The sequence below is a fragment of the Pan paniscus genome, chromosome 6, assembly GCF_029289425.2.
Source record: "Pan paniscus chromosome 6, NHGRI_mPanPan1-v2.0_pri, whole genome shotgun sequence".
Taxonomy (NCBI): Eukaryota; Metazoa; Chordata; class Mammalia; order Primates; family Hominidae; genus Pan; species Pan paniscus.
Window position 1 is genome coordinate 121289379 of NC_073255.2, and position 72089 is coordinate 121361467.

Genomic DNA, 72089 nt, shown 5'->3' on the forward strand with positions numbered 1-72089 from the left:
CTGTGTAAACATGGAAATATCTACACAGCTATCTGTGTAAACTTGGAAATATCTACACAGCAATCTGTGTAAAGTTGGAAAGATATACACCGCAATGTGTTCTAAGATGGAAATATCTACACCGCTATCTGTATAAACATGGAAATATCTACACTGCTATCTGAATAAATATGGAAATATCTACACCGCTATCTCTATAAACATGGAAATATCTACAACAGTATCTGTGTAAACATGGAAATAACTACACAGCTATCTGTGTAAACTTGGAAATATCTACACCGTTATCTGTGTAAAGATGGAAATATCAACACCGCAATCTGTGCAAAGATGGAAATATCTACACCGCTATCTCTGTAAACATGGAAATATCTACACCGCTATCTGTATAAACATGGAAATATCTACGCCGCTATCTGTATAAACATGGAAATATTTACACTGCCATCTGTATAAACATACAAATATCTACAAAGTCATGTTTATATACATGGAAATATCTACACCACCATCTCTATAAACATTGAAATATCTACATTGACATATGTATACACATGGAAATATCTACACAGCCATCTGTAAACATGGAAATATCTACACCGCTACCTCTATAAACATGGAAATACCTACAAAGCAATCTGTATAAACATGGAAATATCTACATCGCTCTCTGTATAAACATGGAAATATCACCACCGCTTTCTGTTTATATATGGAAATATCTACACCGCTATCTGTATAAAAGTGGAAATATCTACACAGTTAACTGTATATACATGGAAATATCTACACCACCATCTCTATAAAAATGGAAATATCTACACTGCCATCTGTAAACATGGATATATCTACACAGTCATCTGTATATACATGGAAATATGTACACCACCATCTCTATAAACATGGAAATATCTGCACCGCTATCTCTATACACATGGAAATACCTTCACTGCAATCTCTATAAACATGGAAATATCTACACCACAATCTCTATAAACATGGAAATATCTACACCGCCATCTCTCTAAACATGAAAATATCTACACCGCCATCTTCATAAACATGGAACTATCTACACCGCCATCTGTGTAAACATGGAAATAACTACACTGCCGTCTGTATAAAGATGGAAATATCTGCACCTTGAGCTGTATAAACATGGAAATATCTACACTGCTATCTGCATAAACAGGGAAATACCAACACCACTATCTGTATAAGCGTGAAAATATCAACACCACGATCTCTATAAACATGGAAATATCTACAAGTCTCTCTGTATAAACATGGAAATAAATACACCGCTGTCTGTATAAACATGGAAATATCTATACCGCCCTCTGAATAAACATGGAAATATCTACACTGCTATCTCTATAAATATGGAAATAAATACACCGCAATCTCAATAAACATGTAAATATCTTTGCCGTCATCTGTATAAACATGGAAATATCTACACAGCCATCTCTATAAACCTGGAAGTATCTACACTTACATATTTATAAAAATGAAAATATCTACACCGCCATCTCCATAAACATGGAACTATCTACACCACCATCTGTGTAAAATGGAAATATCTAAACCGCAATCTGTATAAACATGGACATATCTTCACTGCTATCTGTATAAAGATGGAAATATCTTCACCGCGAGCAGTGTAAACGTGGAAATATCTACACCGCTATCTGTATAACATGGAAATACCAACACTGCTATCTGTATCAACATGGAAATATGTATACCGCTATCTGTATAAACATGGAAATATCTACACCAATATCTGTATAAACATGGAAATACCTGCACTGCCATCTCTATAAACTTGGAATTATCTACACCACTATCTCTATTAACATAGAAATACGTACACCGCCATCTCTATAAACATTGAAATATCTACACCACTATCTCTACAAACATATAAATATCTACACCGCCATTTCCATAAACATGGAAATATCTACACCGCCATCTGCATAAACATGGAAATATCTACACCGCCATCTGTATAAACATGGGAATATCTATGCCGCCGTCTGTATAAACATAGAAATATCTACAATGCCATCTGTGGAATGATGGAAATGTCTACACCGCGATCTGTATAAACTTGGAAATATCTACACCGCTACTTGTATAAACATGGAAATATCTACACTGCAATCTGTATAAACATGGAAACACCTACACCACGATCTGTATAAAAATGGAAATATCTACACTGCTATCTGTATAAACATGGAAATATCTACACCGCTAACTGCATAAACATGCAAATATCTACACCGAGATCTGTATAAATATGGAAATATCTACACCGCTATCTCTATAAACATGGAAATGTCTACACCACTATCTGTATAAACATGGAAATATCTACAAGGCTAACTCTATAAATATGGAAATACCTAAACCGCCTTCTGTATAAACATGGAAATAACAACACAGTTATCTGTATAAACATGGAAATATCTACAGCGCCATCTGTGAAAACATGGAAATACCTACACCGCCATCAGTTTAAACTTGGTAATATCTCCACTGCTATCTGTATAAACATGGAATTATCTCCACTGCTATCTGTATAAACATGGAAATATCTACACCACGATCTGTATAAACATGGAAATATCTCCACCGCTTTCTGTATAAACATGGAAATATCTACTCCGCTATCTGTGTAAACATTGAAATATCTACACTGCTATCTGTGTAAAGATGGAAATATCTACACTGCAATCTGTTCAAAGATAGAAATATCTACACCGCTATCTTTGTAAAGTAGGAAATTTCTACACCACAATCTGTGAAAAGATTTAAATATCTACACCGCTATCTGTGTAAACATGGTAATATCTACACCACTTTCTGTATAAACATGGAAATATCTACACTGCTATCTGTATAAACTTTAAAATATCTTCACGGTCATGTGTAAAAACGTGGAAATATCTACACCACCATCTGAATAAACATGGAAATATCTACACCGATAACACTATAAGCATGGAAATATCTACACCGGTATCTATAAGCATGGAAATATCTACACCGCTATCTGTATAAACAAGGAAATAACTCCACCGTATCTGTATAAACATTGAAACATCTACACAGCTATATCTATAAACATGGAATTATCTACCCCGCTATCTGTTTAAACATGGAAATGTCTACAACGCTATCTGTGCAAACATGGAAATACCTACACCTCTATCTGTGAAAAGATGGAAATATCTGCTCCACAATCTGTGCAAAGATGGAAATATATACAATGCTGTCTCTATAAACATGGAAATATCTTCACCGCTATCTGTATAAACATGGAAATATCTACACTGCTATCTCTATAATCATGGAAATATCTACACCGCTATCTGTAGAAACATGGAAATATCTAAACAGTCATCTGTATATACATGGAAATATTTACAACACCATCTATATAGACATGGAAATATCTACATGACCATGTGTATACACGTGGAAATATCTACACAGCCATCAGTATAAACTTGGAAACATCTGCACCGCTATCTGTATACACATGGAAATACCTACACCCCTATCTCTATAAACATGGAAATATCGACACCGATGGAAATATCTACACTGCCTTCTGTATATACATGGAAATACCTACACAGTCATCCGTATAAACATGGAAATATCTACACCACTATCTGTATAAACGTGGAAATATCTACACTGCCATCTGTATAAACATGGAAATATCCTCACAGCCATGTCTATAAACATGGAAATATCTACACCTACCTCTGTATAAACATGGAAATATCTACACTGCCATCTGAATACACATGGAAAATACTACACACTCATCTGTATAAACATGGAAATATCTACACCGCTATCTCTACAAACAAGGAAAACCTATACCGCAATCTGCATAAACATGGAAATATCTACAACGACATCTCTATAAAGATGGAAATACCTACACCGCGAGCTGTATAAACATGGAAATATCTACAACGCTATCTGTATAATCATGGATATACCAACACCTCTATCTCTATAAACGTGGAAATATCTACAACGCTATCTGTATAAATATGGAAATATCTATACCGCTATCTCTATAAACATGGAAATAACTACACCACCATCTTTATGAACATGGAAATATCTACACCGCTATCTCTGTAAACATGAAAATGTCTTCACCGCTATCTGTATAAACATGGAATTATCTACATGGCCATCTCTATAAACATGGAAATATCTACGCCGCCATCTGTATAAACATGAAAATATCTGCACCGCCATCTCTATAAACATAGAAATATCTACACTGCCATCTGTATAAACATGGAAATAACTACACAGTTATCTGTATAAACATGGAAACATCTACACCAATATCTGGGTAAAAATGGAAATATCTACACTGCAATCTGTATAAACATGGAAACACCTACACCACGATCTGTATAAAAATGGAAATATCTACACTGCTATCTGTATAAACATGGAAATATCTACACCGCTAACTGCATAAACATGCAAATATCTACACCGAGATCTGTATAAATATGGAAATATCTACACCGCTATCTCTATAAACATGGAAATGTCTACACCACTATCTGTATAAACATGGAAATATCTACAAGGCTAACTCTATAAATATGGAAATACCTAAACCGCCTTCTGTATAAACATGGAAATAACAACACAGTTATCTGTATAAACATGGAAATATCTACAGCGCCATCTGTGAAAACATGGAAATACCTACACCGCCATCAGTTTAAACTTGGTAATATCTCCACTGCTATCTGTATAAACATGGAATTATCTCCACTGCTATCTGTATAAACATGGAAATATCTACACCACGATCTGTATAAACATGGAAATATCTCCACCGCTTTCTGTATAAACATGGAAATATCTACTCCGCTATCTGTGTAAACATTGAAATATCTACACTGCTATCTGTGTAAAGATGGAAATATCTACACTGCAATCTGTTCAAAGATAGAAATATCTACACCGCTATCTTTGTAAAGTAGGAAATTTCTACACCACAATCTGTGAAAAGATTTAAATATCTACACCGCTATCTGTGTAAACATGGTAATATCTACACCACTTTCTGTATAAACATGGAAATATCTACACTGCTATCTGTATAAACTTTAAAATATCTTCACGGTCATGTGTAAAAACGTGGAAATATCTACACCACCATCTGAATAAACATGGAAATATCTACACCGATAACACTATAAGCATGGAAATATCTACACCGGTATCTATAAGCATGGAAATATCTACACCGCTATCTGTATAAACAAGGAAATAACTCCACCGTATCTGTATAAACATTGAAACATCTACACAGCTATATCTATAAACATGGAATTATCTACCCCGCTATCTGTTTAAACATGGAAATGTCTACAACGCTATCTGTGCAAACATGGAAATACCTACACCTCTATCTGTGAAAAGATGGAAATATCTGCTCCACAATCTGTGCAAAGATGGAAATATATACAATGCTGTCTCTATAAACATGGAAATATCTTCACCGCTATCTGTATAAACATGGAAATATCTACACTGCTATCTCTATAATCATGGAAATATCTACACCGCTATCTGTAGAAACATGGAAATATCTAAACAGTCATCTGTATATACATGGAAATATTTACAACACCATCTATATAGACATGGAAATATCTACATGACCATGTGTATACACGTGGAAATATCTACACAGCCATCAGTATAAACTTGGAAACATCTGCACCGCTATCTGTATACACATGGAAATACCTACACCCCTATCTCTATAAACATGGAAATATCGACACCGATGGAAATATCTACACTGCCTTCTGTATATACATGGAAATACCTACACAGTCATCCGTATAAACATGGAAATATCTACACCACTATCTGTATAAACGTGGAAATATCTACACTGCCATCTGTATAAACATGGAAATATCCTCACAGCCATGTCTATAAACATGGAAATATCTACACCTACCTCTGTATAAACATGGAAATATCTACACTGCCATCTGAATACACATGGAAAATACTACACACTCATCTGTATAAACATGGAAATATCTACACCGCTATCTCTACAAACAAGGAAAACCTATACCGCAATCTGCATAAACATGGAAATATCTACAACGACATCTCTATAAAGATGGAAATACCTACACCGCGAGCTGTATAAACATGGAAATATCTACAACGCTATCTGTATAATCATGGATATACCAACACCTCTATCTCTATAAACGTGGAAATATCTACAACGCTATCTGTATAAATATGGAAATATCTATACCGCTATCTCTATAAACATGGAAATAACTACACCACCATCTTTATGAACATGGAAATATCTACACCGCTATCTCTGTAAACATGAAAATGTCTTCACCGCTATCTGTATAAACATGGAATTATCTACATGGCCATCTCTATAAACATGGAAATATCTACGCCGCCATCTGTATAAACATGAAAATATCTGCACCGCCATCTCTATAAACATAGAAATATCTACACTGCCATCTGTATAAACATGGAAATAACTACACAGTTATCTGTATAAACATGGAAACATCTACACCAATATCTGGGTAAAAATGGAAATATCTACACCGCAATCTATGTAAAAAAGGAAACATCTAAACCGCTATCTTTGTAAAGATGGAAATATCTACATTGCAATCTGTGCATAGATGGAAATAACTAAACCACTTTCTGTGTAAACATGGTAATATCTACACCGCTGTCTCTATAAACATGGAAATATCCACACCGCTATCTGTATATACATGGAAATGTCTACACCGCCATCTGTAAAACATGGAAATATCTACACCGCAATTTGTATAAACATGGAAGTACCTACACAATCAACTCTATAAACATGGTGACATCTACACAGCTATCTGTATAGTCATGGAAATATCTACACCGCTATCAGTATAAACATGAAAATATCTACAACGCTATCTGTGTAAACATGGAAATGTCTACACAGCTATCTGTGTAAACATGGAAATATCTACACCGCTATTTGTGTAAAGATGGAAATATCTGCACCGCAATCTGTGCAAACATGGAAATATTTACACCGCTATCTCTATAAACATGGAAATATCTAAACCGCTATCTGCATAAACATGGAAATAACTACACTGCTATCTGTATAAACATGGAAATATCTACACCACTATCTGCATAAACATGGAAATATCTACACTGCCATCTGTGTAAACATGGAAATACCTGCACTGCGAGGAGAATAAACATGGAAATGTCTATACCGCTATGTGTATAAACATGGAAATATCAACATCACTATCTTTATAAGCATGGAAATATCTACACCGCTATCTGAATAAACATGCAAATATCTACTCCACTATCTTTATAAACATGGAAATACCAACACCACCATCTCTATTAACATGGAATTATCTACACCGCTATCTCTATAAACATAGAAATATCTACACCGCCATCTCTATAAACATGGAAATATCTACACCGCCGTCTGCATAAACATGGAAATATCTACACCGCGAGCTGTATAAACATGGAAATATCTACACCACTATCTGTATAAACATGGAAATATCTACACCGCTATCTTTATAAACTAGGAAATATCTACACCGCCATCTGTATAAACAGGGAAATATCTCCATGGCCATCTGTATAAACATGGAAAAATCTCCACCGCTATCTGTATAAACATGGAAATATCTACAACGCTATCTGTATAAACATGGAAATAGCTACAACACTATCTGTGTAAACATGGAAATATCTACACAGCTATCTGTGTAAACATGGAAATATGTACACCGCTATCTGTGTAAAGATGGAAATATCTACACCGCAATCTGTGCAAATATGGAATTATCTTCACCGCCATCTCTGTAAACATGGAGATATCTACACCGCTATCTGTGTAAACATGGAAATATCTACACCACTATCTGTATAAACATAGAAATATCTACACAACTGTCAGTATAAACATGAAAATATCTGCACCAGTATCTGTATGAACATGGAAATATCTACACCGCTAGCTGTATAAATGTGGAAATATCTACTTGGCTATCTCTAGAAACATGGAAATATCTACACTGCTATCTGTACAAACATGGAAATACCTACACAGTCGATTGCATAAACATGGAAATATCTACACCACTATCTGTATAAACATGGAAATATCTACACCGTTATCTTTGTAAACATGGAAATATCTACACCGCTACCTGTATAAACACGGAAATACCTACATCACTATCTGTGTAAACATGGGAATATCTTCACAGCTATCTGTGTAACCATGGAAATATGTACACCGCTATCTGTGTAAAGATGGAAATAACTACACCGCAATATGCGCAAATATGGAAATATCTACACCGCTATATCTGTAAACATGGAAATATCTACACCGCTATCTCTGTAAACATGGAAATATCTACACCGCTATCTATATAAACTTGGAAATACCTACACATTCATCTGTATAAACATGGAAAAATCTACACCACTATCTGCATAAACATGGAAATATCTCCACTGCCATCTGTATAAACATGGAAATATCTCCAACGCTATCTGTATAATCTCAGAAATATCTGCACTGCTATCTCTATAAACATGGAAATATCTACATGGCTATATCCATAAACATGGAAATATCTACACCGCCATCTGTATAAACATGGAAATACCTACACAGTCATCTTTATAAACATGGAAAAATCTACACCTACAAGTGTATAAACATGGAAATATCTACACTGCCATCTGTATACACATGGAAATATCTACACAGCCATCTGTATAAACATGGAATTACCTACACCGCAATCTGTATAAACATGGAAATGTCTACACCGCTATCTGTACAAATATGGAAATATCTACACCGCTATCTGTTAAAATATGGAAATATCTACACCGCTATCTCTATAAACCTGGAAATATTTACACTGCTAGCTGTAGAAACATGGAAATATCTACTTGGCTATCTCTAGAAACATGGAAATATCTACACCGCCATCTGTATAAACATGGAAATACCTACACAGTCAATTGCATAAACATGGAAATATCTACACCACTGTCTGTATAAACATGGAAATATCTACACCGCTATCTGTATAAACATGGAAATACCTACACCGCTATCTATATAAACATGGAATTATCTACACCGCTATCTCTATAAACATAGAAATATCTAAAACGCCATCTCTATAAAAATGGAAATATCTACACCGCCATCAGCATAAACATGGAAATAACTACACCGCCGTCTGTATAAACATGGAAATATCTACACCGACATCTCTATAAACATAGAAACATCTACACTGTCATCTGTTGAAAGATGGAAATACCTACAACGAGATCTGCATAAACATGGAAATATCTACACCTCTACCTGTATAAACATGGAAATAGCTACACAGCTATCAGTATAAATATGGAAATATTTACACCGCTATCTCTATGAACATGGAAATTACACCGCCATCTGTAAAAACATGGAAATATTTACACAGTCATCTGTATAAACATGGAAATATCTACACCTCCATTTGTAAAACATGCAAATACCTACACCGCCGTCTGTATACATGGAAATATCTACACCGCTATCTGTATAAACATGGAAATATCTTCACCGCTATCTGTATAAACTTGGAAATATCTACACCGCCATGTGTATAAACATGGAAATTTCTCCACCGCTATCAGTATAAAAATGGAAATATCTCCACAGCTATCTGTAAACATGGAAATATCTACACTGCTATGTGTATAAACATGGAAATAACTACACGTCGATCTGTATAAACATGGATGTAGCTACACCGTTATCTGTTTAAACATGGAAATATCTACACCGCTATCTCTATAAACATGGAAATATCTACACAGTCATCTGTATAAACATGGAAATATCTGCAATGCTATCTGTGTAAACATGGAAATATCTGCATTGCTATATGTGGAAACATGGAAATATCTACATCACTCTCTGTATAAACACGGAAATATCTACACCGTTATCTCTATAAACATGGAATTATCTACACCGCTATCTCTATAAACATGGAAATATCTACACCGCTATCTGTATAAACATGGAAATATGTACACCGCTATCTCTATAAAGATGGAAATATCTACACCGCCATCTGTATAAACATGCAAATATCTACACAGTCATCTGTATAAACATGGAAATATCTACACTACCATCTCTATAAACATGGAAATATCAAGACTGCCATCTCTATACACATGGAAATATCTACACAGCCATCTGTATAAACATGGAAATATCTACACCGCTATCTCTATAAACATGGAAATATCTACATGGCTATCTGTATAAACATGGAAATATCTATATCACTATCTGTATAAACATGGAAATATCTCACCGCTATCTCTATAAATATGGAAATATCTACACCGCTATCTATATAAACATGGAAATATCTGCAACGCTATCTGTATAATCATGGAAATACCTACACCGCTATCTGTATAGACATGGAAATATCTACAACGCTATCTGTGTAAACATGGAAATATCTACAATGCTATCTGTGTAAACATGGAAATATCTACACAGCTATCTGTGTAAACTGGGTAATATCTACACCACTATCTGTGTAAAGATGGAAATACCTACACCGCAATCTGTGATAAGATGGAAATGTCTACACCGCTATCTCTGTAAACACAGAAATATCAACACCACCATCTGCATAAACATGGAAATATCTACACTGCCATCTGTATAAACATGGAAATATCTACACAGCCATCTCTATAAACATGGAAATATCTACACAGCCATCTGTATTAACATGGAAATATCTACACCGGTATGTGTATAAACATGGAAATACCTACACCGCTATCTGTATAAACATGAAAATATCTACACTGCTATATGTATAAATATGGAAATATCTACACCGCTATCTCTATAAACATGGAAATATCTTCACCACTATCTGTATAAACATGGAAATGTCTACACCGCTATCTCAATAAACATGGAAATATCAACACCGCCATCTGTATAAACATGGAAATATCTACACCGCTACCTGTATAAAAATGGAAACATCTGCACCGCTATCTTTAAAAACATGGAAATATCTACACCGCGATCTGTATAAACATGGAAATACCTACACTGCTATCTGTATAAACATGGAAATATCTACACCTCTGTCTCTATAAACATGGAAATATCTACACCGCTATCTCTATAAACATGGAAATATCTACACCGCCATCTTTAAAAACATGGAAATATCTACACACTCATCTGTATAAACATGGAAATATCTACACCATCATCTGTATAAACATGGAAATATCTACACTGCCAGGAGCTCAAGAGCAGCCTGCGCAATACAGCAAGGCCTCATCTCTACAAAAAAATAAGAAAAATTAGCTGGCCATGGTGGTGTGCACCTGTAGTCCCAGCTTCTTGGGAGGCTGAGGTGGGAGGATCCACGGAGCCCAGGAATTTAAGGCTGCAGTGAGCTTGGATAACGACTGCACTCCAGCCTGGATGACAGAACAAGAACCTGTTTCAAAAAAGAAAAAAGAAAAAAAAACCTAAAAACTAAAAACGGGATGTAGTTTGCTAGTAACTAAACAGCAAATTAATTGTAACTTGTTTACATATCAACGATGTCTTTCTTCTTTGATCATAAACCTGCTCACTAAGAACCTGCTGAAGTCCATGGTAGTGACAGGTACATGTCTGCATCCTTGTCCTGACCTGCATCTTCTTTGATTGTCCCCATCTGTGTCTCCGACTGGCACTGCCGAACCGTCTTGCTACCTGATCAATGTTGTACTGAACCGGACTGCTAACTGATCAATGTTGTCGAGCTCACTGCACAAAGCTGTTCTTACAAGGTAGATTTCTGCCTGGAATAGCCATACTTACACTGTTTATATTCCTTACTCCTGACCCATCCAACGCAGCACAAGTTCTATTTATTGCCATAGAAACATAGGTCATTTGGAAACACCTCCTTCATTTCTATGGAATGTTCAAACATTTCTGACATTTTGGACTCTGTTCTAGCCTCTTGTTAAATATATCCAGAAAGGAGACAAAGCTTTATGGGGGGGCTATATGCACACATATGCTATAGAATTAGCTATCTAAATGCTTAAAAATACTTTCCATCTGTCACCGCACCTTAATAGATACACAGAAATTAAGTATGTGTATATCTGTCTGTATAGATACGTATAAATATATATCCCCAAAACAAAAACTCATTCTCTTACTTATACATAGGTAGAATATAGGTGAATATACATATACATTTATAGGTAGAACAAAAAAACCCTCAGCCTCTTTAGGGCCATGTGTTTTCTCTGAGTAATTGTCACAATTAATTACAATACATGTGTATGCCTTTTTAGATAAATTTCATCAGACCAGTTTCTGTCTGGTTGGAAAATAATAACTGCCTATTTGCTAAGTGCCCCTGCCCCCATACTATGTTCCAGTGAACTAAAGACCTCTGGCAATCATATATTTACAACTCAGCAAGATTAAACAATTTATTGTTATTTATGACATCCAAGCTGTATCTTCTGTATTATATTCCACATTAGCATCTATCACTTTACATTTGGGAGATCCTGTCCAAAAAATGATTATGCCTCCTAACCAAACATTCAGCAGGGCTGCAGGAACAGGACCCCTGAACAAACATCCTGCCAAAGTACTTTAAAGCACCGTGAGCTCCCACAGCTGTGCATTTTCAGATGACTCAGCAGATTAGCGTGGAGTCTCTTAGCCTCTGCTTGGTGTGTCCCTTTCAGTGATCTCTCACATGGCCCAGTCCATTCGGTTTGAAAATCCTCATGAAATGAGCAGATTATGATCTGGCTTCAGTAGAGGGCCATGGAGTGGGCATGGAGGGGAGAGGGTTTGCTCTTAACACAGCCTGAGCCTCAGAAAGGTTTCAGATGGAAAAGCATGGCACTGACTCAGCTCATGCTTAACAGGAAATAATGCACAGACCACACCAAAAAAGCCCTTTATGTTGTGTGAAAGTCTATGCCGGAGCAGCTGCTGCCACCTCATGTACTGTGATACAGTGTGCATGTGTGTGTTTGTGTGTGCGTGAGTGTGAGTATGCACACAAATGTGTGCTGGGAGGGGGAGGAGATCACACCTTCCACAGTCGCCACCTCAGCCTTAGCTAGCAGCGTGGAGAATTGCCAAAAGTCAAGAGGAAGATGCACCAAAGCAACTGTGATCACCACATCAGCAGGCGCTTTCTGGTTAGTAAAGCTACTGGGACTGAAAAACACACACGATCTCGTCCTTCTTTTATTTTAATCAGAGCAAACTATTTTTATAATAATTGTGTTATATGAATAAATAATTCATAATGCTGTAACCCATTATCACATTCAATCCTCCCAACAACCCTAGAAGATATGTAGACAAGTATTATTACTTTCCCTATTTTTATAAATGAGGAAATAAACCCCAGGAGGCTAGGCGACTTCCCCACGGTCATAGAAGTTGCAAACAGTAGTATCATGATTCAAATCCAAAGCTTCTCCTTTTGTCTTTATCATTTTAATTTTGAAGGTAATGCATATGCATGTATGATCTTTTAAATCCAGAGATGGATATGGAATAGATAGGAAAAGGGACTCTCCTTCCCCATTATACACCCCCTCCACCCAAGCTATATACACTGTTGACTAGACTATGTCCTTTCAATCCTATTTTCTATGCCTACATTATATACAGAAAAGCAGGATTACGTTACACACAATATTCCAGTCATTGCTGTTTTTCACCAACAAGCTATCATTCACATCTTTTTCATACTACATATACATTTATATCCTTTATTTTAGTGGTGTATATTGTGCAGTTGTGTCATAAATTATGTACCTGTTCTCTGTTGAACATATAGATTTTTTCTGAGTTTTTCCTTAGCAAAATGCTGCAGTGAGTACCCTTGTACACAGATGTTTGTACATTTGTTCTAGAAAAATCTACAGCAAAGATTCTTAGATTAAGAGATTCCCAGGTTATTAGAAAACTACTCTATTAATTTAGATATATACTTCCAAATTGCCTGACCAAAAAGTTATGTCAATTTAACTTCTATGAACAGTATACAAACATGACAATTTTCCATCACCTACACCAACTCTGGGTAATTTCATCTTTTTTACAAGTTGGTGGATTGTTTTAATTTATATTTCTCTGGTTATTAATAAGGTTGGCCAACTGTTCATGTGTTATTATTGATGATATTTGTATTGAATTGTTTGAATTTTCTTGATTTCAAAAAACGTTTTACATGTCATAGATATTAAATATTTGTTGTAAAACTCTCCTTCCAGTATTGTGTATGTGTTTGGTCAAGTAGAATAAACTCTCGTCCTCTGATTTCAGATTCCTTTCTCTTTCCATTAGAAATCCCTAAATGTAAAACTACATATTGATAGCTAAAAACCAGGATGTTTACTGGAGAAAAAGAATACAAAGGCAATAATTAAATATTATATTTATACAAAATACCTACTAGTACCAACTTAAAAAGAGAAAGTAAAAGTCAAATGCTTCTACGACTTCAGACTAAGAAAAAGAACTTTTGAGGTTGAATGTTCCTGAAATTTTTCTTTTCATACAACTACGGACATGACTTCAAAAGTTGATGTGACTAAAAAATGTAAGATATGAAAGATATTTGAAGACTCAGAGAAGGTGGATTTTCATTTTAACAAGTCACATATATATTCTAGATATCCTCTTATTCGTAACTAAGAGAGTCAAATCAGATGAAAGAATCTAAAAATTTCCCTTTGACTGTGTTAAGTAGAAGTAGTAGAGGCATATTGGCCAAATCTTGAGTGTTTGCAAATTGACTGTTAAGGCTATAGGCTGGCACAGGTCATTGAAGCCCTAGCTTTTTATCTTTAATTTTAAAATCCCCAAACAATGTATACTAATTTTTCTTGTCCATTATTTCCAAATAATCTTGTTTAAAGGTTATTACAGTGCTTGCTCATGTTACTGTTGTCTAACAGAAGGGTATCCGGGGCCTTAAAACTGAGAGGGTTAGGATTAATGATTCCAATACCTATGCTTGGACATCTCCAAAAGTGGGTTCCAACTTCTTGTCCTCAAGTCTGTATAGAAACTAGCAAACTTCCAGAGTTCACAAAAGGCTCAAAGAGAACAGATGTTTTATAGAAAATTCTTAGAGCAAGTTTCACGCATAATGTTGCTGATGCGTGTCTGCCTTTTCAATAAACATCACTATGCTTTATCACAAGATTTAATAAAGCAGCTTAGTTAAAAATGCCATCTGGGTCTCTGGACACATTAAACAAAGCTTAAAATAACCACCCCAGCAACTGGGAGGACCCAGCTGTTCTCATAATCTGTCCCACTCCTTTTACTTCCCCAGAAAAAGAGTGAATGAAGACCACAGACTAAAAGCATCCAGAAGGAACTGACACAAACAGGGAGATAGATGGAGCCAAGGGCTCCTGTAAGTTTGCTATTGCTCACATAATAGATTTGCTAATTCCACAACCTGCGGATGGTGATTAAGAACGGGAAGCAGAAAGAGGGAAGAGAGAATCATAGAAGGGCTCATTCAAGTTTTCTAATGTATCACAAACCTGTCCTCCCTAATGTCTGGATCATAGCAGCCCATTCCATTCACCTATTCTCTAGTGAACTCCAATAGAAAATACAAAGCCATCACCACCCAGTTCTTTCTCCCTTCTAGAGATGAGATATTAGCCACCCAATCCCAGATTCTCAGATCCATTCCAGGAAAGAAGCCCTAGGTATTGAAGCACAGCTTTCCCTCCCTCCCTTCTTTCTTCCACCCCAAGATTTGTTCCCCAGATAGTTCTAGTAAATGCAAAACCAAGTATATTCTCATTCTTTAGAGCAACCAGCTTTTCATGGCCAACTGGAATAAACACAACCTGCACAAACATCTATCTGGAGGACACTCCCAAGGCTCCTACTGAGCCAGCCTTCTGCATACCACTGCATTTCAGCTTCCTAGTTCACAAGACACTGAGACATTCTTGAATTCTGCAAGGTGCACTGTGTGTTAATATCTTGACTGCTCATCATGTGGCCAATAAAGGGCATGACTAGTCAACAAATAAATTTTCTCTTGGCTAAAACTTGCAACAAAACTGTAAGCTGTTTACCAAGGGGCCCACTACAGGTTATATTCAATATATACAGTCAAATCATAACTATCTGAGATATATTCAGTTGACCATACACCTTTATATTTCAGTAAAAGGTCTTTACATTTCCCAGTGCTATCGATGTTACAAAGTGCTTTCATATGCAGTGCTTCATCTGATTTCCAGGATAATTAAATGATCCTGTCATACCTGATTTTTAGATGAGGAAACAAGTGGTTTCTGGGTATTTCAAGAGGCTAACGCATCTGCCCTCCAACTTGTCTGTGAAAACCAAAAACAAAATTCCAAGGCCCTTCAACCATCTGAATGGATTTTGACTCTTTTGGTCAATATATGGCAGAGCTAGGAAAAGAAGGTGAGTCTTCCAGCTGCTGATACAGGGTTTTTTCTGCCATACTCCATTACCTCCAAGGCTAAAGTCAAAAGAGGGTGTGGTTATCACATGAAAAAATCTGGTTTGGATTTCCCAAATGTGTATGTAGTATTTGGGGATTTACCTTAATTTAACCTACAGTTCTTTTGGGTTGTAACAGTCTGACTCCATTTTTGAAAACAAAACAAAATCGATTTTAAATGCTGAATTATAGATCTTTGCTGTCCAGTATGGTAGCTACTAACCACTTATGGTTATTTGCATTTCTATTTTAATTAATTAAAATTCAGTAAAATGCAAAATTCAGTTCTTCAGTTGCTCTAGCCACATTTCAAGTGTTACAGTAGTCACATATGGCTAGTGGCTGGGACAATGCAGATTATAGAACAGTTCCATCATCAAAGAAACTTCTATTGAACAGTGCTATTATATAATGTCATCTCCAGAGAAAGAAGACTTTAGAAAAAGTCAGAAACGGCCGGGTGCAGTGGCTCACCCGTGTAATCCCAGCACTTTGGGAGGCCAAGGCAGGCAGATCCCTTGAGGTCAGGAGTTCAAGACCAGCCTGGCCAACATGGTGAAACCCCGTCTCTAGTAAAAATACAAAAAATTAGCTAGGCGTGGTGGTGCATGCCTGTAACCACAGCTACTCAGGAGGCTGAGTTGGGAGAATCACTGGAACCCAGGAGACAGAAGTTGTAGTGAGCCAAGATTGTGCCACTGCACTCTAGCCTGGGTGACAGAGCAACACTCCATCTCAAAAAAAAAAAAAAAAGAAAAAGAAAAAGTCAGAAACATCTTGAGGCAGGCATAGTGCTGTCATCTGTCCAATATTGAAGATGATTTAAGAATAAGAAAGAAGAAGAGAACAAAGAAGAGAAAAAGAAGTTGCCTTAGGTGTACCTACCCAGAAAAGGACAAGGGCATTCCTGTAGTCATTGTGTTGTATTTTAGCTCTTAAACTTTTTAAGAGATTAGAATAATTTGACACATAGAAGATCTAAACCACTGAAGAGGCTCTGAAGCAGATAAAAGTAGAAAGAAAATAAAAAACTAATTAGTTACAAACTAAGCTTAACCACAATTTGTTTAAACGATACTATTTACTCTTCAAATGATTGGTTTTTCTTTTGCTTTATAGTATGACATAGTTTATATCTTTAAAGGGTAATTAAAATATTTCTGGGAATTTTTAAAAGTAAGTTCACACAGCCACATAAAAACTACAGAAACAGATAAAACCTATCTTCTCATTTATTCCCTAATCCATTCAAATTAAATATAAAAATCCAAGCAGCCACAGTGATATTCAAAAAAGCAAAAGTGAGACAAAACAAAATTCATTTGTCACCTGTGGAGGTAGTTAGCTCACCTAATCTTCACTCCAAACACCAGTAATTTTTAAAAGACAGAAATAAACATATGTTCTGCCTTCCCGGAAGGAACTATGTTTCAGGGTAGCCAAATAACCCAGTTGTGAAGAAAATGGTCTGCTTATAGAAAAATGCCAGCTAAAACATGTAGATAGAATTAGAGAATTAGAAATTCACCATTTTGAAACCCCTAATGAAATAATCAACTCAAGCAAGGATCATTAATAAATGCTAAAACAATCAAGTAACTATTGATACAGAATATAACTGAATATACACATGGTACAAAGTTCACGTCACAGACTACTGGCTTGACCCAAGGGGGAATATAGCAGAGGAGAGAGGCAGTGATCACCCTAACCTTGCGATCATCTCACCATCACTAATGATGGGATGTGAATACACATTATTGCCTATGAAATAGTCTTTAAAAAAAGAAGTTGAACCTGAATCTAACTAAACCTTGCAATGGGCTGAACGTGTATGTCTTCCCCAAATTAATATGTTGACATCCTAACCCCAAAGGTGCTGGTATTAAAAGGTGGGGCTTTTAGGGGGTCATTAGATCATAAGGACAGAGGCTTCATGATTGGAATTAGTGCCCTTATAAAAGAGGCCCCAGAGAGCTAGCTAGTCTCTCCCACTATGTGAGGGCCCAGCAAGAAGGCCAATCTATGAACCAGAAAGTTGGTCCTAACCAGATATCAAAACCACATGCTCCTTGATTTTAAACTTGCTAGCCTCTAGGACTGTGAGAAATAAATTTCTGTTCTTTATAAGTCATCCAGTTTTTGGTATTTTGTTATAGCAGGCCTAAAAGCCTTTAGAACTAACTTCCAGTTAACCAGGAAAAAACAGAGTGAAAAGTTAAATGACACCATAAAAAGCAACCAGAAAATTCCAGAAGGGGAAATATTCTACAGGACAACTGACTAGTTTTTCAACAAGTCAATTTCACTAAATAAATACATAAACAAAGAGTATGGGTATTTTCCAGGTTAAAAAAGTCTTGAGCTAAATAATCAAATGCAATGTGTATCCCTTGATTAGAAGAAACTAATTTGAACAAACCAGCCACAAAAGATATTTCAGGGAGACCAAGCTGGAAGGATCACTTGAGGCCAGGAGTTTGAGACCAGCCTGGGCAACGTAGTAAGACCTCCATCTCTACAAAAACAATAAATTAGCTGGGCATGGTGGTGTGCACCTCTAGTCCTAGCTACTCAGGAAGCTGAGGCAGGAAGATCACTTGAGTCCAGGAGTTTGAGGCTGCAATGAGCTATGATTGTTTCACTGCACTTCAGGCTGTGTGAAAGAGCAAGACTTTGTCTCAAAAAATGAAAGGACATTTCATAATAATTGAGGAAATCTGAATGTGGACTGGGTAATAAATGATATAAAAAAGCCATTTTTTATTTTGTTTGAAAAGATGATTTTGTAACTATACAGGAAAATGTTCTTGTTTTTTTAGAAATCTGTACTAAAGAATTTAGGGGTAAAATATCATTTTCTTTAATATACTTTCAAACACAAGCAAAAAATAGTGATGACACAAATATAGCAAAATGTTTACAATCTATGTTCTATGCTTGCCTGTGAGTGCCATTAATCTCATCTCTCTGCTTTTCTGAAAGTTTGAAAATTTCAAAGTTTTATAATAAATTTTTTACATCCCATAATTTTATAATAATTTTTTTAAAGTTTGAAGCAAATCAACAACTATAGCTTCAAAAATATCCTGACCCACAATAAACATTGAACAGGGTATATTTCTCCCATTTCCTAAAAAAGTTGGCCCAGGAAGGAGTATGAGAGCTGCCATAGCTCTCCCAAGGCTCATTATTCTCCATCACTCCATGGGAAATCCCAAAATAAATTTTTTAAAAAGTTGTTTAAATTTATAATGTTTTTGATTCTATAATAATTTTATAATAAAATAATTGTAAAATGTTTTTGATTTTATAATTTATAAAAATTTTTATACATGTTTATGTTTGAAATGTCTATTTCAAACTTTATGAGATATTAAAATATAAGTAATATAGTTCATCATTTTAGAAATGCCATGCTTTTCTTCTCCAGCAATTACATAATCAAAGAGTAACTGTAGTTTTTCCTAGAACATTGCTTTGTAGGCTGGGCATGGTGGTTCATGACAGTTTAGGAGGCCAAGGCAGGCAGATCTCTTGAGATCAGGAGTTTGAGACTAGACTGGGCAACACAGAGAAACCCTATGAGTAGTAAAAACACAAAAATCAGCTGTGCGTAGTGGCGTGCACCTATAGCCCCAGCTACTCAGGAGGCTGAGGTGGGAAGATCACCTGAATCTGGGGAGGTCAAGGCTACAGTGAGCCAAGACTGTACCATTGCACTCCAGCCTGGGCAACAAAGTGAGACCCTGTGTCAAAAAAAAATGAAATTTAATTGAAAAAAAGAAAATTGCTTTGTAAAATTAATTTTTCAATCAAAACCAAGATTTTTCAGATATAGAGAATGCAGCCCACTGGTCAGATTTGTCAGTTCAAAGAGAATAAATTCTAGTTTCCTATTTTTCTAGCCTGCTTATGATTATCCAATAGGATATCAAAAAAGACCAAAGCCTTTGGGATCCATGTTCAGTATTCCTGAGTCTAACTCAGGATGCCAAATCAGGAGACAAGCACATTCTCATCAATTTTCAATCATTCGAGACCAATTTTGCTTATAATTATCCAGTTCTTTTAGACCACCTTTCTCCTGAAGCCAGCCTTATGGCTATTCACTTCACTTTAGCATAAGCCCCCAAGAAGGTGAACAAAATGAGGAAACGATTGGTTAAAGTTGGCATTTGAAATTCTGAAACATGTCCACCATTCCCTTCACCCATGCCCGCCCCTCTTAGAAGTAGTACTTTCAGATTATTTAAGAGTCGATGCTTCTATGTGGATTTTGTCATCTGTCCTTTATAACAGCTAGTAGGTTTAATTTGACTCTATTTTCAGCATATATTGACCTATGCTAATTATCTGTTAAAATAAATTCCACTCTTAGAGTTAATAAAGTGTGTGTGTCATGGAAGACCCATTGAAGTAAGAAGCTGAGGAGCCCTTATGGTAAAGTGGGACAAGAAATAATAAGACATAATAATTTTCCCATGCAAATCAACAACCGTAGCTTCAAAAATATCTTGACCCACAACAAGTATTGGACAGGCCATGTTTCTCTCACTCCCTAAAAAATTGGCTCGGGAAGGAGTATGAGAGCTCCCATAGCTCTCCCAAGGCTCATTATTCTCCATCACTCCACAGGAACAGCCTGTCAGAGAAGAGTGAAAGACCATTTGTCAACCTCTCTTCAACTCCCTGATTCTAGCCAAACTTCATCAATCTCAAGTGAGGAGCCAGAGAGAAATCAAACCCCATATATCCAGCATCATTGTCTACTGGAGTCAAAAATCACAATTCCACTACCCACCCCAACACCATTGGCCCTGTTTCTCCCAATTGCTTTTTATTGTGTTTTTTAAAAAATCCTCTTTCCCCATCCCTGCAACACCGAGAAGGAGGAATTATAGTAGATAAATATGAAGCATGGAGATCCTTTAAAAATGTTTTTAATAATAAATGAGAAAATGAAAAGGAGAGGGTTGGGAAGGAAGGAGGGAATTCAAATGCCAGGGAATTGTTCAGTTTCGCTTTTAAAGATCTTAACACTCATTTATACATCTGCAAGACACTCCCCTTAAAGAAAAGTTCTATGAGTGTGGGTCTGGTTGCATGAATAAGGATAAAATTACTTTTTTAGACGATGTTTCCCACATATCATTCAGAGATCCCTGAAGTTAGGTATCCCTCTTGTAGATGTCCTTGAGATGCTGCTGGACCTGGGAAAGAGGAAACTGGGATACGGGTCTATGCCAAAAGGTGCTTCTAGTTATAGGACAGAGAGGAAAGGGGCAGAGGGAGAAAAACCCGAAGTCTGAGAATCTGGATAGCAGAAGACTACCGAGGTCGTGGGAGAAGGGAGAGAAAACAAGGATGAAAAGCGAAAGGGGAAGAGGCATGAAATGTTGTCAAATGTCAAAAGGGATTTGGAGAGAAGTTGGGAATTGCATTAAGAAAACCACTGCAAATCTCGTTACAGACCATTTAGAGATATGCCCCCTGGGAACTGCGAGCTCAGGCTGTTTAACATCAAACAAATGGATCCACTCCATCCCTACCCTAATTAAATAAATCATTCAGTAATTCCACTGGGTTAAATAACCAAAATATTAAAAACCTTCAGGGCCTACTCTTGCCAAATATGTCAGGGATCGTGTGTGTGTGTGTGTGTGTGTGTGTGTGTGTGTGTTCTGAGACACCACTACTGTTAAATAGGCAGAGCTAAGACTTAGGGGACTGGCAGATTATTGCAAAAAGGGCACAGGGCAGAGGGACTATGTTGTGAGCCTGGGAAAGAAGTTTGTGTGGGGACTGTGGGCAGTGAGCGCGTTGGGAACAATATGGAAAACTGGGAGCTGCCTTGGAATCTACAGGGCCAGGTAAGAGAATGTCCGAAAGAAAAATGAGCAGGTGCGGGATGTGTGCAGAGTCGGAGAAGAGTCCAGGGCGCCCGGAGTGGCTCCAGGAACGACGGACACCCCTCAAGGCTTTTGGGGGCGGTGGGTACTAATAGAACTCAGTGTCCGGGGTGCGCCGGGGAGGCTGCAAGCACGGTGGGAGTGGGGCGCTGGAGGGTGAGGACGCGGGAGTGAGGAAGCAAAGCCTGGGCCGGGCAGGGGCATCCCAGCTGGGCCTGGAGGCAGCAGGGGGACAAGGACTAGGAGAGGGCATGGCGGCAGCGCTGCGGGAAGCGAGGGGCATCCGGACACTCACCCCGTTGGCCGCGGCCATCTGCCCCACGATCTCGATGGCCGTCCTGCTAAAGTACCTGCCGTCGCTGCCCACCACCGTGGTGCAGCCCCGACCGTCGCGCAGGTCAATGGACGATAGCACGCTCTGGATGAATTTGGGCAGGTAGTTGTGCTGGCCCTCGAAGAGGCCGGTAGGTCGCCGCAGAACCCCGCCGCCGGCCCACCGCGAGTCCTCGTAGGGCACGGTGGGCACTATCAGCACCGGGATGGGGCTCCCCTCCGTGGTGCCTCCTGGCCGGTCCTGCTGTGGCTCCCGGGGCCGGAGGGAATCTGCAGCCTGCCGGGGGCCTCCACCAGCCTGGCCGCGTGCCGGGACTCCGCCTCGCGCCCGGGCCCCCTCTCCGGCAGGTCGGCACCCTGCGCCCTGCGCCCGCCCGCCTGGGGACCGCCCGCCCCTCCTCTCCACGCGGCCGCTCGCTGACTCCCTCGGTGGAGATTGCTTCTGCCTTCCTGTAAAGTTTTCTCCCGCCCACCTTCTCCGCTGCCAGACCGCCCGAGGTGTCCTCAGTTTCTCCCCAAGTTGGACTCACTTTCGGGGTGTCCCAAAAGCCTGATTCCAGGGCCTGCTAACCCGACCCCGGTGACGCCTGCACCCGCGCCTGGCCCCAGACTTCACGCGCGATCGCCGCCCTCCGGGGCACACCCTCCGCCAGAAAACAGCCGGCGGGCGGCGAGACTTTGGGCAGAGTCCGGGTTCCTCTCCGGCGCCAGGCCCGTCTCCCTGTCTCCCTGGGAGTGCGCAGCCTACATGCACCAGTTTCTCTTTAGAACAAGCTTGGGGAGGGATTTGGGAGGGGGCTGAACCTTTTGCCATCAGCGAACAGCCTCAGCCAAAAATAACCCTGGAAAGGCGAGCTAAGAATGGTTATCTCCTGCCAGCACTGAAATCGGAGGCTTGGTGCTGCGTGTGGTGTGTGTGTGTGTGTGTGTATGTGTGTGTGTACCCTCCCACCCCGACCATTTGTTGAAGGGAATCACCACTGTCAGACTTCAATCCAACAGGACCCACTCGAGCCATCCACACTTTCCCCAGCCTCCTCCAAAACAGCACACTTTCCGGTATGGACAATTCTTTTTTTTTTTTTTTTTTTTCACTTGTTTGTTTGTTTTGGTGGTTGCAACAGCAGCAACACAGACGACACATATTTCCCTATTCTTCTCGCCCTTCTCACCCTCCCTACCCAGCTCCTGCCTTAGAAACAGGCTTGGCCTACACTGTATCTGTCCACACTGCCTGAACTCTTCCCTGAATTAATCGTTTTCAATAGGAGGGGGCTAAATCCCTTATTAATGCCCTACCAGGAGTGAATGAATAAAGCCAAGTTAAAGGGGAACTGGGTACCACATACTGTGCTAGGTTCCTTTGCATGTATCCTTTCATTCTGCTGGAGCTAAAGATGTTCTGCCTCCTCTCCATAAAATGCACCCAAACTCCAAAACCAGGAAATTCTCCATAGAAAATAGGAGTGAAGAGAGAAAAGACTAACAGGATAAACCCCAAAGCAGGAAGAAAGTTTTGTCTCCCATTTCGCTCAAGGAATTTTTGGACCCACCAAGGCTACTGTCCTGAAAGATCCTGCTGCTTCTCCTTCCCCAAATATTGTCCACTTCCTGAGAGTAAGGCTGACTTGCCACAGGCTTATAAAGTGTTTGGTCACAGTAAGACAACTGTGAGTAATAACACACATTGTATACTGTTTTGCAATTGATAAAAGGCTTTGCATCTGTTTTTTCTTTGGAGGCTGAAGAAAAGAAGAATGGTATTCACGCAGTTCCCATTTTACAGATGAAAACAAGAGGACTTTTTCTGTGAAGTCAGGAAAGTGGTTACAGTGGTACTTTCCGCCTGTCCAAATTATGTATTGCCCCTCCCCTTTCTATTAATAACATTGAAGTGTGATGGGACAACCACTGAAGCCGTCAGTTGAAACCTGCTGGGACTTTTTAGCCATTCTCTTCAACATAAAGAATGGGTGTTTTTGGAGGGGGTGAGAGGAATGGGGAAATGTTGTCAAAGAGTACAATGTTTTAGTTGAGACAGGAAGAATACATTTTGTTGAGATCTACAGCACAGCATGGTGACTGTAGTTAACAACGAAGTATTGTGTATTTCAAAATTGCTAAGACAATAAATTTCAAATGTTCTCACCACAAAAAAGATAGGTTTTGAGGTGATGAATCTACTAATTCTCTGGATTTAATTATTCCACAATGTATACATATATCATAACATCACATTATACCTCCGTAAATACATACAATTTTAATTTGTCAATTAACATTTTTTAAAAGAATAGTGTGGCCAGTTGGGGAGGTAGCTTTTTTTTTTTTTCCTCTAGTCTCTACTCAGTCTCCAAGATCCCATTCCCCATAAAGTTCCTGTCACCCAGGTGGAGTGCAGTGGCACAATCATGGCTCACTGCACCCTCTCCCTCTTGGGCTCAAGCGATCCTCCCGCCTACAGGTACATGCCACCACGCCCAGCTAATTTTTGTAGTTTTTGTAGACATGGGGTTTCACCATGTTGCCTAGGCTGGTCTCGAAGTCCTCAGCTCAATCAATCTGCCCACTTTAGCCTCCCACAGTGCTGGGATTACAGGTGGGAGCCACCAAGCCCAACCCATAAAGTTCCTAACTTTTTATCTCCCTGGGAGTGCACAGCCTACACACACCAGTTTCTCTTTAGAACATACTTAAGAGTCTTGGCTTAGCATCCAACAGACAGAACTTTAACACTTCTACGGATCTGTGCACCTGTCTATGGTGTGGGGTTTTTAAGATCTCTTTCTAATGACACTTTATTTTGCAAAGCAGGACAGTTTCATTCCCAGAAGAGCAGGTATGGTAAATCCTTTGTTCCAGTAACGAAGACAATGATCCAAACCCTAAGCCTCAGAGAAGCCCAGAAACCCTCCAGGCCTCCATTTCTCTGCTCCTAGCACCTGCCTCTCTCTTGACATCAACATCATTCTCCCCTCTCACAGCCCAGCTCCTTCCACAGACCCAGGGATTAGGCACCAGCACCTCAGACTAGATTTTAGAGAATTACCATTCAAGAGGCAATCCTCTTCCCTTGGTTCCAATTTCAAGGTTCTCAAAGACTGGAACAGGGCTAGTTTGAGGCAATGTGCCCCATCGCATAGCCAGAAAAAACCTTACAGTGAAAAGGAAAACAATTCTTCCAAAGTAAGGGGGTGCTGATCCCAGAGGGAGGACAGATGGGCAACCAAACAGTAACCGGGCCACCACATGCTTCACACTCACTGATCAAGGATTTCTAAAACCACTTTTCTTTTCTCTGAATTTACATAGGACTTTGTATCACTCATAAAGGAATGTCTTATAGGCTGATAACACCTTTCTATTCATGCTTATACTTAACATTTAGGCTAGGATAATTTCCTAACCTCAGTGTCCTCACTATAAGATGGGAATTATTATAATCCCTACCTCATAAATTGTTGGGAGAATTAAAATACTTAGTAAAGTGCCTGACTAATAGAAAGGCATTCAATAAATTTTAGCTATTCATGGTGTCATCATCATTATATTTACCATTATTACTAATCTCCTGTATTGCAAGAATTACAGTTTATATTTTTGTAGACCATCACTGTAGCTAAAGGGTCTTTGGGCCATAGGTGATATTCCATAAAGGTTGGTTAAATTGATCTGTGGTTTTTGACTATGGAAACTCAGAACTCCCTCAAAATGTACAAAACAGATTTACCTGCTAAATAAATCTCTTCAAAGCTGACCCCAGGTTTAATTGAATTAATTCCAATGAATTTGTCACAATGATGGAGAAAGGAAACTTAGAGGGCCCCACAGTTGTTTGCTGGTAAAATGAGAAGTTTGGATTAGATCAATGTTTCCCAAAATATTTTCCTCAGAATGTTAGTGCCCCTCGAATCCTGTACAAAGCAAGAGTTTCATGACCAAGTAGCTTTTAAAACTCCTGTACACTCTACTCCCATTCTTCACAATGCACACTTTCATATTAAAAGTTCTGAGAGGTCCTCAACAGAAGACATCACTTAACTTTTTTTTTTTTTTAAGACAGATTCTCACTCTGTCACCCAGGCTGGAGTACAGTGGCCACCACTCCTGGCCTAAAATTTTTTTAACCTGGTGCTTCCCAATCTAAACTCACAGGGACCAGATTTCTTAATGAAAGAGAATCAGACTAGCTTGTAACCATAGCTGGTGACACTCCCCTGCCCCATTCCTTGTATGTCCTCAGTGGACTAGGTCAGGAATAAATAAATTTTCCTGATTCTCAAGGGCTGGTCACTCCTTTGCACTGAGCTCAAAGCTTCTCTGTAGCATGGGTCACAATGAATGGTAGCCCTGATAGCCTAGAGTAGCCTTTCAGCCTTCTCTGAGCCTCTAAAGACTGAGGATCCTTGGCATGAAATGGAGCAACTGATATACCCTTGCTTCCCCTGGGGACTCTCTTGCTCTCAAAAAGGAATCAGCCATCATCTCCATCTAGAGAATATACTATCTGACTCAGCTTGACCAGCCTGTCCCAAAATGAGAATCTGGGTAAAATAAGCATTGAAACACTTCATTCCTTGTAGATTCAAAAAAACATATTAGCATATTAAAGACTATGAAGTTCTGCAGGAAAAAAAAACCTATTTAACTTTAATCCAACATTGCCAAGTTTTATTTGACCATGGAAGATTTTTCCAAAACACTTACAAACAGATCAAGGACATTAATCTTTCATGAAACACTAGATCCCCAGGGTCCTCTCCAGCTACATCATTCTGTGATTTTCTTTTTTATTTATGATGCATTAAAAGATTAATCTCTATCAGACTTCCATTTAGAAATTCACCAGAATGTGCAAAGGCAGCAGGTAAAATTGCTGAAGGGTATTATAAAAATACCCTCCAGTGATTTTTGAAACTTAAACTGAAATATTTATATAACTATATATTTCAGTTTGTATATTATATATATATGTATATACACACATATATATGTATGTATATACACACATATATATGTGTGTATATATATGTATACATACATATATATGTGTGTATATATATTGGTGTATGTATATCTATATCTATGTATATATGGCATTATATCCATTTTACAGATGCAGAAACTGAGCTTTAGAGGGGGTGAGCAATTGGTCCAAAGCCACACAGCACACAGGTAGTCATTGATAAAGGTAAAAACAAGAGTTGAAGCCTGAGGTGTAAGGACACAGAGACAAGTACACAAATGTTTACAAGTTACACATATGACACGTGCCTTTAACATGAATTTCTTGAACATTCATTTAGAGGCCTTACAATGAAGACATCAGAGTGGCAGCAAGTTCTGTTGGAATCAGGGGAGGGTGTTCTTCTATAATCCCCTGGCTAACAGGAAAGCACACTGATTTGGCCCATGGTAGTTATACACTCCCATTGAGTCAGGGGCCACTTCTATGCACACAGGAGGTGCTAAAAATATGCTGTTGACTCATTGCCTCTAAGAGCAGAAGAAATGCCAAAATTATAGGACAAGAGGCAGAAAAGCACACGGAAAAATGTCGTAGGGCAGTCCTCTAAGGAGGTTTTAGATCCCTTTGAAATCTGTCCAAACACTTTCTTGTGCTGGGGAAAGTCAATTCCATATTTCAAGCAACCCCACATGTCATACGAGTATCTTGTACGTGTTTGTGTACTCGTGTCTGTGAACTTACATCTCAGACTTCAACTTCTCGCTCCCCACCCTTATCAATGACTGCCTGCATGGCCTTGGGCAAGTTGCTTTCCCTCTTCAAAGCTCAGTTTCTGCATCTATAAAATGGACATAATGCTACCTACCTCATGGGGTTAGTGATCACATTTAAGGAGCTAATATGTGGAAATTGCTTACACAGTACCTATCACATAATAAGGGTTTAATAAGTGTTTGATGTAATTGTTTTGATTATTACTACTATTACTAAAATAATAATTACTACAATAATAATGATTCTTATTCTCTATATTAGTATTATCTTTGAAAATGGGCATGGATTATGTCTATGTAACACTTTTGGCACAATATCTAGCATTATATCACACACAAATTAGAGAATTCATGTTATTAAGGATGAAAAAATATTTTTACTGACCCTTCAATTCTTCGTAAGTAACTGCAAAAGAAGCCATTATCCCAACACATGAAATAAAAAAGAAAATTCAGTTCCTCTGGAGTTTGTTTTTGGAGGTAGCCACAGGATACCTAAATTTTTTTTCTTTTCAGAGAGACCGAGGGGCTCACTAGGTTGACCAGGCTGGTCTTGAACTCCTGGTCTCAAGCCATCCTCCCACCTCAGCCTCCCAAAGTGCTGGGATTACATGCATGAGCCACCACATCCAGCCTACCTCAAATATTGAATGCTGTTAATAAATCTCCTGAGGCCAGCATAAGAAGGTGATGGGCAAAACTAATGCAGGTATGTTTTTCTGGCTTTTTCATGTATTGGGCCAAACTTTGAAAAGCACTTACTATTAATGGCTAACTTGCAAAATTTGTGATTTATTAAAAGCAGATTTTAATTGTTTTACCTAAAAATAATAGGCCTCTGATCTGCCAAAGATGAAGATTTAATTTCTAGGTGTTCCCCACAATACCTAGAAACATCAGTGGAATCGATTATTAAACACTTTAGAACTATTCTCATCAAAGTTCTTTAATATATAATACAGCAAAAGAAAAGTTTCTTTTCTAAAGGCTTCTCTATACTTTTTTTAATAGTTGAATTTCATTTCTGAAGGCTCCTAAAAAGAATAGAATTTAGATCTTTATTAAAGAGGAAATATATTTTCCATGTTTAATTTAAATGACATTCCATCAGTCATTTGCAATCTTAGCCTACACAGAATTTTTTTTTTGGTAGTTTTTATGTTTGGCTTTAGGAGGGGATTCCCAATAATCTCTATATAAATATTTCTAATCTCTATATAAATATTTTAACATTTCAATGTAAATTAGTTTATTAAAACTATTTTATCCATAAAAATAATGAATTTGCATGGCTGAGGGTGAAATAATATGTTACCAGGACCCCTCAGTTTTGGGGGTTGTGAGTAGATCCCATCTTCATGTTCCTCCAGCCCAGCCCAAGCCTGGCTCAGGTCCTCCTCCCCCATTTGCCAGGAACCACCATCCCCAGGGATTCTATGTGCCCTGCCTGACCAGTGTTCTCCATCAGAGTTTACCAATCTTTTGTTCATTCCCTCAGAGCACAGCTAAGCAAGAGTACACTAATTTGAAAATTAACTCAAGCAAATAGAGGAACAATATCCCCAACACATTGCATCTTAACATAGGGTTTCCTGGACACACTGTTTCAACCCAAGAGTTGGGCTAATAGTAGGAGTTCCATCTGCTAAAATACGGCTGTCAGCTTCAGAGGGAAATTCATGAACGTCTTGGTAGTTTGTTTTTACATTTCACTTGACACTGTTTCTAAAATTTCCTCTGAAGCCAAAAAATAAGTTATTTCCCAGCACACTGGGCACTTTTCATTTATCATTGGATTGATTTTTGTAACTTGCAGTAGGAGCTGAAATCGACCAGGGGGTTCTTATCCAACAGACAGCAGCAAAACTCTTTGTGTATCTGCGTTCCTTTCAACAAGCGTGACTTCCTCAATGGCATCATTCGTGAGCGTAACACAGAGCTCAGCAATAACGTTTCTTCACTAACCCTACCAGGTATCCAACATAGGATGTTACTTCCTTTCACTGTTTTCCGACTCCTGGCAGATATTAATCATTGGGATTTGGGAACAAGGAAATAGAATTTCTGAGAATGCTTGGGAATTCCCAAATTCATATGATTTTCATAACACTTCACTTACAAGTTTTTGAAAAATAATAAATGACTATAATAACAAGCAAATAGTCGTTTTTTTCTGTAACAGGATTATATGAAAAGTTTTAGTAGTCTTCTGTTTTAAAGAGATATGATAACAAATGATGATTTATTATTATTATGAGCCAACATATTGTAACAAGATTATAAAATCCAATAGCATTAATAGAGAAAACATTAAAAAGAAATGAATGTTATCACAAAATAAATGCTAAAGAAAAGTCCTTTAAAGATTGAAAGGTAACACCACAAATACTTAATGCTTTAATCGTTGTTTACATGACATTGTTGTACAAGGCATCAATCATCCCCTCCAATACCATTTAAATAACATAACATTCTGATCTCCTGGCAAGATGAATAGCACTAGAAAGAAGCAACTGTCAAAATTGCCGATTTAAGGGCATATTTTGTTTCTAAAACTTGGCATTTCTTAGAAAACCTCTCATAGGATTTGTAAAACATATACTATGCCTATGAACACATTAATATTTATTTGCAGAAATGGTTCACTGTTAGCAGTGGACAAGGCCATGAACACACACTTGTAACACAGCAACAGATACAAGAAAGTCTGACTGAGGCTCCTTTACTGCTCCTGTCCTGTTCACCTTAACTTTCATCTCCACATGTCAGTGCTTCCTCATCTTGCTTGACTTGAAGTCAGTGCATTTCTTCAAGCCAGTAAGTTCTCTATACTGACTATTAAGCTGTAATTTTCACAGGAAAATTAGAATGTTCCTTCCCATTTTCCTAATTTCTCAACTGATTTTTCTCAGAATTCAGAATCCATAAATATTGAAATGCCAGGAGAGAATTTCCAAATGGAAATGCTGTTCCCTTCGTCCATTTTCAGAAGAAACCGTAGGATAGTGTTATCCTTCTCTTCTCCAATTTTTTTTTCCTGCAAACTTATGGTTATCACCTCTTTAAGTGAGTAGCTCACAATTTTGCCTCCCCTGCAAATGGTCCCAAAACAGTGAAGTGGGTCCTCTTTAGCTGTGTCTTTAGTACATAATCCTGCATTTCTGACCATATGCAGGGAGTGTAACCCAGGGAAGGATCCCTGACTCAATGGGATTTCTCTTGCTGTCTCTAGAATTTGAACACCGGAACCCAGACGTACAGAGGCTGGGAGCCATCGTGGTGTGCTATATTGATGACGGCAGCAGTGGGTGGTGTGGGGGCAGTTAATTGACAGCTACCTGTTGCTGACATCCCAGGAACTGCCTGAACCTCCTCTTTCCCAGTCATAAGATATCTAAGATTCTGCAGTATTCTTCATTAAATCCTAGCATGGTTTAAGCTAGCCAGAATTAGGTTCTGTTGCTTTCAATCAACAGAACCTTAGCTAATACATTGTTATTTCCTGGTCTTTGTTCCTTTAATTTTCCAGGAAAAGAAGGGAAAATGGCTTACTGGTTTTAAAAAGAGACAAGGGACAACATACCATTTATGCAAAATTTAGAAGCACTCAAAGGAAACTCTGGAAAGATCCTGAGACATATATATGTAGGATCAGCATAAAACTTGAACAGTGTATCTAGATCATGGTTGCCATGGTTGCCTTGACACAATGAACATCTGTATCAAGATCATATTTTCTTGGTGGGACAGAGAGAAGCACAAGGCGGGACTCACATTTACAGTAATCCTTGTTTTCCAGGAACCATACAACCCAGTTTGTCCAGAGCTGTTCCTCTTAAGTTTGTTATCCCACCATAATTATAAATAGAACCTCCTTTTTCTCTCAAGAATATCCCACTTTGGATGATAATTTCTGTGACTACCCATTAAGAATATTTAATAACTATAGAAAACTGCTTCTCTATATTTTTTGTATGTTTGAAACATTTTATAACAGAAATATCTTTAAAGTTATCACCTACACAGAATATAGCTGCCAAATATTCCTACTCTGCTATTCTAACCATGAATCCCTCTGGGGCCCCTTCCTCCTACGGCGCTTGTAAGGATGAAATGAAATAAGCTCTATGAAGTGCCCAACAGTGACCAACACTGAATAAAATACAGCCACCATAGGAGGCCTTCCCTTATGTTCACCAAACTCCTGATAAGTTATTCGGTGATGTTTCAATCTTAATATTTTATGTAGATTATACATTCATCTGATTCAAAATGCAAAAGGTACAAAAGCGTATACAGTTAAAAGTTTCCCAACCCACTACCATTTATCTCCCTGGAGGCAACTGTTTCCAGATTTTTGAATATCCTTAAAGAATATCATATGTATGGAAAAGAAAGATTATATATTTATATGCATCTGTGTATGCATTTTCCTATGAGAGGCTCACAAAGTCTCCTTGAAGAGATATCATTATTACAAATACCCCTCAATTTACAATGGGGTTATATTCCAATAAACTTATGAAAATATTGTAAGCTGAAAATGCATTTAATACACTTAACCTACTAAACATCATAGCTTAGCTCGGCCTACCTTAAACACTCACATTAACCTACAGTTAGGCAAAATCATCTAACAGAAAGCCCATTTTATAATAAAGTGGGCTTTGAATATCTCATGTAATATAATGAATACTGTACTGAAAGTGGAAAACAGAATGGTTGTATGAGTACTCAAAGTACAGCTTCTGCTGAATGTGTATTGCTTTCAAACTATCTTAAAGTTGAAAAATCATAAGTCAAAATATTCTAAGTCAGGGATTGTTTGTACTTCTACTTTACATGATGAAATTGAGCCTTGAAAAGATTAAGTGACTCGCCCAAGGTCACACTGGCAGTTAAATAGTGAAACTTGGATCCAAATTGTTCAGTCACTACATGTATTGTCTTGAAATTTGAAAAAGAGGAAGAGGAATTAAACTACTAAATTGAAGGACTATTTTAGGCATAGAAGCAGCAGATGCCTTCATGTCCAAGTGATTGTGAAAAGCCCACTTGCCCCAAAATATGTCTCCTGGTCATATGAAATTCCACCATTTCAGATTTTTACCTGGGGATTTAGAGTAATCTGCTGTTTTCCTAGAGCTCCCCTAAAATAGAAATAGAAAATTTTGGAAGGCTAAATATATGCTAACATTGGAAAACTCATTTTCTCCCCTTCGTAAGGCAAGGTACTGAAGGAGGGGGCCCTACGGGCTGTGCAGGGACATCCTGGAGGCATGGGGAGAAGAAACTGAAAGGCAAGTTTGTATGGAACAAAGAATACCGATCTCAGGATTCTCCCTTGAACCTGCCCTAACTTTGTTCAAATAGACTTAGCCACTGACCTGCTGTCAAAAGACCACAGCCAATCTGACTTGTTTTCAATATAATGATGAATATTGATTTGGTCCCTTCATCCAACATTCTCAGCTGGATCTTTTTTGACCAAGGATATACATTACTAGGTGAGTACAGGCAGTTAATTCTTCCACACGGGACTTCGGAGTTTCTGAGCTAACCAGAATCACCCACCTTAACATCTGCCAGTTTATACCCCAAGTCCTGACCAGTGCCCCCTACCTGCTATGCCTCATGTTTTCAATAGAGCATAAAATCAGAAATGAAAGATGAAACATCATAGCCAATATCACAGAAATACAAAGGATCCTAAGAAACTGCTAGGTATAATTACACACTAACTAATTGGATCATCTAGAAGAAATGGATAAATTCCCAGACACATAAAACCTACCAAGATTGACTCATGAAGAAATTTAAAAATCTGAACAGACTAATAGCAAGCAAGGAGGTTGAATCCGTAAGAAAATGTCTCCTATCAATGAAAAACCCAAAACCAGATGGCTTCCCAGATTAATTCTACCAAATATTTTAAGAAGAACTAATACCAGTCCTTCTCAAACTCTTCCAAAAAGCTGAAGTGGAGGGAATACTTCCAAACTCATCTTACAGGGCCAGCATTACCCTGATTCCAAAGCCAGACAAGAACACTACAAGAAAGGAAAATGACAGGCCAATAGCCTTGATCTACATAGATGCAAAAATCCTCAACAAAAATCCTAGCAAACCAAATTCAATAGCACATTGAAAGAATCATTCACCATGATCATGTCATGGTTCAACATAAGCAAATCAATACATATAATATACCATATTAGAAAAATAAAGGATAGAAACTATATGGCCATCACAATAGATATAGAAAAAGTTTTTGACAAAATTCGAAACCCTTTCATGGTGAAAAAAAAAACACCAAACAGATCACATATTGAGGGACTGTATCCCAACAAAATAAAGGCCATATATGACAAACCCATAGCTAACACCATGATCAATGGTGAAAAGTTGAAACTTTTCCTCTACCATCAGGAACAAGACAAGGATGCCCACAGACACCACTTCTCAGGGTTATTAGGCAAAAGAAAGAAATAAAAGGCATCCTAATAGGAAAGGAAGAAGTGAAACTGTCTCTACTGACGGCATGATCTTGTTATATATAGAAAACCCTACAAACTTCACTAAATAAAGGTTAGAACTCAACACAAAGCAGGGAACAATAGACACTGGGGGACTCCAAAGGTGGGAGGGAAGGATGGTGGGAGCAAGGGTTGAAAAACTACCTATCGATTACTATGCTCACTGCTTGGGTGGTGGGATCATTAGAAGCCCAAACCTCAGCACCATGCAATATACCTGTTTAAGAAACCTGTACATCTACCCTCCTGACTCTAAAATGAAACATACAATATTTAAAAAACAAAAACAAATAAATAAAATTTGAAAACTGTTAGAACTGAACTGATAGGTGAAATCAGTAAAGTTGTAGGATACAAAATCAACAGATAGAGTCTTGAACACAGCAACATCCAGCTGTCTGACACGAAAGTCTCAGGGGCAATAAAACCTCTATATGAACTCAGAAACAATGAGCTAAGTTGTGTTTATGTCTGAAAGGATGTTAAGAACTTCATTCATGTTACATCAGAGCCAACAGAAAGAACCAACAGGAAACCTGTATCCAACAAACAGAAATGACAAGATGAAGGAAAGCAGAGGTAAGGGCTTACCTTAGAAAGGGCAAGTGATTAGCTCAATATGCAATACAATGTTTGCTCCTGAGCCAAAAATTTGTACAATAATTTGGACATTACTTGCACAACCAGAAAAATCAGCCACTCATTAGGAAAATGTGTTTCTGTAGAAGTCTTAGGACTCAGCTATCTATAATAACATGAAAAGACAATATTTTCATCCAAAATGAGTATTTTTGTTTGTCTTGGCTTGTTATTCTAACGTCAACAGCCTCTAAATAAACTGTTGAAGTACATGATATAACCACCTCTTTCTCCATCTTTCCCATTGCTCCCATAGGGTTTCAGTTGTGCAATTTCACCATTAGCAAAGCTTTTTGCTGAAATCTGCCTTTTCAAAGGGAGAGTATCCAGAAACAGAAGATGCTGATCTGGGAGGCTCTTCCTAATAGAACTGCTGCTTCAGTTTAACTTGAAAAAGCCCACACCCAGTTCCTAATGACAAACATCTGAACACCAGGTCTTCCCCTGAGCAAGACCATGCTATGCCTCCTGCTCGCTCTGTTCTATAAGCAACCCACAGATTGCTCCCTGTGAAGAGGAGCCTGCAAGGGGAGCAGCATTCCACCAGACCCTGATTTAGCAAGATATTTCCATATCATTCGCCCAACCAGCTGGAAGTCCTCCACTGCTCTTGTGTAAAAATCTAACTCATCTCACTGAATTTCCTGATTTAAAAGTCTAATTCATTTCACCAAAAGTGTGACAGAAGGAAACCAAGTACACCATCTCTCTCTTACCAAACCAAAGCTATTGCATGTGCATTCTGGGGGGAAAACATGGTCCAAATATGTTATGGAGGTGGTGCCAGCCCAGTGTCATCCTCTTACTATTGCCATAGGATCTTGGCTGATGGCATCAGAGGAAAAACAAGTTTATCGATTACTTTCAACCATTAAGCTCACTCCTCCGTGAAAAATAAGTCACCAGTCCAATGTCTCTTATTAAAAGAAGCACTGCAAAATATAAAGGAGTCACAGTTTTAAAATGGGACACACGTTCTCTAAGCGGTGAACCACGTTAGAGGTGCACTGTTTACAATGTATAAAGTCCCCTGGAGCAAGGGTTAGGAAGCGCATCTGTTCTTTGATGTTCTGGGATGAAGGAGAAAGGAAAATGTGCTGCCAGAAGTGAGTGGGAAGGAGCCCATGAGATAAAGGAAGTAAATCCATTTGCTGATTGCAATAATAATGGTAATACACGAAGCTATACCTACGTACATACATACATACATGCATGCAAACTTTCACATTTTTTAAAAAAAAGAACTTAAGGCTTCCACTCATGTAATCAGCCCTTATGAAGTCTCCTGATTAGCTGCAAGGAAAATCTTCCTTTCTCCTCTTTCTTGCACCATCCTGGGCTCCCTTTTGACTTTTTTTTTTTAACTTATAAACGAACAGCTCATATTCTGAAGTTTGTAGTCCCCTCCCGCCCCCTCTCTCTCTATACGGCTCATTTACATTGGCAGCTGTCGTGCTGCTGGGCATCCTCAAACTCACAAGTTTCCCTTTAATGTTTGAGCAGACAAACATGATCATGCACTAGGCATCACTGTGCCACTCAAAATGCTTTTTTGTTTTTTTTTTTATTGCATCTGAGAGAAATCTCAAGGTTGCAAACCTGGAGTCAGAATTGTCTCCATGTGTCTCAGTGGGAAGAGTATCGTGTGAAGGAACAAGTTGATTCTACTAATCAAAAGGAATTTTTTGATATCAGGTCATCCTCCGAATGAATTTATATTACCGAGTGGAGGGTCACATGAAGAAAATGGTCAAACAGCACCACCTAGAGCAAGAGCTGAGAACTGCAGCGGAGCCGGGCTGTGTCAGGAAAGAAAAGCAAGCTGGGGCCTGGCTCAGCGCTCTCCCCTCTGCTCCTGTCTGCACGGAAAGATTAGGATGATAGTGGCAGGAAGCCTGTGCACCTAGTATGCATCACTTGAAGGGAACACACAGATTCCAGTAAACAGTTGGAAGGAAATGTTAATATCAGGCTCTGCTAAACAATATCAAATGAGTCCTAGATGAGGCAAGTGACTTTCATCAAAGTTTCCTGATACCTGAAAAGACAGCCTAGGGGATCCTGCGCTACATGTGGTGTATGTAAATTAAGCGGGTTTTTTTCCCCTTTGTAATCAAGGCTCATACACAAACAAAATCACACTTTAGAAATGGCCTATTTCAACTTGTAACTAGCTTGCTTTCAGGGGCTCCAGGTCAAAATGAAATAGAGCACAAAGACGCTTTCTCCTTAGGGATCATACACAAATTCACTCTGTCCGTTTCTTTCCCACATGGAGCAACAAAGCCGTCAGACCTCTCCATCCACACATCGGGTCCTTCCTGATTAAAGTGAGATAAATCACAGCCCTCTCTCTCTAGATGGCAGGCGACAAGAGGGGGATGCTTGCCTCAAGAAGTCCTCCCCATCCCTCTGCATTCATGCAAGCCCGAGCGGAGAGATGCAAGAAATTACGGATGCATTTTAATTCCCCAGACCCTGCAATTAAAAATGGAAATTTTTTGGCCACGCCTGTTGGCTCACGCCTGTAATCCCAGCACTTTCAGAGGCCGAGGTCGGCAGATCACCTGGGGTCAGGAGTTCGAGACCAGCCTGGCCAACATGGTGAAACCCTGTCTCTACTAAAAATACAAAAATTAGCTAGGAATGGTGGTGGGCGCCTGTAGTCCCAGCTACTCGGGAGGATGAGGCAGGAGAATCACTTGAACCCGGGAGGCAAAGTTTGCAGTGAGCCAAGATCGCACCACTGCACTCCACTCCGGGTGACAAAGCAAGACTTCATCTCAAAAAATGTTTTTAAAAAATGGAAGTGTTGTTCTTTCATTTGTAAATGTGTTTTGGTAAAAGAGGGGCAGTTTAAGCAACCCTTTCTATTGTCTACATTGTTAAAATTCATCCGACATGGACTCTTGACTCTGTTTTGCCTGGGCAGACCCAATTCAAGCATTTACAACAGCTATAGCCTCCTCAAATCAAAAAGAGGAATCAGCATTATTGCTAAGTTCAAATAAGGTCTTGTTTTATTTCATTTTTATTTTTGAATGCAGCCATTCCTCCAGGTGCTGTCATCAGGTAAGATTGTCAGTCCTGATTAGGTAAAGGTATTATTACAAAATGCAATTCTCAAACATTCAGTGTCTAACTACACTTTTAATAAGCCTTTCCCCCTCCCCTATGTATTCTCCCTGAGACACCCCTTCTCAAATTTAAAATCACAGAAACTAAAATATGATGCCTAAAGAGAGCCTAGCGACTGCCCAGTCCTCTAATTTGATGAGTGGGAGTACTGAAGCCCAGAGGAGGTCAAGTAATTTGTTCCCAATGTCTTAGATAAGAAGAAAATGACCAGCTGGGAAATCCCACTCATGTCAAGGCAGAGGCACAGGGCCACAGACTGTGGTTGAATTGTGCCACACTCCTACATCCTTCTTTAGCAATCACAGAACAGTCCTGTGTTGAGTCGGAGTCACTGACTTCCTTTTCAGGCTGATTGAGTTCTGTCCTTACGGGCTGCGACAAGAAGTTTTGGTATTATGCTACACCAAGACCATTTATCTAGTTCAAGAAATGAGCACAGTCCTTAGAGCCCAGCAACTTTTCCCATGTCCAGTAAATGTAGCTTCTCCATTAGAAGCTGTCAGAATGGAGCCTTCTGGCTCATCTTGATTTTGATTTGTGCAAGAATGAATGGTTTTGCTAAGACAGCTTTCCTAGCTGATAGAGAGCGAAACTTTTTTCTCATAATCTATAAAAAAATTGAATTAGAACTTTTTTCTCATTATCTGTGAAAAAATATTAAATTAAATCTGGCTCGTCTTGATTTTGATTTGTGCAAGAATGAATGGTTGTGCTAAGACAGCTTTCCTAGCTGATAGTGAGCAAAACTTTTTTCTCATAATCTATAAAAAATATTAAATTAGAAGCATAGAGTTTATTTCATGACTTTTATCTTCCTGCAATTTTCTTGTGGGCATAAATGATTTGTTTTTATCCTGCCTGCCCCCCAATCCCTTTTCCAAGAGACTAAAAGAGTATCTAGTGCAAAGTAGAGACTCAAATATTTCTTAATAAACAGTGATCCCAGCCACCCAGTGCATGTTGCCAAATGCCAACCCCATAAATGATCAAACACATCATCTCATTCAGCCAATCAAAATCAAGTGCTACCTATTTTTTTAAGTTTTCATAGCCCTTGGGCATCTGCTTTCTCAGCATTTCCCAAACTTGAGTCATCCTCATCCTGCCTTCCTAATTTTGATCTGTCAATTACCTCTACTATTATTTATTTCATATATTTTTAAATAGCCCCACTTTAGAAACTTAAATACATGCCTTTTAAAAGGAAGCTTTCTTACTACTATACATCAAAAGCCATTATTATTTGTTCTAAGTACTCATATCAACATGGTCACAACTATTAAAATTTACTAATGTGCATCCACATACTCTCTAAATTCATGGAGCATCTGCACACACTTTAAGAAACAATTCTGCATTACTCACTCAATTTTCTTGACATCCTTCTGAGGCAGGACAAACCTTGGGCCCAAAGAATTGAGGTAGGAGTCCAAGCAAGTTGCCAGCCACATAAAGGCAAACCTTGGCTCAGAAGTCAGGACTACCAGCCCCTAGGTTATGGTTCATGCTCTTTCCTCTGCTCTCCAGAACCTCCTATCTCCAAGTGTAGTTAGCAGCCCAGATGCAACAGCATCCTCTAGAAACTTGTTAAAAATGCAGAAGCTCAGGCTCCACCCCAGGCCTATGCAGACTGAATCTGCATTTTAACAAGGTCCAGGTAATTCACGTGCACATTAAGTTTGAAAAGGCCTGGTCTAGATCAGCGGTTCTCTACCTTAGCAGCACATTAGAACCATCTGTAGAGAATTTAAAAATACCAGTGCCTGGGCTTCACCTCCCAGAGAATCTGACTTAAGTGTCTGGGGTTTGCCCTGAGTCTAGGTATTTTTAAAAACTCCTCAGCTTATACAAAGCTGGCAGGGCTGGGCACAGTGGCTCATGCCTATAATCCCAGCACTTTGTGAGGCCAAAGTGGGCAGATTGCTTGAGTCCAGGAGTTTGAGACTAGCCTGGGCTAAAACCCCATCCCTACAAAAAAAAAAAAATACAAAAAGTAGTTGGGCATGGTGGTGGCACATACCTGTAGTCCCGGCTACTCAGGAGGCTGAGTCCTCGCTTGAACCCAGGAGGTCACGGTCTGGTCAACAGAGCAAGACCCTGTATCAAAACAAACAAACAAACAAACAAAAAATGGTAGCAGCTTACAAGCTAGGGAGGCCTGTAGAGCCAAGTTTTGCAAATGGGGCTACATTAGTTGTTCCAGAACTTTAGCTGCATCAAAACCACCTGGATGGCTTGTTCAGCTACAGAGGGTCTGGCCATGCCCCTAGAGTTTCCAGCTGAGGGTCTGGAATGAGGCCCGATGATTTGCATTTCTAACAATCTCCAGGTGATGCTGATGCTGTGGGTCCAGGGACCACATTTTGAGAATCTATGCTAAATGAATCGGAGAAGACCAAAGCTCAAACTTATTCCAAGAACTTTTCAAGGCCCACCTGCAAGTTGTAGTGGAAGTAAGCATCTAAGGGTGCAAAAAAGTTTCACTGTAGACTAAGGCCTTTTACCTGAGTTCTCAAATGTTCCCATTTCTCTTATCAACCTAAATAACAAACAGAGAGAGGCTCTCCACAAGAAAAAGATATTCGTTTGGAAACAGAGCCTTGCAATAGAAACAGGCAAGCCAGAGTAAACTATATGCATATTCACGGAGGTAAAGGAAGACAAAAGAAAAAATGAGGAAGATTATATGATCATTTGGAAATGATTATCCTTGGCTACAAAGATCAATAGCAAAGGTGATGCCAGGCCCAGGTTGGACAGGCAGTTGTTGGGCAAATATCCTTCAGAAGCATTGTTGTGTGCAAAGTTGCAATGGGCTTTGTGCAAGATTGTGTTTTTTGCAGTCTTCTGTGATAAGTTTTTGTTATCAGGCATACAAGCCCAAGAATCCTTTTTTGCATGGCCTTCCCTGGCTCTATTTGTCAGGGTTTTGGTTAGGGTAGGGGTATTTTTAACACTCTCAATGTAAAAAATGCCATGAGGTAGGTACCCCAATGACTTGTTTCATCTTCATAAAATAACTTTTCATAAAATCTCTGGAAACGTGGAAATATCTACACCACTTTCTGTATAAAAGTGGAAATATCTACACCGCTATTTCTGAAAATTTGTAAACATTTACAACGCTATCTATATAAACATGGAATTATTTACACCGCCGTATCTATAAACATGGAAACATCTACACCGATATCTCTATAAACACGGAAATATTTACACCGCTATCTGTATAAACATGGAAATATGTAAAAAGCTATCTCTATAAACATGGAAATATCTACACCGCTATCTGTATAAACATGGAAATATCTACACCGCTATCAGTATAAACATGGAAATATCTACACCGCTGTCTCTATAAACATGGAAATATCTACACCTCTATCAGTATAAACATGGAAATATCTACACCACTGTCTCTATAAACATGGAAATATCTACAACGCTATGTCTATAAACATGCAAATATGTACATCACTGTCTCTATAAACACGAAAATATCTACACCGCTCTCTCTATAAACATGGAAATATCTACACCGCTGTCTCTAGAAACATGGAAATATCTACACCGCTATATCTATAAACGTGGAAATATCTACACCGCTAGGTCTATAAACATGGAAATATCTACACCGCTATCTCCATAAACGTGGGAACATCTACACCGCTATCTCTATAAACCTGGAAATATCTACACCGCTATAAGTATAAATGTGGAAATATCTACACCGCTATCTGTATAAACCTGAAAATATCTACACCGCTATCTCTATAAACATGGAAATAATTACACCGCTATCTGTATAAACGTGGAAATAATTAAAAAGATATCTCTATAAACATGGAAATATCTACACCGCTATCTCTATAAACATGGAAATATCTACACCATTATCTGTAAAACATGGAAATATCTACACCGCTCTCTGTATAAACATGGAAATATATACACGGCTATCTGTTTAAACATGGAAAAATTTACAGAACTGACAGTATAAACATGGAAATATCTACACCGCTATCTGTATAAACATGGAAATATCTACACCGCTATCTGTATAAACATGGAAATATCTACACCGCAGTCTCTATAAACATGGAAATATCTACACCGCTATCTGTATAAACATGGAAATATCTACATCGCTGTTCCTATAAACCTGGAAATATCTACACCGTTATCTCTATTAATGTGGAAATGTCTACATCGCTATCTGTATAGACGTGCAAATATGTACATCGCTATGTCTACAAACGTGGAAATATCTACACTGCTATCTCTGTAAATGTGTAAACATTTAAACCGCTATCTGTATAAACTTGGAAATATTTACACCACGATGTGTATAAATATGGAAATATCTACACCGCTATCTCTATAAACATGGAAATGTCTGCACCGCTTTCTGTATAAACATGGAAATATCTACACGGCTATTTCTATAAACATGGAAACATCTAAACGACCATCTGTATAAACATGGAAATATCCACACAGTCATCTATATAAACATGGAAATAGCTACACCATCATCTGTATAAACATGGAAATACCTCCACCGCTATCTGTACAAACATGGAAACATCTACACTGCTATCTGTCTAAACATGGAAATATCTACACCGCTATCTGTATAAATACGGAAATATCTACAACGCTATCTGGATAAACATGGAAATATCTACACAGCCATCTGTGTAAACATGGAAATATCTACACCGCTATCTGTGTAAAAATGGAGATATCTACACCGCAATCTGAGCAAAGATGAAAATAGCTACACCGCTATCTGTGTAAACATGCAAATATCAACACCGGTATCTGTATAAACACGGAAATATCTACACCGCTATCTGTATAAACAGGGAAATATCTACACCGCCATCTGTATAATCATGGAAATATCCACACCGCCATCTGAATAAACTTGGAAATATCTACACCACTATCTGTATAAATATGGAAATATCTACAATGCTATGCCTATAAACATGGAATTATCTGCACCGCTATCTGTATACACATGGAAATATCTACACCACTATCTCTATAAACATGGAAATATCTACACCGCCATCGGTATAAATATGGAAATATATTCACAGTCATCTGTATAAACATGGAAATATCTACACCAACGTCTCTATAAACATGGAAATACCTACACTGCCATCTGTATACACATGGAAATATCTACACAGCCATCTGTATAAACATGGAAATATCTACACCACAATCCCTATGAACATGAAAATATCTACACCGCCATCTCAATTAACATGGAACTATCAACAACACCATCTGTGTAAACATGGAAATATCTACACCGCTATCTCTATAAACAGAAATATTTACACCACCATCTCTATAAACAGGGAATTATCTACACCGCCATCTGTATAAACATAGAAATATCTACACTGCCATCTCTAGAAAGTTGGAAATGTCTACACCGCGATCTGTGTAAACATGGAAATATCTACACCTCTATCTGTATAAACATGGAAATACCTACACCATGATCTGTATAAAGATGGAAATATCTACACCGCTATCTGTATAAACATGGAAATAGCCACACCGCAATCTGTATAAACATGGAAATACCTACACCGCCACCTGTAAAAACATGGAAATATCTACACTGCCATCTGTAAAAACATGGAAATATGTACACCTCCATCTGTATAAACATGGAAATATCTACACTGCCATCTGTATACACATGGAAATATCTACAGCACTATCTGTAAAAACATGGTAATATCTACATCGCTATCTGTATAAACATGGAAATATCTCCACCGCTAACTGTATAAACATGGAAATATCTACACCGCTATCTCTATAAACATGGAAATGTCTACACCGCTATCTCTTTAAAGATGGAAATACCTACACTGTTATCTGAATAAACATGGAAATATGTACACCGCTATCTGTGTAAACATGGTAATATATACAACGCTATCTGTATAAACATGGAAATATCTACACCTCTATCTGCACAAACATGGAAATATCTACACCGCCATCTGTATAAACTTGGAAATATCTACACCGCCATCTGAATAAACATGGAAATATCAACACCGCTCTCTGTATAAATATAGAAATATTTACACCGCTATCTCTATAAACATGGATATATCTACACCGCCAACTGTATAAACGTAGAAATATATACACTGCCATCTGTAGAAAGATGGAAATCTCTAAACCGCGATCTGTATAAAGATGGAAATATCTACACCGCTACCTGTAGAAACATGGAATTATCTACACTTCTACCTGTGTAAAGATGGAAATATCTGCACCGCAATCTGTGCAAAGATGGAAATATCTACACCGCTATCTCTATAAACGTGGAAAAATCTACACCGGAGTCTCTTTAAACATGGAAATATCTACACCGCTATATGTATAAACTTGGAAATATCTACACCACTATCTCTATAAACATGGGAATATCTACACCGCTATCTGTATAAACGTGGAAATATCTACACTGCTATCTCTGTAAACGTGGAAATATCTACTCCAATTTCTGTATAAACATAGAAATATCTACAACGCTATCTGTGTAAATGTGTAAACATTTAAACCGTTATCTGTGCAAACATGGAAATATTTACACTGCTATCTCTATGAATATGGAAATATTTACAACGCTATCTGTATAAACATGGAAGTATCTCCACTGCTATCTGTATAAATATGGAAATATCTACACCGCTATCTGTATAAACATGGAAATACCAACACCGCTATCTGTATAAACATGGAAGTATCTCCACTGCTATCTGTATAAACATGCAAATAGCTACACCACTATCTGTATAAACATGGAAATAACTACACCGTTATCTGTATAAACATGGAAATATCTACACCGCTATCTGTATAAACATGGAAATATCTACATCGCTATCTGTATAAACCTGGAAATATCTCCACCGCTATCTCTATAAACATGGAAATATCTACACCGCTATCTTTATAAACATGGGAATATCTACACCTCTATCTGTATAAACATGGAATTATCTACAACACTATCTGTGAAAACATGGATATATCTACACAGCTATCTGTGTAAACATGGAAATCTGTACACCACCATCCGTGTAAAGATGGAAATATCTACACCGCACTCTGTGCAATTATGGAAATATCTACACCGCTATCTGTATAAACATGGAAATATCTACACTGCTATCTGTATAAACTTGTAAATATCTAAAGCGCTATCTGCATAAATATGGAAATATCTACACCGTTATCTCTATAAACTTGGAAATGTCTACACCGTTATCTGCATAAACTTGGAAATATCTACTTGGCTATCTCTATAAACATGGAATTATCTACACCGCCATCTGTATAAACACGGAAATACCTTCACAGTCATCTGTATAAACACGGAAATATCTACACGACTATCTGTATAAACATGGAAATATCTACACTGCCATCAGGATAATCATGGAAATATCTACACAGCCGTCTCTATAAACATGGAAATATCTACACCTCCATCTGTATAAACATGGAAATATCTACACCGCTGTCTCTGAAAAGATGGAAATATCTACACCGCAATCTGTGCAAAGATGGAAATATCTACATGACTATCTGTGTAAACCTGGAAATATCTACACCGCAATCTGTGCAAAGATGGAAATAGCTACACGGCTCTCTGTGTAAACATGGAAATATCTACACCGCTGTCTGTATAAACATGGAAATATCTAAACCGCTATCTGTATAAACATGGAAATATCTACGCCGCCATCTGTATAAACAGGGAAATATCTACACCTATATCTGAATAAACATGGAAATATCTACACCGCTATCTGTATAAATATGGAAATATCTACACCGCTATCTCTATAAACATGGAAATATCTCCACCGCTATCTGTATAAAAATGGAAATATCTGTACCGCTATCAGTAAAACCTGGAAATATATACACCGCAGTCTGTATAAACATGGATATATCTCCACCGCTATCTGTATAAACATGGAAATATCTCCACCACTATCTCTATAAACATGGAAATGTCTACACCCCTATCTGTGTAAACATGGAAATATCTTCATGGCTATCTCTATAAACATGGAAATATCTACACAGACATCTGTATAAACATGGAAATACCTACACAGTCATCAGAATAAACATGGAAATATCTACACAGTCACCTGTATAAACATGGAAATATCTAAACAGCCATCTGTATAAACATGGAAATATCCACACAGCCATCTCTATAAACATGGAAATATCTACACTGCTATCTGTATAAACATGGAAATAGCCACACCACTGTCTGTGTAAACATGGAAATACCTTCACCATTATCTGTATAAACAAGGAAATATCTACAGAGCTATCTGTATAAATATTGAAATATCTCCAACGATATCTGTATAAACATGGAAATACCTACACCGATATCTGTTTAAACATGGAAATATCTACACCGCTATCTACATGAACATGGAAATATCTTCACCGCTTTCTGAATAAACATGGAAATATCCACACCGCTATCTCTATAAACATGGAAATATCCACACCGCTATCTTTATAAACATGGAAATATTTACACCACTATCTGTATAAACTTGGAAATATTTACACAGCTATCTGTATAAACGTGGATATATCTACACCGCTATCTCTATAAACATGGAAATATCTACACCACTGTCTGTATAAACCTGAAAATATCTACACCGCTATCTCTATAAACATAGAAATATCTACACCGCTGTCTGTATAAACATGGAAATAACTACAGCGATATCTGTATAAACATGCAAATATCTACACCGCTGTCTCTATAAACATGGAAATATCTACACTGCTATGTGTATAAACATGGAAATATCTACACCGCTGTCTCTAAAAATATGGAAATATCTACACCGCTGTATCTATAAACATGCAAATATCTACACCGTTGTCTACATAAACTTGGAAATCTCTACACGGCTATCTCTATAAATGTGGAAATATCTACACCGCTGTCTCTATAAACATGGAAATATCTACACCGCTATCTCTATAAACGTGGAAATATCTACACCGGTGTCACTGTAAACATGGAAATATCTACACCACTATATGTGTAAACTTGGAAATATCTACATCGCTATCTCTATAAACGTGGGAATATCTACACCGCTACCTGTATAAACGTGGAAATATCTACACTGCTATCTCTGTAAACGTGGAAATATCTACCCCAATTTCTGTATAAACATGGAAATATCTACACCGCTATCTCTGTAAATGTGTAAACATTTAAACCGTTATCTGTGTAAACATGGATATATTTACACTGCTATCTCTATGAACATGGAAATATTTACAACGCTATCTGTATAAACATGGAAGTATCTCCACTGCTATCTCTATAAACATGGAAATATCTACACCGCTATCTGTATAAACATGGAAATACCAACACCGCTATCTGTATAAACATGGAACTATCTCCACTGCTATCTGTATAAACATGGAAATAGCTACACCGCTATCTGTATAAACATGGAAATATCTACACCGCTAACTGTATAAACATGGAAATATCTACACCGCTATCTGTATAAACATGGAAATATCTACATCACTATCTGTATAAACCGGGAAATATCTCCACCGCTATCTCTATAAACATGGAAATATCTACACCAGTATCTTTATAAACGTGGGAATATCAACACTTCCATCTGTATGAACATGGAATTATCTACAACTCTATCTGTGTAAACATGGAAATATCTACACAGCTATCTGTGTAAACATGGAAATCTGTACACCACCATCCGTGTAAAGATGGAAATATCTACCCCGCACTCTGTGCAATTATGGAAATATCTACAACGCTATCTGTAAAAACATGGAAATATCTACACCGCTATCTGTATAAACATGGAAATATCTACAGCGCTATCTGCATAAATATGGAAATTTCTACACCGCTAACTCTATAAACTTGGAAATGTCTACACCGTTATCTGCATAAACTTGGAAATATCTACTTGGCTATCACTATAAACATGGAATTATCTACACCGCCATCTGTATAAACACGGAAATAACTTCACAGTCATCTGTTTAAACACGGAAATATCAACACCACTATCTGTATAAACATGGAAATATCTACACTGCCATCAGGATAATCATGGAAATATCTACACAGCCGTCTCTATAAACATGGAAATATCTACACCTCCATCTGTATAAACATGGAAATATCCACACCGCTATCAGTGAAAAGATGGAAATATCTACACCGCAATCTGTGCAAAGATGGAAATATCTACACGACTATCTGTGTAAACCTGGAAATATCTACACCGCAATCTGTGCAAAGATGGAAATAGCTACACCGCTCTCTGTGTAAACAAGGAAATATCTACACCTCTATCTGTGTAAACATGGAAATATCTACACCGCTGTCTGTATAAACATGGAAATATCTACGCCGCCATCTGTATAAACAGGGAAATATCTACACCTACATCTGAATAAACATGGAAATATCTACACCGCTATCTGTATAAATATGGAAATATCTACACTGCTATCTCTATAAACATGGAAATATCACCACCGCTATCTGTATAAAAATGGAAATGTCTGTACCGCTATCTGTAAAACCTGGAAATATATACACCGCAGTCTGTATAAATATGGATATATCTCCACCGCTATCTGTATAAAAATGGAAATATCTCCACCACTATCTCTATAAACATGGAAATGTCTACACCCCTATCTATGTAAACATGGAAATACCTTCATGGCTATCTCTATAAACATGGAAATATCTACACAGACATCAGTATAAACATGGAAATATCTACACAGTCATCTGTATGAACATGGATATATCTACACAGTCATCTGTATAAATATGGAAATATCTACACAGACATCTGTATAAACATGGAAATATATACACATCCATCTCTATAAACATGGAAATATCTACACTGTTATCTGTATAAACATGGAAATAGCCACACCACTGTCTGTATAAACATGGAAATAACTTCACCGTTATCTGTATAAACAAGGAAATATCTACAGAGCTTTCTGTATAAACATTGAAATATCTCCAACGATATCTGTATAAACATGGAAATATCTACACCGATATCTGTTTAAACATGGAAATATCTACACCGCTATCTACATGAACATGGAAATATCTACACCGCTTTCTGTATAAACATGAAAATATCCCCACCGCTATCTCTATAAACATGGAAATATCTGCACCGCTATCTCTATAAACATGGAAGTATTTACACCACTATCTGTATAAACATGGAAATATTTACACCGCTATCTGTATAAACGTGGATATATCTACACCGATATCTCTATAAACACGGAAATATCTACACAACTGTCTGTATAAACCTGAAAATATCTACACCGCTATCTGTATAAACATGGAATTATCTACAACACTATCTGTGTAAACATTGAAATATCTACACAGCTATCTGTGTAAACATGGAAATCTGTACACCACCATCCGTGTAAAGATGGAAATATCTACACCGCCATCTGTGCAATTATGGAATTATCTACACCGCTATCTGTATAAACATGGAAATATCTACACCGCTATCTGTATAAACATGGAAATATCTACAGCGCTATCTGCATAAATATGGAAATATCTACAACGCTATCTCTATAAACTTGGAAATGTCTACATCGTTATCTGCATAAACTTGGAAATATCTTCTTGGCTATCTCTATTAACATGGAATTATCTACACCGCCATCTGTATAAACACGGAAATACCTTCACAGTCATCTGTATAAACACGGAAATATCTACACCACTATCTGTATAAACATGGAAATATCTACACTGCCATCAGCATAATAATGGAAATATCCACACAGCCATCTCTATAAACATGGAAATATCTACACCTCCATCTGTATAAACATGGAAATATCTACACCGCTATCTGTGAAAAGCTGGAAATATCTACATGGCAATCTGTGCAAAGATGGAAATATCTACACGACTATCTGTGTAAACCTGGAAATATCTACACCGCAATCTGTGCAAAGATGGAAATAGCTACACCGATCTCTGTGTAAACATGGAAATATCTACACCTACATCTGAATAAACATTCAAATATCTACACCGCTATCTGTATAAACATGGAAATATCTACGCCGCCATCTGTATAAACAGGGAAATATCTACACCTACATCCAAATAAACATGGAAATATCTACACCGCTATCTGTATAAATATGGAAATATCTACACCGCTATCTTTATAAACATGGAAATATCTCCACCGCTATCTGTATAAAAATGGAAATATCTGTACCGCTATCTGTAAAACCTGGAAATATATACACCGCAGTCTGTATAAACATGGATATATCTCCACCGCTATGTGTATGAACATGGAAATATCTCCAACACTATCTCTATAAAAATGGAAATGTCTACAAACCTATCTGTGTAAACATGGACATATCTTCATGGCTATCTCTAGAAACATGGAAATATCTACACAGACCTCTGTATAAACATGGAAATATCTACACAGCCATCGCTATAAACATGGAAATATCTACACTGCTATCTGCATAAACATGGAAATAACCACACCACTGTCTGTGTAAACATGGAAATACCTTCACCGTTATCTGTATAAACAAGGAAATATCTACAGAGCTTTCTGTATAAACATTGAAATATCTCCAACGATATCTGTATAAACATGGAAATATCTACACCGATATCTGTTTAAACATGGAAATATCTACACCGCTTTCTGTATAAACATGAAAATATCCCCACCGCTATCTCTATAAACATGGAAATGTCTACACCACTGTCTGTATAAACCTGAAAATATCTACACCGCTATCTCTATAAACGTAGAAATATCTACACCGCTGTGTGTATAAACATGGAAATATCTACAATGCTATGTGTATAAACATGGAAATATCTACACCTCCATCTGTATAAACATGGAAATATCTACACCACTATCTGTGAAAAGATGGAAATATCAACGCCGCAATCTGTGCAAAGACGGAAATATCTAAACGAAGATCTCTGTAAACCTGGAAATATCCACACCGAAATCTGTGCAAAGATGGAGATATCTACACTGCTGTCTGTGTAAACATGGAAATATCTACACCGCTATCTGTATAAAGATGGAAATATCTACACCGCTATCTGTATAAACAGGGAAATATCTACACCTACATCTGAATAAACATGGAAATATCTACACCGCTATCTGTATAAATATGGAAATATCTGCACCGCTATCTCTATAAACATGGAAATACCTCCACCGCTATCTGTATAAAAATGGAAATATCTGTACCGCTATCTGTAAAACCTGGAAATATGTACACCGCAGTCTGTATAAACATGGATATATCTCCACCGCTATCTGTATAAACATGGAAATATCTCCACCAGTATCTCTATAAACATGGAAATGTCTACACCCCAATCTGTGTAAACATGGAAATATCTTCATGGCTATCTCTATAAACATGGAAATATCTACACAGACATCGGTATAAACATGGAAATACCTACAAACTCATCTCTATAAACATGGAAATATCTACACAGACATCTGTATAAACATGGAAATATCTACACAGACATCTGTATAAACATGGAAATATCTACACAGCCATCGCTATTAACATGGAAATATCTACTCTGCTATCTATATAAACATAGTAATAGCCACACCACTGTCTGTGTAAACATGGAAATACCTTCACCGTTATCTGTATAAACAAGGAAATATCTACAGAGATATCTGTATAAACATTGAAATATCTCCAACGGTATCTGTATAAACATGGAAATATCTACACCGATATCTGTTTAAACATGGAAATATCTACACCGCAATCTACATAAACATGGAAAAAACTACACCGCTTTTTGTATAAACATGGAAATATCCCCACCGCTATCTCTGTAAACATGGAAATATCTACACTGCTATCTGTATATACATGGATATATCAACATCACTATACTATCTGTATAAACATGGAAATACCTCCACTGCTATCTCTACAAACATGGAAATATCTACACCGCTATCTTTATAAACATGGGAATATCTACATCTCTATCTGTATAAACATGGAATTATCTACAACACTATCTGTGTAAACATGGAGATATCTACACAGCTATCTGTGTAAACATGGAAATCTGTACACCAACATCCGTGTAAAGATGGAAATGTCTACACCGCAATCTGTGCAATTATGGAAATATCTACACCGCTATCTGTATAAACATGGAAATATCTACACCGCTATCTGTATAAACATGGAAATAACTACAGTGGTATCTGCATAAATATGGAAATATCTACACCGCTATCTCTATAAACTTGGAAATGTCTACACCATTATCTGCATAAACTTGGAAAGGTCTACTTGGCTATCTCTATAAACATGGAATTATCTACACGGCCATCTGTATAAACACGGAAATACCTTCACAGTCATCTGTATAAACACGGAAATATCAACACCACTATCTGTATAAACATGGAAATATCTACATTGCCATCAGGATAATCATGGAAATATAAACACAGCCGTCTCCATAAACATGGAAATATCTACACCTCCATCAGTATAAACACACCGCTATCTGTGAAAAGATGGAAATATCTACACCGCAATCTGCGCAAAGACGGAAATATCTACATGAAGATCTGTGTAAACCTGGAAATATCTACACCGCAATCTGTGCAAAGATGGAGATAACTACACTGCTGTCTGTGTAAATATGGAAATATCTACACCGCTATCTGTATAAACATGGAAATATCTATGCCGCCATCTGTATAAACAGGGAAATATCTACACCTACATCTGAATAAACATGGAAATATCTACACCGCTATCTGTATAAACATGGAAATATCTACACCGCTATCTCTATAAACATGGAAATACCTCCACCGCTATCTGTATAAAAATGGAAATATCTGTACCGCTATGTGTAAAACCTGGAAATATGTACACCGCAGTCTGTATAAACATGGATATATCTCCACCGCTATCTGTATAAACATGGAAATATCTCCACCACTATCTCTATAAACATGGAAATGTCTACACCCCTATCTGTGTAAACATGGAAATATCTTCATGGCTATCTCTATAAACATGGAAATATCTACACAGACATCGGTATAAACATGGAAATACCTACACACTCATCTCTATAAACATGGAAATATCTACACAGACATCTGTATAAACATGGAAATATCTACACAGACATCTGTATAAACATGGAAATATCTACACTGCTATCTGTATAAACATGGAAATAGCCACACCACTGTCTGTATAAATCTTCACCGTTATCTGTATAAACAAGGAAATATCTACAGAGCTATCTGTATAAACATTGAAATATCTCCAATGGTATCTGTATAAACATGGAAATATCTACACCGATATCTGTTTAAACATGGAAATATCTACACCGCTATCTACATAAACATGGAAAGAAATACACTGTTTTTGGTATAAACATGGAAATATCCCCACCGCTATCTCTGTAAACATGGAAATATCTACACCGCTATCTGTATAAACATGGAAATATTTACATCACTATCTGTATAAACATGGAAATATTTACACCGCTATCTGTATAAACGTGGATATATCTACACGGCTATCTCTATAAACATGGAAATATCAACACCACTGTCTGTATAAATCTGAAAATATCTACACCGCTATCTCTATAAACATAGAAATATCTACACCTCTGTCTGTATAAACATGGAAATAACTACAGCGATATCTGTATAAACATGCAAATATCTACACCGCTGTCTCTATAAACATGGAAATATCTACACTGCTATGTGTGTAAACATGGAAATATCTACACCAGTGTCTCTAAAAACATGGAAATATCTACACCGCTGTATCTATAAACATGCATATATCTACACCGTTGTCTCCATAAACTTGGAAATCTCTATACGGCTATCTCTATAAATGTGGAAATATCTACACCGCTGTCTCTATAAACATGGAAATATCTACACCGCTACCTCTATAAACGTGGAAATATCTACACCGGTGTCTCTGAAAACATGGAAATATTTACACCGCTATATGTATAAACTTGGAAATATCTACACCGCTATCTCTATAAATGTGGAAATATATACACCGCTATGAGTATAAACGTAGAAATATCTACACCGCCGTCTGTATAAACATGGAAATATCTACACCGCTATCTCTATAAACGTGGAAATATTTACACCGCTATCTTTATAAACACGGGAATATCTACACCGCTAACTGTATAAACGTGGAAATATCTACACTGCTATCTCTGTAAACGTGGAAATATCTACTCCAATTTCTGTATAAACATGGAAATATCTACACCGCTATCTCTGTAAATGTGTAAACATTTAAACCGTTATCTGTGTAAACATGGAAATATTTACACTGCTATCTCTATGAACATGGAAATATTTACAACGCTATCTGTATAAACACGGAAGTATCTCCACTGCTATCTGTATAAACATGGAAATATCTACACCGCTATCTGTATAAACATGGAAATACCAACACCGCTATCTGTATAAACATGGAACTATCTCCACAGCTATCTGTATAAACATGGAAATATCTACACCGCTATCTGTATAAACGTGGGAATATCTACACCGATATCTGTATAAACATGGAAATATCTACACCGCTATCTGTATAAACATGGAAATATCTACATCACTATTTGCATAAACATGGAAATATCGCCACCGCTATCTCTATAAACATGCAAATATCTACACCGCTATCTTTATAAACATGGGAATATCTACACCTCTATCTGTATAAACATGGAATTATCTACGACACTATCTGAGTAAACATGCAAATATCTACACAGCTATCTGTGTAAACATGGAAATCTGTACACCACCATCCGTGTAAAGTTGGAAATATCTACACTGCAGTCTGTGCAATTATGGAAATAACTACATCGCTATCTGTATAAACATGGAAATATCTACAGCGCTATCTGCATAAATATGGAAATATCTACACCGCTATCTCTATAAACTTGGAAATGTCTACACCGTTATCTGCATAAACTTGGAAATATCTACTTGGCTATCTCTATAAACATGGAATTATCTACACCGCCATCTGTATAAACACGGAAATACCTTCACAGTCATCTCTATAAACACGGAAATATCTACACCACTATCTGTATAAACATGGAAATATCTACACTGCCATAAGTATAATCATGGAAATATCTACACAGCCGTCTCTATAAACATGGAAATATCTATACCTCCCTCTACATAAACATGGAAATATCTACACCGCTATCTGTGAAAAGATGGAAATACCTACACCGCAATCTGTGCAATTATGGTAATATCTACACTGCTATCTGTATAAACATGGAAATATCTACAGCGCTATCTGTATAAACATTGAAATATCTACAGCAATATCTGCATAAATACGGAAATATCTACACAGTCATCTGTAGAAACATGGAAATATCTACACAGCCATCTGAATAAACATGGAAATATCTACACAGCCATCTCTATAAACATGGAAATATCTACACTGCTATCTGTATAAACATGGAAATAGCCACACCACTGTGTGTGTAAACATGGAAATACCTTCACCGTTATCTGTATAAAAAAGAAAATATCTACAGAGCTATCTATATAAACATTGAAATATCTCCAACGATATCTGTATAAACATGGAAATATCTACCCCGATATCTGTTTAAACACGGAAATATCTACACCGCTATCTACATGAACATGGAAATATCTACACCGCTTTCTGTATAAACATGGAAATATCCCCACCGCTATCTCTATAACCATGGAAATAACTACACCGCTGTCTGTATAAACATGGAAATATTTACACCACTCTCTCTATAAACATGGAAATATTTACACCGCTATCTGAATAAACGTGAATATATCTACACCGCTATCTCTATAAACATGGAAATATCTACACCACTGTCTGTATAAACCTGAAAATATCTACACCGCTATCTCTATAAAAATAGAAATATCTACACCGCTGTCTGTATAAACATGGATATATCTACACTGCTATGTGTATAAACATGGAAATCTCTACACCGCTGTCTCTAAAAACATGGAAATATCTACACTGCTATGTGTATAAACATGCAAATATCTACACCGCTGTCTCTATAAACATGGAAATATCTACACTGCTATGTGAATAAACATGGAAATATCTACACCGCTGTCTCTAAAAACATGGAAATATCTACACCGCTGTATCCATTTATACACCTCCATCTCTATAAACATGGAAAAATCTACACCACCATCTATATAAACAAGGAAATATCTACACCGCTATCTGTATAAATATGGAAATACCTACAACGCTATCTCTATAAACATGGAAATATCTACACTGCCATCAGTATAAACACGGAAATATCAACATGGCTATCTCTATAAACATGGAAATATCTACACCGCCATCTGTACAAACATGGAAATATCTACATCGCTATGTCTATAAACATGGAAATATCTGCACTGCCATCTGTAAAAACATGGAAATACGTATACAGTCATCTGTATAATCATGGAAATATCTACAATGCCATCTGTATACACATGGAAATATCTACACAGCCATCTGTATAAAGATGGAAACATCTACACTGCCATCTGTGTGAATAAGGAAATATCTACAATGCCATCTGTATAAAGATATAAATATATGCATCGCGAGCTGTAAAAACATGGAAATATCTACATCGCTATCTGTATAAACATGGAAATAACAACACCGCTATCGGTATAAACATGGAAATATCTACAACGCCGTCTATATAAACATGGAAATATCTACACCGCTATGTCTATAAACATGGAAATACCTACACCGCTATCTCTATAAACATGGAAATATCTACACCGCTATCTGTATAAACATGGAAATATCTACACCACCATCTATATAAACATGGAAATATCTACACCGCCATCTGTATAAACATCAAAATACCTATACAGTCATCTGTGTAAACATGGAAATATCTACACCACCATCTGTATAAACATGGAAATATCTTCAATGCCATCTGTATAAACATGGAAATACCTACACCTCAATCTGTGTATAGATGGGAACATCAACACCGCCATCTGTACAAACATGGAAATATCTACACTGCTATCTCTATAAGCATGGAATTATCTACACTGCGGACTGTAAACATGGAAATATCTACACCGGTATCTGTATAAACATGGAAATATCTACACCATGATCTGTATAAACATGGAAATATATACACCGCTATCTGTATAAACATGGAAATATCTGCACCGCTATCTTTATAAACATGGAAATATCTACAAAGACATCTGTATAAACATGGAAATACCTACACAGTCATGTGTAGGAACATTTAAATATCTACACTGCCATCTGTATAAACATAGAAATATCTACAAAGCCCTCTGTATAAATATGGAAATATCTGCATAGGCATCTGTGTAAACATGGAAATATCTGCACCGCTATCTGTACAAAAATGGAAATAACTACACCGCTGTCTCTATAAACATGGAAATATGTACACCGCTATGTGTATAAACATGGAAATATCTCCACTGCTCTCTGTATAAAAATGGAAATATCTCCACCGTTATCTGTATAAACATGGAAATATCTACAGCGCCATCTCTATAAACACTGAAATATCTACACTGCCATCTGTAAAAATATGGAAATATCTACACCGCCAACTGTATAAACATGGAAATATCTACACCACCATCTGTATAAACATGGAAATACCAACAATACCATCTGTATACACATGGAAATATCTACACCGCTATCTCTATAAATATGGAAATATCTACACCGCCATCTCTATAAACATGAAAATATCTACACTGCCATCTCTATAAAGATGGAATTATCTACTCCGCCATGTGTATAAACATGGAAATATCTTCACCACAATCTGTGTAAACATGGAAATACCTACACCGCTATCTGTATAAACATGGAAATATCTAAACCGCCATCTGCATGCCCTTGGAAATATCTACGCCGCCATCTGTATAAACATGGAAATATCTACACGGCCATCTGTGTATACATGGAAATATCAACACCGCCATCTGTACAAACATGGAAATATCTACATCGCTATCTCTATAAACATGGAAATATCTGCACTGCCATCAGTAAAAACATGGAAATACGTATACAGTCATCTGTATAAACATGGAAATATCTATAATGCCATCTGTATACACATGGAAATATCCACACAGCCATCTGTAGAAACATGTAAATATCTATACTGCTATCTCTATAAACACTGAAATATCTACACCGCCATCTCAATAAACCTGGAAATATCTACACTGCCATCTCCATAAACATGGAACTACCTACTCCGCCATCTGTATAAACATGGAAACATCTACACCGCCATCTGTGTGAATAAGGAAATATCTACAATGCCATCTGTATAAAGATATAAATATCTGCATCGCGAGCTGTATAAACATGGAAATATCCACATCGCTATCTGTATAAACATGGAAATACCAACACCGCTATCGGTATAAACATGGAAATATCTACAACGCCATCTATATAAACATGGAAATATCTACACAGCTATGTGTATAAACATGGAAATAACTACACCGCTATCTCTATAAACATGAAATATCTACACCGCTATCTGTATAAACATGGAAATATCTACACCACCATCTATATAAACATGGAAATATCTACACCGCCATCTGTATAAACATGGAAATATCTACAATGTCATCTGTAGAAAGATGGAAATATCTACACCACAATCTGTGTAAACATGGAAATATCTACACCGATATCTGTAAAAACATAGAAATATCTTCACCGCTATCTGTACAAACATGGAAATATTTACACCGCGATCTGTATAAACATGGAAATATCTACACCGCAATCTGTATATACATGGAAATATCTACACCGCAGTCTGTATAAACAAGGAAATATCTACAGAGCTATCACCATAAACGTGGAAATATCTACACCGCCATCTGTATAAACATGGAAATACCTACAAAGTAATCTGTATAAACATGGAAATATCTACACAGCCATCTGTATAAACATGGAAATATCTACACAGCCATCTGTATATACGTGGAAATACCTACACCGCTATCTGTATAAACATGGAAATAACTACACCGCTATTTGTATAAACAAGTAAATATCTACACCGTGATCTGTATAAACATGGAAATATCTACACCGCCATCACTATAAACATGGAAATATCTACACCGCTATCTGTATAAACATGGAAATATCCACACGGCTATCCCTGTTAACATAGAAAAATCAACACCGCTATCTCTATGAACATGGAAATATCTACACTGCCAACTCTGTAAACATGGAAATATCTACACCACGATCAGTATAAACCTGGAAATATCTACAACGCTATCTGTATAAACATGGAAATATCTCCACTGCTATCTCTATAAACATCGAAATATCTACACCGCCATCTGTATAAACATGGAAATACTTACAAAGTTATCTGTATAAACATGGAAATATCTACACCGCCATCTGTGTAAACATGGAAATATCTACACAGCCATGTGTATATACATGGAAATATCTACACCGCTATCTATAAAAACATGGAAATAACTTCACTGCTATCTGTATAAACATGGAAATATATACACCACCATCTACATATCCATGGACATATCTGCGCCGCCATCAGTATAAACATGGAAATATCTACACGGTCATCTGTGTATAGATGGAAATATCAACACCGCCATCTGTACAAACATGGAAATATCTGCACCGCTATCTGTATAACCATGGAAATATCTACACCGCAGTCTGTATAAACATGGAAATACCTACACCGCTATCTCTATAAACATGGAAATATCTACACCGTGATCTGTATAAACATGGAAATATTTACACCGCTATCTGTATAAACATGGAAATATCTACACCACCATCTATATAAGCATGGAAATATCTACACCGCCAACTGTATAAACATGGAAATATCTACAATGCCATCTGTAGAAAGATGGAAATATCTACACCGCAATCTGAGTAAACATGGAAATATCTACACCGGTATCTGTAAAAACATGGAAATATCTACACCGCTATCTGTATAAACATGGAAATATCTACACCGCGATCTGTATAAACATGGAAATATCTACACCGCAATCTGTATAAACATGTAAACATCTACACCGCAATCTGTATAAACATGGAAATATCTACAAAGCTATCTCCATAAACATGGAAATATCTAGACCGCCATCTGTATAAACATGGAAATACCTACAAAGTAATCTGTATAAACATGGAAATATCTACACAGCCATCTGTATAAACATGGAAATATCTACACAGCCATCTGTATATACGTGGAAATATCTACACCGCTATCTGTATAAACATGGTAATATCTACACCACCATCTATATAAACATGGAAATATCTACACCGCCATCTATATAAACATGGAAATATCTACAATGCCATCTGTAGAAAGACGGAAATATCTACCACGCAATCTGTGTAAACATGGAAATATCTACACCGATATCTGTAAAAACATGGAAATATCTACACAGCTATCTCTATAAACATGGAAATATCTGCACCGCTATCTGTATAAACATGGAAATATCTACACCGCGATCTGTATAAACATGGAAATATCTACACCGCTATCTGCATAAACATGGAAATATCTACACAGCTATCTCTATAAACATGGAAATATCTACACCGCCATCTGTATAAACATGGAAATATTTACACAGCCATCAATATAAACATGGAAATATCTACACAGCCATCTGTATACACATGGAAATATCTACACCGCTATCTGAATAAACATGGAAATAACTACACCGCTATTTGTAAAAACAAGCAAATAACTACACCGTGATCTGTATAAACATCGAAATACCTACACCGCCATCTCTATAAACATGGAAATATCTACATCCCTATCTGTATAAACATGGAAATATCCACACCGCTATCTCTATAAACATGGAAAAATCAACACCGCTATCTCTATGAACATGGAAGTATCTACACTGCCATCTCTATAAACTTGGAAATATCAACACCACGATCAGTATAAACATGGAAACATCTACACCGCTATCTGTATAAACATGGAAATATCTCCACTGCTATCTATATAAACATTGAAATAACTACCCCGCCATCTGTATAAACATGGAAATACTTACAAAGTTATCTGTATAAACATAGAAATATCTACACCGCCATCTGTATAAACATGGAAATATCTACACAGCAATGTGTATATACATGGAAATATCTACACCACTATCTATATAAACATGGAAATAACTACACCGCTATCTGTATAAACATGGCAATATCTACACCACCATCTACATATCCATGGAAATATCTGCGCCGCCATCTGTATAAACATGGAAATATCTACACGGTCATCTGTGTATAGATGGAAATATCAACACCGCCATCTGTACAAACATGGAAATATCTGCACCGCTATATGTATAACTATGGAAATGTCTCCACCGTGGTCTGTATAAACATGGAAATATCTACGCCGCTATCTGCATAAACATGGAAATATCTACACCGCTATCTCTATAAACATGGAAATATCTACACCGTGATCTGTATAAACATGGAAATATTTACACCGCTATCTGTATAAACATGGAAATATCTACACCGCTATCTGTATAAACATGGAAATATCTACACAGCGATCTGTATAAACATGGAAATATCTACACCGTGATCTGTATAAACATGGAAATATCTTCACCACAATCTGTATAAACATGGAAATATCTACACCGCTACCTGTATAAACATGGTAATATCTACACCACCATCTATATAAACATGGAAATATCTACACCGCCATCTGTATAAACATGGAAATATCTACAATGCCATCTGTAGAAAGATGGAAATATCTACACCGCAATCTGTGTAAACATGGAAATATCTACACCGCTATCTGTAAAAACATGGAAATATCTACACCGCTATCTGTATAAACAGGGAAATATCTTCACCGCGATCTGTATAAACATGGAAATATCTACACAGTGATCTGTATAAACATGGAAACATCTAAACCACTATCTGTATAAACATGGAAATATCTACACAGCTATCTCTATAAACATGGAAATATCTACACCGCCATCTGTATAAACGTGGAAATAGCTACAAAGTCATATGTATAAACATGGAAATATCTACACAGCCATCTGTATAAGCATGGAAAAATCCACACCGCTATCTCTATAAACTTGGAAAAATCAACACCGCTATCTCTATGAACATGGAAATATCTACACCGCCATCTCTATAAACATGGAAATATCTACACCACGATCAGTATAAACATGGAAATATCTCCACTGCTATCTCTATAAACATCGAAATATCTACACCACCATCTGTATAAACATGGAAATACTTACAAAGTTATTTGTATATACATGGAAATATCTACACCGCCATCTGTAAAAACCTGGAAATGTCTACACAGCCATGTGTATATACATGGAAATATCTACACCGCTATCTATATAAACATGGAAATAACTACACCGCCATCTGTATAAACAAGCAAATACCTACACCGTGATCTGTATAAACATGGAAATATCTACACCGCTATCTCTATATACATGGAAATATCTACACCGCGATCTGTATAAACATGGAAATATCTACACCGCTATCTCTATAAACATGGAAATATCTACACCGTGATCTGTATAAACATGGAAATATTTACACCGCGATCTGTATAAACATGGAAATTTCTACACCGATATCTGTATAAGTATGGAAATATCTACACCGCTATCTCTATAAACATGGAAATATCTACACCGCCATCTGTATAAACATCGAAATACCTATACAGTCATCTGTGTAAACATGGAAATAACTACACCACCATCTGTATAAACATGGAAATATCTTCAATGCCATCTGTATACAAATGGAAATACCTACAGGGCAATCTGTGTATAGATGGGAACATCAACACCGCCATCTGTACAAACATGGAAATATCTACACTGCTATCTCTATAAACCTGTAAATATCTACACTGTGGTCTGTATAAACATGGAAATATCTACACCGGTATCTGTATAAACATGGAAATATCTTCACCATTATCTGTATAAACATGGATATATATACACCGCTATCTGTATAAACATGGAAATATCTGCACCGCTATCTCTATAAACATGGAAATATCTACAAAGACATCTGTATAAACATGGAAATACCTACACAGTCATGTGTAGGAACATTTAAATATCTACACTGCCATCTGTATAAACATAGAAATATCTACAAAGCCCTCTGTATAAATATGGAAATATCTGCATAGGCATCTGTGTAAACATGGAAATATCTGCACCGCTATCTGTATAAACATGGAAATAACCACACCGCTGTCTCTATAAACATGGAAATATGTACACCGCTATGTGTATAAACATGGAAGTATCTCCACTGCTCTCTGTATAAACATGGAAATATCTTCACCGTTATCTGTATAAACATGGAAATATCTACAGCGCCATCTCTATAAACATTGAAATATCTACACTGCCATCTGTAAAAACATAGAAATATCTACACCGCCAACTGTACAAACATGGAAATATCCACACCACCATCTGTATAAACATGGAAATACCTACAATACCATCTGTATAAACATGGAAATATCTACACCGCCATCTGCATGCCCATGGAAATATCTACGGAGCCATGTGTATAAACATGGAAATATCTACACCGCCATCTGTGTATACATGGAAATATCAACACTGCCATCTGTACAAACATGGAAATATCTACATCGCTATCTCTATAAACATGGAAATATCTGCACTGCCATCTGTAAAAACATGGAAATACATATACAGTCATCTGTATAAACATGGAAATATCTACAATGCCATCTGTATACACATGGAGAAATCTACACAGCCATCTGTAGAAACATGTAAATATCTAAACTGCTATCTCTATAAACATTGAAATATCTACATTGCCATCTCAATAAACATGGAAATATCTACACTGCCATCTCCATAAACATGGAACTAACTACTCCACCATCTGTACAAACATGGAAACATCTACACTGCCATCTGTGTGAATAAGGAAATATCTACAATGCCATCTGTATAAAGATATAAATATCTGCATCGCGAGCTGTATAAACATGGAAGTATCTACATCGCTATCTGTATAAACATGGAAATACCAACACCGCTATCGGTATAAACATGGAAATATCTACAACGCCATCAATATAAACATGGAAATATCTACACCGCTATGTCTATAAACATGGAAATACCTACACCGCTATCTCTATAAACATGGAAATATCTACACCGATATCTGTATAAACATGGAAATATCTACACCACCATCTATATAAACATGGAAATATCTACACCGCCATCTGTATAAACATGGAAATATCTACAAAGCCATCTGTAGAAAGATGGAAATATCTACACCGCAATCAGTGTAAACATGGAAATATCTACACCGCCATCTCTATAAACTTGGAAATATCTACACCCCTATCTGTATAAACATGGAAATATCCACACCGCTATCTTTGTAAACATGGAAAAATCAACACCGCTATCTCTATGAACATGGAAATATCTACACCGCCATCTCTGTAAACATGGAAATATCTACACCACGATCAGTATAAACATGGAAATATCTACACCGCCATCTGTATAAACATGGAAATACTTACAAAGTTATGTGTATAAACATGGAAATATCTACACCGCCATCTGTATAAACATGGAAATATCTACACAGCCATGTGTATATACATGGAAATATCAACAACGCTATCTATATAAACATGGAAATAACTACTCGGCTATCTGTATAAACATGGAAATATCTACACGACCATCTACATATCCATGGAAATATCTGAGCCGCCATCTGTATAAACATGGAAATATCTACACGGTCATCTGTGTATAGATGGAAATATGAACACCGCCATCTGTACAAACATATAAGTATCTAGACCGCTATCTGTATAACCATGGAAATATCTACACCGCAGTCTGTATAAACATGGAAATATCTACACCGCTATCTGTATAAACATGGAAATATCTACACCGCTATCTCTATAAACTTGGAAATATCTTCACCACGATCTGTATATACATGGAAATATCTACACCGCTATCTGTATAAACATGGTAATATCTACACCACGATCTATATAAACATTGAAATATCTACACCGCCATCTATATAAACATGGAAATATCTACAATGCCATCTGTAGAAAGATGGAAATATCTACCCCGCGATCTTTATAAACATGGAAATATCTACACCGCGATCTGAATAAACATGGAAATATCTACACCGCAATCTGTATAAACATGGAAATATCTACAAAGCTATCTCCATAAACATGGAAATATCTACACCGCCATCTGTATAAACATGGAAATACCTACAAAGTAATCTGTATAAACATGGAAATATCTACACAGCCATCGGTATAAACATGGAAATATCTACACAGCCATCTGTATACACATGGAAATATCTACACTGCTATCTGTATAAACATGGAAATAACTACACCGCTATTTGTATAAACAAGCAAATATCTACACCGTGATCTGTATAAACATGGAAATATCTACACCGCCATCTCTATAAACATGGAAATATCTACACCCCAATCTGTATAAACATGGAAATATCTACACCGCTATCTCTATAAACATGGAAAAATCAACACCGCTATCTCTATGAACATGGAAGTATCTACACCGCCATCTCTATAAACTTGGAAATATCTACACCACGATCAGTATAAACATGGAAACATCTACACCGCTATCTGTATAAACATGGAAATATCTCCACTGCTATCTCTATAAACATGGAAATATCTACACCGCCATCTGTATAAACATGGACATATCTACGCAGCCATGTGTATATACATGGAAATATCTACACCACTATCTATATAAACATGGAAATAATTAAACCGCTATCTCTATAAACATGGAAATATCTACACCACCATCTACATATCCATGGAAATACCTGCGCCGCCATCTGTATAAACATGGAAATATCTACACGGTCATCTGTGTATAGATGGAAATATCTACACCGCCATGTGTACAAACATGGAAATATCTGCACCACTACCTGTATAACCATGGAAATATCTACACCGCGGTCTGTATAAACATGGAAATATCTACACCGCTATCTGTATAAACATGGAAATATCTACACCGCTATCTCTATAAACATGGAAATATCTACACCGCTATCTTTATAAACATGGAAATATCTACACCGCGATCTGTATAAACATGGAAATATCCACACCGCGATCTGTATAAACATGGAAATATCTTCACCACAATCTGTATAAACATGGAAATATCTACACCGCTACCTGTATAAATATGGTAATATCTACACCACCATCTATATAAACATGGAAATATCTACACCGCCATCTGTATAAACATGGAAATATCTACAATGCCATCTGTAGAAAGATGGAAATATCTACACCGCAATCAGTGTAAACATGGAAATATCTACACCGCTATCTGTAAAGACATGGAAATATCTACACCGCTATCTGTATAAACCTGGAAATACCTTCACCGCGATCTGTATAAACATGGAAATATCTACACAGCGATCTGTCTAAACATGGAAACATCTAAACCGCTATCTGTATAAACATGGAAATATCTACACAGCTATCTCTATAAACATGGAAATAACTACACCGCCATCTGTATAAACGTGGAAATACCTACAAAGTCATATGTATAAACATGGAAATATCTACACAGCCATCTGTATAAACAAGGAAATATCTACACAGCCATCTGTGTATACATGGAAATATTTGCACCGCTATCTATATAAACATGGAAATAACTACACCGTTATTTGTATAAACAAGGAAATATCTACACCGTGATCTGTATAAACATGGAAATATCCACACCCCTATCTGTATAAACATGGAAATATCCACACCACTATCTCTATAAACATGGAAAAATCAACACAGCTATCTCTACAAACATGGAAATATCTACACCGCCATCTCTATAAACATGGAAATATCTACACCACGATCAGTATAAACATGGAAATATCTCCACTGCTATCTCTATAAACATGGAAATATCTACACCATCATCTGTATAAACATGGAAATACTTACAAAGTTATCTGTATAAACATGGAAATTACACCGCCATCTGTAAAAACATGGAAATGTCTACACAGCCATGTGTATATACATGGAAATATCTACACCGCTATCTATATAAACATGGAAATAACTACACCGCCATCTGTATAAACAAGCAAATATCTACACCGTGATCTGTATAAATATGGAAATATCTACACCGCTATCTCTATAAACATGGAAATATCTATACCGTGATCTGTATAAACATGGAAATATCTACAATGCCATCTGTAGAAAGATGGAAATATATACCCCGCAATCTGTGTAAACATGGAAATATCTACACCGATATCTGTAAAAACATGGAAATATCTACACCGCTATCTGTATAAACATGGAAATATCTACACCGCGATCTGTATAAACATGAAAATATCTACACCTCTATCTGTATAAACATGGAAATATCTACACCGCGATCTGTATAAACATGGAAATACCTACACCGCCATCTCTATAAACATGGAAATATCTACACCCCTATCTGTATAAACATGGAAATACCCACACTGCTATCTCTATAAACATGGAAAAATCAACACCGCTATCTCTATGAACATGGAAATATCTACACCGCCATCTCTATAAACATGGAAATATCTACACCACGATCAGTATAAACATGGAAATATCTACACCGCTATCTGTATAAACATGGAAATATCTCCACTGCTATCTCTATAAACATCGAAATATCTACACCGCCATCTGTATAAACATGGAAATACTTACAAAGTTATCTGTATAAACATGGAAATATCTACACCGCCATCTGTAAAAACATGGAAATATCTACACAGCCATGTGTATATACATGGAAATATCTACACCGCTATCTATATAAACATGGAAATAACTTCACTGCTATCTGTATAAACAAGCAAATATCTACACCGTGATCTGTATAAACATGGAAATATCTACACCGCTATCTCTATAAACATGGAAATATCTACACCGCCATCTGTATAAACATGGAAATACCTATACAGTCATCTGTGTAAACATGGAAATATCTACACCACCATCTGTATAAACATGCAAATATCTTCAATGCCATCTGTATACACATGGAAATACCTACACGGCAATCTGTGTATAGTTGGAAACATCAACACCGCCATGTGTACAAACATGGAAATATCTACACTGCTATCTCTATAAACATGGAAATATCTACACTGCGGTCTGTATAAACATGGAAATATCTACACCGGTATCTGTATAAACATGGAAATATCTACACCATGATCTGTATAAACATGGAAATATAAACACCGCTATCTGTATAAACATGGAAATATCTGCACCGCTATCTCTATAAATATGGAAATAACTACAAAGACATCTGTATAAACATGGAAATACCTACACAGTCATGTGTAGGAACATTTAAATATCTACATTGCCTTCTGTATAAACATAGAAATATCTACACAGCCCTCTGAATAAATATGGAAATATCTGCATAGGCATCTGTGTAAACATGGAAATATCTGCACCGCTATCTGTATAAACATGGAAATAACTACACCGCTGTCTCTATAAACATGGAAATATGTACACCGCTATGTGTATAAACATGGAAATATCTCCACTGCCATCTGTAAAAACATGGAAATATCTACACAGTCATTTGAATAAAGATGGAAATATCTTCACCACCATCTGTATAAACATGGAAATACCTGCAATATCATCTGTATACACATGGAAATATCTACACAGACATCTGTATAAATATGGAAATATCTACACCGCCATCTGTATAAACATGAAAATATCTACACTGCCATCTGTAGAAAGATGTTAATATCTACACCGCTATCTCTATAAATATGGAAATATCTACACTGCCATCTCCATAAACATGAAAATATCTACACTGCCATTTCCATAAAGATGGAGGTATCTACTCTGCCATGTGTATAAACACGGAAATATCTACACCACTATCTGTGTAAACATGGAAATATCTAAACCACTATCTGTTTAAACTTGGAAATATCTACAACGCCATCTGCATGTCCATGGAAATATCTACGCTGCCATCTGTATAAACATGGAAATATCTACACGGCCATCTGTGTATAGATGGAAATATCAACACCGCCATCTGTAGAAACATGGAAATATCTACACCTCTATCTCTATAAACATGGAAATATCTGCACTGCCATCTGTAAAAACATGGAAATACGTATACAGTCATCTGTATAAACATGGAAATATCTACAATGCCATCTGTAATACACATGGAAATATATACACAGCCATCTGTATATATATGTAAATATCTACACTGCTATCTCTATAAACATGGATATACCTACACCGCCGTCTCTATAAACATGAAAATATCTACACTGCCATCTCCATAAACATGGAACTAACTACTCAGCCATCTGTATAAACATGGAAACATCTACACCGCCATCTGTGTGAATAAGGAAATATCTACAATGCCATCTGTATAAAGATATAAATATCTGCACCGCGAGCTGTATAAACATGGAAATATCTACATCGCTATCTGTATAAACGTGGAAATACTAACAACGCTGTCGGTATAAACATGGAAATATCTACAACGCCATCTATATAAACATGGAAATATCTACACCGCTAATCTATAAACATGGAAATACCTACAACGATATCTCTATGAACATGGAAATATCTACACCGCTATCTGTATAAACATGGAAATATCTACACCGCTATCTGTATAAACATGGAAATATCTACACCGCTATTTGTATATACAAGCAAATATCTACACCGTGATCTGTATAAACATGGAAATATCTACACCGCCATCTCTAAAAACATGGAAATATCTACACACCTATCTGTATAAACGTGGAAATATCCACACTACTATCTCTATAAACATGGAAAAATAAACACCGCTATCTCTATGAACATGGAAATATCTACACTGCCATCTCTATAAACATGGAAATATCTACACCACGATCAGTATAAACATGGAAACACCTACACCGCTATCTGTATAAACATGGAAATACTTACAAAGTTATCTGTATAAACATGGATATATCTACACCGCCATCTGTATAAACATGGAAATATCTACACAGCCATGTGTATATACATGGAAATATCTACACCACTATCTATATAAACATGGAAATAACTACACCGCTATCTGTATAAACATGGAAATATCTACACCACCATCTAAATATCCATGGAAATATCTGTGCTGCCATCTGTACAAACATGGAAATATCTGCACAGCTATCTGTATAACCTTGGAAATATCTACACCGCGGTCTGTATAGAGATGGAAATATCTACACCGCTATCTGTATAAACATGCAAATATCTACACCGCTATCTCTATAAACATGGAAATATCTACACCGTGATCTCTATAAACATGGAAATATTTACTCCGCTATCTGTATAAACATGGAAATTTCTACACCGTTATCTGTATAAACATGGAAATATCTACACCGCTATCTCT